Source organism: Tauraco erythrolophus, chromosome 20 (assembly GCF_009769465.1).
Source record: "Tauraco erythrolophus isolate bTauEry1 chromosome 20, bTauEry1.pri, whole genome shotgun sequence".
Taxonomy (NCBI): Eukaryota; Metazoa; Chordata; class Aves; order Musophagiformes; family Musophagidae; genus Tauraco; species Tauraco erythrolophus.
Window position 1 is genome coordinate 2,986,310 of NC_141484.1, and position 61,630 is coordinate 3,047,939.

At 46.2% G+C, this 61,630-nt stretch overlaps 2 protein-coding genes across 4 annotated transcripts; one reads left to right on the top strand and one right to left on the bottom strand.

Annotated features, from left to right (window-relative positions):
* The first annotated feature begins 4,530 nt into the window (after positions 1–4,530).
* Positions 4,531–13,759, top strand: SLC16A6 (solute carrier family 16 member 6). Of its 2 annotated transcripts, XM_086624122.1 has the most exons (6): positions 4,531–4,578; positions 6,611–6,854; positions 7,483–7,626; positions 8,396–8,524; positions 9,727–10,548; positions 11,172–13,759. In XM_086624122.1, the coding sequence occupies exons 2-6, from the start codon at positions 6,620–6,622 to the stop codon at positions 11,411–11,413; spliced, it is 1,572 nt and encodes a 523-aa protein (XP_086480248.1). In that variant the 5' UTR covers positions 4,531–4,578; positions 6,611–6,619; the 3' UTR covers positions 11,414–13,759. The 2 variants fall into 2 exon arrangements, with proteins under 2 accessions (XP_086480248.1, XP_009990338.2); XM_009992036.2 differs by lacking the exon at positions 4,531–4,578 and having other exon boundaries at positions 5,984–6,854.
* An 18,586-nt stretch (positions 13,760–32,345) lies between these two features.
* GNA13 (G protein subunit alpha 13) lies at positions 32,346–60,588 on the bottom strand. 2 transcript variants are annotated; one of them, XM_086623849.1, is made up of 4 exons: positions 60,283–60,588; positions 58,233–58,459; positions 40,584–40,634; positions 32,346–35,902 (listed from the first exon to the last, which is right to left on the bottom strand). In XM_086623849.1, the coding sequence occupies exons 1-4, from the start codon at positions 60,563–60,565 to the stop codon at positions 35,330–35,332; spliced, it is 1,134 nt and encodes a 377-aa protein (XP_086479975.1). In that variant the 5' UTR covers positions 60,566–60,588; the 3' UTR covers positions 32,346–35,329. The 2 variants fall into 2 exon arrangements, with proteins under 2 accessions (XP_086479975.1, XP_086479976.1); XM_086623850.1 differs by lacking the exon at positions 40,584–40,634.
* Positions 60,589–61,630: the final 1,042 nt, after the last annotated feature.

A 61,630-nucleotide genomic window follows, 5' to 3' on the forward strand; every position in this document is an offset into this window, starting at 1 on the left:
CCCTGAGCTGCTTGGCAGAGGTGCCTCTCCGACCCTTTTCATCTCCAGTTCCCGGGTGAGTGGAGGCTGTGCCGGCTCTGCCCCCGCGGCACGCTGCGCACGTCCTCCAGCAGTGCCCGGGTGGTCATGGGCACGAACCTGGGACGAGCCCCGCTCACCGCTGTGCCAGCACCCGTGCTTCAGCACCATCTCTGTTCCCCTAGAGCTTTGCTACAACCAGAGCAATGCAGAGCTGAAGGACCATCTCGTAGGTATTTTTTTTGCAAAAAAAATAAGTGACTCAGAAGAGATTCCTCCAGGCTGACTATGGTGGGAACACGGTTGTTGCGGCACCTCACTTTGTGCCAAGCAGGAAATCCTGCACTGCTGGTAAAAGCCCGATGAGCTACCTGGGCAGAATCACGCCCAGGAACCAAGGCCTCCTGACAACCGGCATTGTCACCGCGCACCTCGCCGTGCGGCACTGGGCTGCGGGTGCTGGCATCACTCGGGCTGGATGCTGTGCACCCGGGCTTCACGGCACGCACCTTGTACCAAGGAAGAATTAAATAAAATATACCAAGGAAGAATTAAATTAAATAAAATGCATTTTTCTAAGCCAGACAAGGCAGTTCACGGAAAGACGAGGGATAAGTCGAAACCAGGTAAACCAGTTTAGGAAAACTCCAAAGCCTCTCCAACCAGCGCTGCTCAGGACACTCTGGGGTTGGCCCCAGGGCAGGGGAGGAAGATGCCTCCTGGGCTCGGGGATGGTGCCGCGGCCGTACCACCACCACCACCAAACGCCACAGCCACCTGCCCAGTGCTGTGAGTATCTGTCATGTATTTATTACACATTAACCAGAAGTTTACAAATCTTGGGGCCAGTACGATCATTTTCACATTTTTCACATTCTTTCACATTTTCACGCCTGCCTGGAGAGCAAAGCAGCAGCTGGAGCCCAGAAAAACCTGCCGCCCTTTGAAGCACGCGCGGCTGTGCCGGCTGTGCTGAGCTGTCCCCCGCCAGCACCCGGGGCTCGCACCCCACCCAGGGCGTCACAGCTTTGATCTCCGGCCCAAACCCGCACCAGCAGCCCTGCTCTGCTGCCAAAAGCCCCGGCAGGCATCCCCAACCCGGCTGAGTGGAGCAGGGAGATAAGGACATAGCAGGGGAAGAGAAATTCAAACCGAAGTGGGCACCTGCTGTTGTCCTAGAACCACCCCGGAAGCTCCCAGCATTGCCCCTCATGCCAGCTGGGGTCAGGGAAACTGAGGCAGACAAGCAGAAGCAATGACTCAAGCTGTGTGCCGACCCCACAGCTGTCAGGTGCCGCAGGATGGGGACATGCCCCCGTGGCCTGGCTCACGGTGCTGACCGTGACCCCACCAGGGGATGCCAGCCGCTGTCTGGAGGGGTTGGACGATGGCACATCCCGGCAGGGATAGCCAGGCCTTCAGGGGAGAGAAAAAAACCCTGTGTTTTGTTTCCAGATTGACTACACACAGATCATAATTTTCATTTGAGGGCAGCAAAGGGCAGCAGGTGCCTTGTGAGGGGTTTATCCGTGGGGCACGAGCTCTGTGCCTGCCCCGTTAGGCCTCCTTGGTCCCGGCATGTTTACCAGCAAAGCCCTGTTCCCGGTACAACTGTCCTGACAATGCTTTGAACAGAGTCAAGACTTTATTCCAGGAATAGTTTATACTAGTTCCTCTAACAGAATAAGCAGCATCGACAAAAACATACTTCTGCAGATTTACTAGGATTTCTGCCAGCTCCTGAGACAGGAGAATGTTTTTCACCCCTCTAACTGCTGGGTCTTTCAGAGAAAACATTACACATGCTGAGCAGGGCTGGGCGAACCCCAGCAGAATAAATGAACTGGAAGTCCCTGACCCATCCGGCGGCAGAGAGCAGGGGCCCGCGCTCCCTTTCTGTTTGCAGCCCGCCCTGTTTTCCAGCTCCCGGCTGATTTATGCCCATCGACGGGCCGCTCGCTCTCCGCCGCTCTGGTTTACAGAGCCCTCAAACACCGGCCACGCACCCGAGCTGGGAGTGGTGCAAAAGTCCCTGGGAAGATGGAGAAGCACGTCCCGGTGCAAGCCGCTGCCAGGCACGGGACGGACCCACAATGGATGTGCCAGGGCAAAGCATCCTGGTGAGACATGGCCAGGCCAGGCTGCAGCAGGGGAAATCCCCCCAAAGTGGGCAAACAACATGGGGGAAAAAGCATTTCACAGCAGAGCTGCAAAGCCCTGGGCCAGAGGGGCTACAGCCACCCATGATCAGCCCCATCCCTCCCCCTCCAGCCCCCATCGCTCCCCAAAGCCTTACTGTACCTGGAAAGCCCAAAGGCAAGGAATGAGAAGGTGAAGCAGAGACAGATGCAAAGTACTGACAAGAAATACCAAGGAGTAAATCACCTTTGTTTTTTCATGCCAAAGATATTTGCATTCTTATTTCTCCCCTGGAGGCACAAACCTCTTTTGTTGTCCCATAACCACTTGCACTGTCGCTGCCAGGAAGAAATATGGCTCGGGGAGGGTGACCCATTCTCAAGGAAAAGCTTGTGTAACTGGGCATCTGGCTCTTTGAGGCCAGACGAGGTGGTCACTCTTGATCCACATCCAGGAAAGGCATAACCCCTCAGAGGAAGGGCTTTCCCGTGGGACGGAGCGATACGGGGCTCCCCAAGGGCACACAGGGTGCAGTCCCTATCGCTCCCCGAGGCCCAGCACCTGGATTTTGGCTTGTTTGCGAAGGGTGAAGCTGCCGAAATCTGCTGGTGAGGACAAGAGTATCGGCGGCTTGGTGAAGGCAGCAGCCATCGGACCAGCACGGCCACGAGAAACCAGCGGCGGCTTTCTCGAAGCTACTGAGTAAAATCAATAGCTAACTGGCCTGATTTGTTAGAATTTTGTGGAATTTTGTCCCTGCTGCCCTTACCTGCACTGGAAGAACACCAAGAGGACGGCGTCCTGCCAAATCAACCCACAGCCCTTGCTGACGGGTGAGGCACTGAAGGGATGTTTTCACCCGCGTAGTTTTTCCAGGGATACGAACCAGAATCGCCAGGTTCCACTTTAACCCAGCAAAAGGCAGCGGGGTCCCAGGCCAGTGCGGGAGCACAGGTCCAGTCGCACACCACTCTGAGCCCTCTGCTATTACCTGTGGGCAAAAGACACTCGCCACGAGCCCCGAGGAATGGTGGGAGGCTCCAAAACCTCCCCAGCAGCATCCGTCTGCACCCAGAGCATCAAGGCCAGCACTGGGATGCAGCAGTAGCAGTGGCCGTGGCACAGTGAGCCGGGGAAATGCAGCACTATCAGTTTTTTCCTCTTCTTAACTGATTTCAGGGAAATGTAGGGGAAACTCTAAAGTGCCCATCGCTTTGGCTCCATTCCTCTTTGCCGGGCATTGCTGGGAAGGACCCATGCCCCGTGCTCTCTGTGTCAGATATCTGACCCCCCAACCCATTCCCTTCCTCCCCCATCCATGTAGGCGGTGAGTCGCTCTCGCCTGATTCCAGTTTGACTCACAAATCGCTACTTTTTAAGTTCCTTACCTAAAGGAGATGTTTTCCCCTAAAAACATAACACGCGCTTCTTGCAACGCTGGAGCATGGAGGGGACGAGCGCACACTGGCGTCCTCCGAAACGGCGTGTGGGGCTCCAGCGTGTGCTCAGCCCCGTCCCAGCTGCTCCTGTCCCGTTCCCAGTGCCCCGCATGGCAAACGGGACAGCGGCTGCCTGCTCCGCAGTGAGCCCGAACTCGGGATGCTCCCGGCACTGCATCCCACTGCTGCGGGGCGAGGAGGGAGGCAGGCAACAGAACCCCGGTTCTAAAGCGTGCGGGGATGTCCTTTGCCCACACCCCAACTTCCACCACCTCATCCCTTTCCCGTAAGGATATCGAGGCCTTTTCTGCCAAGGGCTTCGAAACTTGGGCAACAAACCGGAGCGGGCTCCAAGCCCCCGCCATGGGCGCGGGGGAGGAAGCAACGAGGGGGCCCCAAACGCGCTCCCGGCGCTGCTCCCCCGCCCTTTGCATTTTCCCTCCCGCTGCTCGGCCCCCGCTCCTCCGCCCGGCGACCCCCGGCGAGCGGCGCCCTCCCCGCAGCGCGCCCGCGGCTCCGGCTCGGCCGAACCGGCGGGGACCTGCCGAGCCCGGCGCCGCCCCGGCCCCGGCCGCCCCCCGCGGGGCTGCGGCGCGGCCGAGGGGGGAGAGCCCAGCCCGCTCCGGCAGGTGCCGGCCCGGGGGGGCTGGCAGCGGGGCCGGGGCGAGGAGCGGGGCGGGGGGGGGGCCGCGTTCCCCCGCCGCCAGCACCGCCCCTCCGCCGCACACGCGGTGCCGGCGCCGCCGCTGGGCCGAGCCGGGCCCGGCGCGCACATGGCGCTGCGGAGCCGCCGGCGGAGACCGGCTCCAGCCGGTATATAAGGGCTGGGAGCGAGCGCAGAGCAGCCGCCGCCGCGGGCAGCGGGAGCAGCAGCGGCCGGAGGCCGGCGGGCAGCGGGGCCGCCTCCTCTCGCCGCCGCCGAGGGTCCCCTGCCCCGGCCATGGGCAGCCCCTAACCCCGCCGCAGCACCCAGCGCCGCCCGGTGAGTGGGCTCCCGCCCGGGGACTCCGGGGGAGGGGGAGGCTTTGTTTGGCTTTTTTTGTGTGTGTGTTTTGGTTTTTTTTTTTGTTAGAAATTATTTTTCATTTTTCCTGCTTTTTTGCTTTCCCCCCACCCTCCCTTTTTCCGCATCCCTTTATTTTTAGCTGGCGGCCCCGGCGCCCGCCGAGGAGCCAGTGCGGCGGTGGCGATGCAGAAATCAGGTCTGAAATGTTCGGAAAGTGATGCAGAAAAGGGGGGGGCCATGCCGGGCCCCTCAGCTCTGGCATTTTTTTTTTCCGCATGATAATTTCTTTTAAATTTTAAGTGTACATAATGTACATAATGGTTTTTGGTTTGGTTTGGTTTGGGGGTTTTTTGTTTGTTTGGTTTTTTTCTGTTTTTTGTTTTTGTTTTTTTTTTTTCCACTTCTAAATAGCGTGCTTCCTTCTAATCTCATCTCCCCCATGCCTGTGCAGTGACACAGGAATTCATTGCATACCCCGTACCTCTCTCCGGGGGTATCCAGGCACTTCCCACAAACTTTGAGCAGAGGCTCCGCTCCCGCCTGGGCACACGGCGGGGGTCTTGCCCGCGACCCCCGGCCCGCCGGGCTGCCCCTTGCCCGGCCCGGGCTGCAGCAGAGCCCTGGCACAGGCAGCACCGGAGGGATGCTGGAGCCCACGCTCCATCCCTCGGCAGAAAAGCCCCCAAGGGCGCCGTGCACCAGCCTTGACCCACCGTGCAGCACCGCAGAGGGGGTGCTGAACCCCCCCTGCCCCGCTCAGGGGATCCCTGGGGTGGGCCCCTGCATCCCCCACCCCAGCCAGGCTCCCGTGGGGCCGCGCACGGGTCCCCGGTGGGTGCCGGTGCTACCGGGACCGCGCACGCACTCGCCTGGTCCTCCGTGAGAAGTTCCCCGGCGGGATTGGGAAGCGTTGCCGGAGCCGCTCAGGCTTCCTCCGCCGAGAAAGTCGTGCCGATGATCTGGAGTATAAAATGGAGGAGGGAAATGCCTGGTGGCTGCCGGGGAGGGAACGCGCCGCCCGCAAGAGCCGCAGGTTCACGCCGTGCCCGGGACGGCGCGGCCGGGGGCCGGGGGACCAGCGGCGGCTGCCCGCGGTGCCCTCCCGGGGTGGCCGGTAAGAGCCAGCGCCGGGGCTTCACCCCGGGACTGTGTGTCCGTCTGTCCCCCCCTCCTGCAGGTGTGGCCGGTGCGCGGGGTTAGCGAGGATGAAAACTGTCCCTGCGCATCCACGGCCCCGGGTGACACGGGGCAGGGCTGAGGAGACCCCCCTGCGATTTAGGGGGTGATCACCTCCAGCCCCCTCGGGGCTTCAGCCTGCTCCTAACCCTGGGGTGACAGAGGCCCTGGGGGGCAGCACATGGAGCTGGTGGCCACGGCAGTGTCCCCACATCCATTGCCAGGTTACGGCGTTGTAGGCAGCAGGGGCTTGGCAACCCTGGAGCAGCCATTCTGGGGAACGGGCAACCTCCCAAGGAGTCACCATCACCCCGAGTGCCACCATTGCCACTCAGTGGGTTTCAGACGCCGCAGGACGCGATGGTGGGTTGGATCATTGACCGACCCTACATCAAATGGGTGGTACCAAGGTGTCACCAGGCACCCCAGGCCAGGCAGGAGGGTGCGGTGGGGAGGATGGGTGCTCCTGGGGAGCTCCTGCAGCACCACGAGCCTGCGCTCGGTCCCACAGTGGATTTTTCACAAACTGCAGCCATCCACCCCCACACACCGAAATACAGCTGACAGCTCCTGGGCGCTGGGTTTTGCTGATGGGAACAGCTCGCCCAGGTGGTGAGCAGAGAGTTTCTGGTCCTGGGCTCAAAGAGAACCAGCAGAAACGAGCCCCGTGGGTGACAAAGGCAGAAACTTCAGCCCAACTTCCGCATTTAGTCCCTCGGCAGCACATGGACTGGCTAGCGGTGCCTGAGGGATGTCACAGCTGCCAGGCCGTGCCTCTTTCAGCAAAATTCATCCTAAACTGATGCCCGGCTCTTTCTTCCCTCTCTTGCAGATCAGAAAAATGACTGTCAAAGCTGTAAAAATGCCGTGCACCGCTCCAAATGTTTATACTAAAGTGCCTGATGGAGGATGGGGTTGGACAATTGCTTTTGCTTTCTTCTTTGTGGAAGCTCTAACATATGGCATTATAAAATCGTTTGGCGTCTTCTTTAATGACCTGAGGGAAAGCTTTGACGAAACGAACAGCAGGATATCCTGGATAATATCCATATGTGTGTTTGTACAGGCCTTCACAGGTAAGAGTAACAGGCGTTCAGCGCGAGTGCAAGGGGCAGTCGTACTGCTGACTCAGCATATGAGGACCTGGTACCTGTGACTTTTGTGTCTCTCACGGCTCCATTCTCAGTAACAGCTGTAAAGCCCAGAGGCTTTGCACTCCTGAAATAACAAGGAACGTCTGTCTCAGCCCAGAAGTCCCTCGGAGCCTCATCTCGTGTCCTGCTGTGTGGTACAGGGACGTGGTCCATGCCACAGACCCTGGCCTGGCCGTTTCAGCCCAGCTCTCATCAGCAAGGGCTAAAAACAAGAGTTTTGAAACCTAATTCTGTAGTGAAAAGGGTTAGAAATAACTTGAGCCTCACTGAAAACCACTGGTGTCCGTGGACATTGCTGTAGGTTTGTCCCAGGCTGCCACACACCTGTCTTAGTCTCTTCTGATGATTTTTTAGCACACCTTAAATGCCACGAGGTTTGCAGTGCTCCAAGGATGGCCCAAGGGCAGTGCTGTGCTGTGTGAGGCCAACTGGCAGGGGAGGTGGCATGTCACGGGGACCTGGGCAGGGGTACAAGAAGGAGATAGGGGTAGCTGGCAAAGTTGCTGACTTGGGTGTTGACCATGGCTCTACTTCTCTCTCACCCATCCAGCTCCTCTGTCAACGATCCTCAGCAATCGCTTCGGTCACCACTTAGTGGTGATGGCTGGAGGGGTGCTGATCAGCACTGGCATGGTCATCGCCTCCTTCGCCTGCAGTGTTGTGGACATGTATATCACCATCGGCGTCATCTCAGGTGAGTCGTCCTGTTCCCAGACCTGCCAAATGCTTCGCTTGCTCCTGCGCCTTCCCGCAAGCGTGGCTGTGCCCACGGGGGTTTTACTCCTCGTGACACCAGGACTGCTTGAGAAACGCTGCTGCCCCTTCTGAGCTGACCTCCCGCTCCCAGTAGAGATGATGACCTGGGCTGAAGGCTTGGCTTTCTGCCTGCCTCACCCAGGGACCACCCTGGGACTTGGTCCCGCAGAGCACTGCGCTGGTACTGATCGCTTCGCATGGACTGGGATCGCTGGGGAGATGAAAGCTGCTAATAGAGTCAAATCCTCTGACCTCTCCCTCTATCTCTTTTGTGGGTTTTTTTGGTTTTTTTTTCTGATTCTTTTTCCCTTCTCCAGTCTGGCCTGGGTGTCCTGCTCACATCCTCGGCTGGGAGCTTGCCTTGCTTAGGAGAGCAATTGCTACAGGCTCAAACTCTTTAAGCAGATGAGGTCCTCAAAGTGGCCCTCGCTGGCTGTTTGGGGACAGAAGGCATTATCTAGCAGGTTTGGGAGGTTAGGTCTCTTGTTTTGTTTCTTCTTTCTTTTTTTTTTTTTCTTTTGGCCCCTCCAATTAAAAAAAAAATAACATTCTGGTTTCCCCAATGATTTTCTTCCAGGGTGACTCGCTGAGTTGGCCGAAATGATACTGTAATCTCACCACTGGGAAAGCTGACTTAACGTGTTCTTGCATCGGTGTTTCCCCCTCCCTTACTTGTTGTTATGGCAATTTTTGGCATTTATTCACAGGCCTTGGATACTGCCTCAGTTTCCTCCCGACTGTCACCATTTTATCACAGTATTTTGACAAAAGACGTTCGCTGGTCACAGCAGTGGCATCTACAGGGGAATGTTTTGCTGTTTTCTCCTTTGCACCAGGTACAGTGCCCGAATACTGCGAGTTCGTACGTGCACACCTAAAGCACAGCGCTGCTCTGATCCTTTTCCCAAGCAAACGGGAGCCAAAGGCCATCAATACCAGGCTCACGGACCTTTCCATGAGTTGCTAAAGCCCACAGGTGGTTGTTCACATGCCCGTGGCACTTGTGCCCTGCAAGCAGGGTTACAAGTAATCCTAGAGACTGGTCTAAGGATGCCTGAGCTCTCCCCAGCATCGCCTGCCAGAGCAGGACGTGCCTCACTGATGCGCAGCCCGCTGGGTTCCCTATATAGATCTAGCAGGCTAAAAATAAGACCGAGAAACTTCAGCTATTTAAAACACATGCAGTACACAACTGCTCCTAAAGGTTAATGGGCTTGTGCTTAGCACCGTGCTGAACTGCCCTGGACTTCAGGGGACCTGTCCCCAGGCAGCACATCCCTGTCACTGCCTGTCCTCTGCGGTTCAGGTGATTTTCTGCTGTGCACGTTTGCTTTCAGCTAATACCCATTGCAAAGCTGCTTTGACTGCAAATCATGGAATGGTTTGGGTTGGAAGGGACCTTAAAGATCATCTAATTCCAACCCCCCTGCCATGGGCAGGGACACCTTCCACTAAACCAGGTTGCTCAAAGCCTCATCCAACCTGGCCTTGAACACTTCCAGGGATGGGGCAGACACAACTTCTCTGGGCAACCTGTTCCAGTGCCTCACCATCCTCAGAGGGAAGAATTTCTTCCTTAGATCTAATCTTGTAATTAAGCAGTGACACGCTTTGAGTAGAGCTAAGAGACTTCCTCTAGTAGCTGGTTTCAGGGTGGGGTGAGCTGAAAGAGGAAACTCAAACGTTGAGTTTGCTCTCATTCACTAAAAATAACACCACCTTCGTCCTCGCACATCCCAAACTCACTGGGACCTCAAAAGTGGCTACCTAGAGGATAGCTTCTGTCAGCCAGCTGTTAAATGCAACCTATAACTCTTGCCTGCTGCAGCTGATGGGAGGAAAGTGGGTGCCAGACCCCTGGGTGGCCATGGGCAGGATGGACCAGGAGGGACCCCTGCTCAGCCTCTGCAAGAGCTGAGTGCTTGGGACCCTCCAGGGATGAAGCTTCAGTTACTTCCCTAGCTGTAAATTCAAATAGCTCCTTGGTGTAAATACAGGCTTTTCTAGTTACACTTTCTTCTTCTGTCCTCCTCCTCAGCAATTACTGCTTTGAAGGAGCAGATTGGCTGGAGATACAGCCTCCTTTCTGTCGGGGTGCTACAGCTAAGCGTTGTCATCTGCGGATCACTGTTGCGGCCCATTATCATCAAAGAGCAAGAAGAAGTGAAAGTGCAGCCTCCGGAAGAGATCACGGAGACCAAGTACATGCTTGAAAACGAGCAAACACGCACCTCAATAGAGTCCATAGACTCAGGAGTAGAAATAACTACCTCACCCAGCAATGTGCCTGGAAACACCAAAGCAGAGCCGAAAAGTGAAGAACCAAAGGAACAAGTACAGATACTTAGTGACAATAACAGCACCCCTCCAGAACCAAAAAACAAACTACTGGACTTTTCTGTGATGAGAGACTATAGCTTTATCTGTTATGCACTCTTTGGCCTCTTCGCTACCCTGGGCTTCTTTGCTCCCTCCCTCTACATCATTCCCCTGAGTCTCAGCCTTGGCATCAGCAAAGACCACTCTGCATACATACTGTCTGCCATGGCCATCGCAGAGGTCTTTGGAAGAATTTCAGCTGGCTGGGTTCTCAACAAAGAGCCTATCCGCAAGATCTACATTGAACTCATCTGCGTTGTTCTGCTGTCTGTAGCGTTGTTTGCCTTCCCTTTTGCCTCTGAATTCTGGGGCTTGATGACATGTAGCATATTTTTTGGGTTCATGCTCGGAACGGTAGCAGGCACCCATATTCCCCTCCTGGCAGAAGACGACGTGGTTGGCATTGCAAAGATGTCTTCTGCGGCTGGAGTCTACGTCTTCATTCAAAGCTTTGCTGGGTTGGCCGGACCACCCCTTGCAGGTAACTAAAACTTTCTTCTTTATTTTTTGCGTGTTTGACAGCTGTTGGTGCTGTTCCCTTGTCTAGAAAGCATTCTGGCAGCGCTAATCATAGTACCATCCTAAAAGCCCTGCAAACTAGCATTAGGAGACTTTGGGAGCCAGAAGACTGCTGCAATGCAGCTCTGCAGAGTCCCACGGACGAGGCAGCCTCCACTGAGGAACCTCAGAGGGAAGGAAAATACTGCAGTGCTTCCCTGCTCCTGCTAGAAACCTAAAGCTGGCATCACTTCAGGCTCTAGCGGACGGCAGGAACGAGTCGCTTTCCCTGTGCGTGTGTTTTGCCGCACGCTGCAGAAAGGTGAAGTCTCTGTCACAATAAATAGGTGCCTGATGCACCTAGGGCTGAGCCTCCCTGCAGTGCCCAGAGGCTTCTGACCTGCCTGAAGATGACACCATGTACCCCTGAACACAATGGGTTTACTTTTGTTTTTTTAAGGTAGCATCTGATTTTCATTGAGTATGTTTTCATGGCAAATAAAATGATGCAGTGGTACCCGGAATGAAAACCCTATAGGAGGGATGGATGGGCAAGGGAGAGGGCGAGTGAGTTGTGGCTAACTGCTGCAAATGTGTTCTCCCTAGGTGTCTTAGTGGATACGACACACAACTACAGCTCAGCCTTTTACTCCTGTGCTGCTGGCATGGTCCTGGGTGCCGTGTTTCTGTCCCTGGTGAGACCATGCAAGGCTGGGCTGTGCCGCCGCCAGCAGCAGTGCGTGGAGGAGGGCGCAGTGGTGGTCCTACCGGACTTGCCAGATGACTTTATTGAGATGGATATTACAAAAGCAGAAAACTCGGGAAAAGTCAGTAATGGCACAGCGTAAAAAAACCTGTTCCTTCTCCATCTAACGTACTCGGCGTAAGACTGCGGAAAATGTCGACTCTGCTCCACATTTTAAAACTACATTCTAAAGGGAATGTGAAAATTTTAAATGTGAACAGTTGCTACCAACACCTTTTTTTTTTTTAATTATTAGAAAGAACTTTTTTTTTTAACCAACAATGGAAAGCTCCATAGAAAATACGGATAGCCACATAAGAATAACATCTGTCTAGCATGAAGATGTGACGCACACTGCTGCTTTCCTGATAACAAGCATAGGTAAAGGTTCGACTGATCCCAGAAAAACTGAGAACAGCAACAGCAGAAGCAGCTCAGCCTCTTGACTGTCCTCACCCATCCCGTACCACAAATTCCACGCAGTCAAGAAACCAACGATATGGACTGGAAACGAGCATTTCGTACACCACCAGTAGCCAACTGAATCTTCTTCTGCAAGACTATGGACTCATGTTTTAGATTTGAGGAGGCAGCTAGGCTAGGTAGCTGACTTAATTAGAAGAACATTAGCAATGGTTTAACTTGAATGTCACAAATGCTGGGAAAACAGAGGCTCTGTATGTCCTTATGGCCAGTTATTACTGCACATACTTCATAAGATCATTTTTCTTCTCCTGGTTGGTATCCTTAGAACTGTTTTCTATTGATAGTCAGATTTGATGTATTGTTTCTAATTTAAGTAGTATTTATTAATTTATTCTAAGATTGTTAAAGGAGTTGAGCTTAAATAACTGGAGAGGAAAAATCATCTTTTGCCTAACGGAAAGCTGTCTTTAAATCAATCTCTTCATACCTATCTTGTATTGTTAGCTTGTGAAATTGTTGGGAAACTTACAGCATAGAGTGTAGCTGTTTTTAATAGGTAGGTCTTAGGTAAACCAGTTGTTATTTAAATAAGGAGAAAAAAAAAAAACAAACTACAGATCCAGCATCTCTTTCCATAAGGCCTCAGCAAGTGTCAATGGACCTGGCTCCGCTGCCGTAACCAGCCCACCCCGCAGGGAGGATTTGGCCCAGTATGTCTTAATGTACCCGAAACCTTTGCTTACAGGTGCACCAGGAAACCTTTGCTGCATCGCTGACCGAGTGTGGGAGCCCCCCCATGACCCAGCCCCGCGCAGCCCGGGTCGAGCTGTACCCCCTTCCCCGGCTCGCCTCGCTCCCCAAAGTCAGCAAGAGGCTTTGGGTTTTTTCTCTTTTTCTTTTTTTTTTTTTTTGCTGCTGACTTCAGTGAGAATTGAACGAGCCTGTGCACGTTGAAGGCATGAAGGGAATGATCAAAGGCAACGTACTAGCTGTTCATTTAGTCTTAATGGGAGAGAGTCCTACTCACGGTGACACAAGCTTGCTTATCCCAGCTATATGCATCTTAATGCCTCTAGGCAACTCAGGGGGACAAATAAAACAAGTCTGGTTTGGTTTGGAAAAAAACCCAAACCAACATTTCTGTGTATTTAAGTGGAAGTGGCGTCATGCATTAACTGCTACGCTGACCTGTCTGTGTTTTACCAGCCATAGAAATGTGGGACAATCTGAAAAAAAAAAAAAGAAGAAAAAAAAAAAAGAAAAACCTCTTTGGGAAAGGTGCTTGATTTGTTTTTTCTGTCTTAGATGTCCAAAAAAACAAAACCAAGAAAAACAAACAGGCACTCTTGCAACCAAGTGGCTAGAGCAATTCATCCTCACTGCCCGAGACCTGCGGTCTCGCGTCCTTCCTCTGCCTCAGCACTTTATCACGGCCAGCAGAACCTCGCTGCGTTGCACCCAGGACTGGAAGACCCCTTACAGAGAAACTAGAGTTTTGTGAAACAGTGAGTAAATGAACAAATAACAATGTTGCATTAAGATGTACTTTTTATTTATTGTTAATTTATGATACTTCAAGCATTTTGGTAAATGTTCTGTAGACTCTAATTGTAAGATTATTGAAGTCTTTGTGATACGAGACCTCACTACAGCACTTTGCTATTACAACTCTGCTTGGAAGTGGAATAAGGCCTCCAGGTTTTGCGTGTGTGTGGAAGCTCCCTGTTCTGCAGATTTGCGAGGTTCTACTGTAATTTAATTTTTTTTTTTTTTTTACAACAATTTCCAATACAGATCAAATAATATGTTTGTCACTGACCTCACAGTACGTTTCTGTTCCTGTCTGTGTCGCGGCACGAGCAGGGGAGCGAGTGAGTTTGTGTGTGTGCGGGCGCAGAAGACCCAGAACAGGCTTTAACGCCTTCAAAGCAGGATGTACTGATTTGTTGGTAACATACCTAGTGGACTCTGGAAATACTCTAAAACACTGAGTTTTGCAATAAACTTTTTCTTTTTTTCTTCCTTTTTCATTTTCTTTATTAAAAAAAAAACAAAACAAAACAACCAACAAACCAAACTTTCCTCCGCTCCCTCTTCTCCCTCCCCAGGATGAGGCCAGGTCAGCCGTCACCCCGCGGGGTTCTGGTAGGGTCCAGCCACCGCTTCCTGTCCCTGAAGGGCTCTCAGCAGCGTGATTGTCACGTGTTTACCCTCCAAATTGGGCAATCTGACGCTGTTTTCATGATTAGAAGGAGCCTTTTCTTCTGAGTGGTAACTGAATTGGTGGCACTTAAGAATGTTATCCTCATGCCTTCAAGAAGCAGGCAATCATGTAATTATTTTATAATCTCTGAATTGCAGAATACTTTCTCCGTGCCAGGCCGGGCAGCTCATGTATCAGAAATCAAGCCACTCAATAGCAGGATAGTTCACTAAAGGGCAATTTTCTCTCCCTCAAACCCTATTTCTTTTTACACCAGCTGAGATACGCCCTTCCCTGATTAGCCCCTAACTCCTACCATCACCAAACCCTACGAGGAGTAATGCTGCCATGCTGCTCGATTCCAAATATCGATGAGTGTATTAGATTTGCAACCGAACTATTTGTTGAAGGAATCATCGCACCACTGGTACGTATTAAGTACAATTTGGTTTTTGTTCTGGTTGCAAAAGTCCTAGAACAGAGGTGATCACCCATGCAAGCACAGTAAACAATGCAAATACCAAAGTCCCGGGAAGATAATCTCTCCAAATTTGACTCTGGCTCAATTACAGCAGTGAACAAACATTATCTGCAACAGCTTCCTCAAAAACAACCCACCTCCTAAAAAAAAAAAAAAAGGTGTTACAAAGGCTGTACACCATTCACGTCAGTAAAAGCACATAAAACTAACACTATGGGATGTCTCCCTGCACAGAAACAATTTTGAGTAACTTTTCCCACCTGGTTTAAATTAATTGCCCATGACCTTCTCTGTTATGCTAGTATGAAGGCATTAAGGCCAGAGCAAAACAGGTTAAGAATATGTACTTTTATTCGGTAGCATTGTATATCTACTTTGTGCCAGTAAATAAGAGCATGATACAGGGCAGAGCTCACTTCTGCAAGGCTTGGAATTCCTCTCAAAAGTTGTATAAACTCTTGCAGTCAATGAGGCCAGTGCCAGCCAAAGGTAAATAAAGGAAATTACAGCAAGGTCAGCTTGCAGAAGGACAAAAAGCCCTCAGACTGTAGGTATCTACCCTTTCTGAAGCTGAAAGGAAGCTGTACAGTGGGTTGGTTTGTTGTTTTGGGGTCTTTTTTAAAAAAAAAAAAAAAAAATCAGGACAAAACCATTTTTCCATTTGAAATTAAAAGGAAGGGCAACCTCTTGTTCTTTTTCACTTTAGATAAGCTGACATCAGGTACTTAAAGGGACAAACGAACCTTTAAACATAGCTACACTGGTTTTGGAAAAAAGTAAAGTAGGTGCTTAGAAAACAGCTTGAATGTTTTAATGCTTCCTTTCAGATGTTACTTGTTAGCATCTGAGATCATCATTTTCCAGCTGCCCGTAGTAAACATGACCTGAATTTCCAGAGCGATGCAAAAGCTGAAGGAGCAGCCTTCCTCCCTCCCTCCCTCTTTAAAGCTCATCTCTAAGATGCTTCACAGGTCGAGTTTAGGAGAACATCCCTTTAACTTCTGGCTTGGTTTGAAGGCTGAGCCAGAAAGCACTGCAGCCCAGAGGAGTTATTTTACACTTGGTGTCCACAGGAAGAGCCAGGCCCCCTGCTCCCACCGGGACACGGCACCGGCGGCGCGCAGGAAGGGCTCCCGGGCATCCCAGGGCGCCGTCGGTTGGAGAAGCCGGTTTGCAGCCGCGCCGCGCGCCTTCCTCCCGCCGATCCAGGCGACCTCGGAGGGTCCTGGCAGCAAAAGGCCGAGTTTTCCCCCCTCCCCACTTTCCCTCGCACGGACTTCGCCTTGCGGGGTTTGCACAGCCCCGGCTGCGCCAGCAGAAAGCTCGCTCTTGCAAACTGCAGCGAGTCGCCTAATAAATCAAACGCGATCCCCCACCCTCCTTCCTACTGCAGTTGTCAAGCTCCAGTTACAACAATTTGTGGTAAAATATTACTCACCAGCACTTTGGCCCGCGTGAGCAGCTCTGCCTCTGTAAAGACAGCCCCCTAAATCACTGCTTTGTCACAGAAGCCACAAGCATAACCGAAAGACTTATTACACGCAGACATTATGAGAATAAGGCCGAGGAGACAATAGTTCCCCTCGCTTCCCTTTTGTCAAAGCTTTCATTAACGTTGCAAACGTCTTTTTCTACTTCACCCGCTGCTTGCTGCAGTCAGCCTGGCAGAGGAACGGCCCAAACCAGCCCCAAAGAGCCTGAGCAGCAGCAGGACCGAGGCGGGCGACGGCAAACCGGGGTGCTGAGCATCCCCCCGTGCTCCCGCTTCCGCGATCTGCTCTCCCCAGCGACGCTGGTACCCACCATCCTGCCTCCCCACCCCGCTAGCTCACTTTAATCTCCACCAGTTTGGGCTTGTGCTGTGAGAAGTTATCAAAATTAGGTGGTTTAAGCACTTCAAGTACATCGAGGCTTTTGCGTTGTGCTGCTGATGTGGCTGGTATTTTTATTTTGTTTTTTAAGATGTTGCGGAATGAGACAAAGACCCAAAATCACCAGTGAAGAGCGAAGGCCATTTGTGAGGTTATACCTGGGGTTCGAGGGTGGCAGGAGACAGGCATGGGGGGCACAGGGCAGCCAGCACCAGCATTGCCAGGGGGCTTTCCATTCCCTCTGCTGCCCATGCACAGTAACAGGGGGATGCTCCTGCCTGAGCTGAGCACCCTCCTACCCATCGCCCCGGGACTCCCCTCACAGTGCCCTAACCCCTGGCTCGGCAGCCCGCACACGTGCCCCCCGTGCCACCTTCACACTGCCTGTGATGGTAGGGAAGGTTTCCTACAGGGAGCACAAGCTGCCTGTAGATTAATGACTAAATAAAGCAGTGAAGGATGCACAGATGATCACCTGAAGATACGTGACAAGGTCTGATTCTGACACTGCCACTCGGACAAACCTCCTTTTGAAGCCTTTTCTCTGCTCCCAGGCACAACACTTGAACAAAAGCACCCAAACCCTTCCCCTGGCAGGTCTGCATCCCTGCTTGTCTCTGCCGGTGGTGACCACCCAGCAGCTGCGTATCCCGGCTGGAGCCGGCCCCGGCAGCCGGAGCACAGCGGTGACTTGAGGACACATCGACACGCGTGGCTACTTGTGCTCAAGAGGCAGCATCCGCAGGCAGGAGCTGGCACAGCAGTCACCACACCTTGACATGCTCACGTTGCGTTTCCCTAGAGAACCCGTAGCAGGTGTGAAAGCAGGTTCTGGTTTGCACAGAGAGGAGGGAAGAGCAGGACGCGGTGCCCTCCACATCCTGGCAGCAGAAGGCAGCCTGGCCGTGGGATGGGATGCATCCCTGCGGATGCAGGACAGGGTGTGCCTCTGCTGCTCCTCGGAAAGCAGCTCTGGGGGACAAGGTGGCCTCTGCTGAACATTGCAACGTGCACGCCGGGAAACTTGTAATTGGAAAACACGTGGAACAGCAGCCTGTGCCCTGCTTGGAGCCGAACCCCTAGAAAAACCAGCTCCTTCCCAAACACCGCAGGGCTCCCTTCCTGCTGTGAAATCACTCCCTTCCCCTCCTCCTGCTGCAACCCCAGGCCTCCAGTGTGACTTTGCCCTTACGGTACCAAATAACAGCCACAAACACCCCGTGAGCCTGTATCTTCCCTCCCTCACACACCCCAGCCTGCAGCAAGGACGGGTTATCAGCAGCAGCCAGGCGCAGCCTTGCCCCCACACCCCGCTGCGGGGCACCCCCAGACGCTATCAGGTGCTGCAGGGCTCCCGTGCCACTGGGACGGGCTCCTGCCAACTGGTCCCACCAGAAAGGACGCCAGCCAGTTTGGCACCGCTGGGGAAAGCCAACACAAAGCCAGTCAGAAAAGCCCAAAGCAAAAGCTTGTGCACTCACAGTGCAGAGCCCCGCTCCTCCCCATCCCTGCTCCCATCTCCATCCCTGCCAAGGATGGGGAGTCCAGGCAATGTGGCCATGCCATCTCCCCACAGCAAAGGGCCCCCCGGTGATCTGCCATGGGCGAGAGGGGGCACATCCCACCCCATCTACCACCGGAGAAATCTGCTCCCCGACCTCCAGCAAGCCCTTGCAGCCATCCCCCTGCTGTTCGCAAAACACGGCCCTGTTCTGCTCAAACCTGGGCTGCACGTAGCCCAGCGAGGGGTTCCATTCCCGCCCTCCCACCCTCACAGCTTGAAAACCCCAAACTGCAGCTTCAGCAACACTCCTGTCCGCCCCCCCCCCGGCACAGAAACCCCACCAGCCCAGCACGACCTTCTCTCCTTCAGTAACTCACACAATTCCTCGTGCTCTGCCAGAAGTAAAATACATTAAATACTGTACCTGGAAGGGAATTTGCAGGCATAAAACCAGTTTTTCTGTTTCTTCTCCCTTTTGCTGGCTGTTCTTCTCCCACCCCGCTGGAGAAGAGTCAGAGCCCTTCACAGCTTCTTCCAATATCTCAATCAAGAGCAGGTGGAAACCTGCTCCCCCAACAGCAGTAAGAGCAAATCCTGGTGTAAACCGATCACCCAAATATTTAAATACAAAACCACATCGAAGCTCTAGTTCACAAAACGTTTTCAGTGAGACAGCCCCTCTCCTTTCCAGACCTACAACTGGCATCTTCCCATCTCAAAGATTTTTATTCCATCTCTTTTGCACAGCTTTGAACAAGACAAGAATTTCAACCGCAGTGTTCGTCTTCAAGGACTCGACACCAAGCTTGCAGCCTGACCTACGTGTTGGATTTCTCCTTGGTAAAAAGCACCTTTGGCACAGGAGAGGGGGCCAAACTGGTCAACTAACAGTCTATAAAGTGATAACGAGACATAAACTATATATTTATGTCAAATTCAATTTTAATAAGCAAGGAAACAACAGCAACAAATATCAGAAGGTATAAGCGATTCTATTTCAAAAGAGTAATTTAAAAAATGTATATAGATGTGCTCTGGTGTGGACTTTTAATAGTAGAATAGAATTTAATAAACAGAATTTAATTGCTCACAGTGTGTAAGACCAGGAAGGCAGCACACAAGTAGACTGGTGAAGCAGAGAGCAAAAATTAATCCTGAAAATTGTGCCCAGTGGGAACTCTCCCCCGTCAGCCTCATTTGGGGCCCGGGTATGAGAGAGTCAATTTACCAGCACAGAGGAGGAAGCATCCTACCTGGCTGATGCAAAGGAAAACAGAAGCTTAACCAAATCCTGGTCACAATAATTAAGAATAACATCCTGACACAGGAAATTAAACCTTTTGCACAAAGCGCCAATTAAATCTGTGAACCTGATTAAAAAAAAAAAAAAAAGAGAGAAACAATGTAAATAACCTGGATTAAAGTTTAAGGCACCTTCTCTTGATCGTCGTGCAAGCTCTTAGATGCAACCAGGCTTCTGCTCCTCTCCTTGCAACCCATGCCATGGATGGATCCCGGTACTTGGAGACTCTACACACCCACCTGTGTGTGCAGCTACCCCTTTCACCTGCAAATACCCTTTTATTTACATAGGGACTCTCATTCCTGCATTTTTTTTTTTATTAGAATCTTATAAAACACAAAGAATGAAGCAGCACAAGTTGCCCGCAGCTGCGTGTGACACAGCTCGCCCCAGACCCTATTTAGAAGTGTTCAAGAGCGATGAGGACAAACATTCCTGGATACATGTGGCATCAGCAGGGACCAAATACTGTAGCATCACGTTAGCAACCAGTGTCAGCCAAGAGATGATACAAACATTAGCTTTTCAGTGAAGAATTTTTAGTGTACTGGTAGTTCCTTGTCAGACAGTAAATTTTAAAATAGTCCGTAGTAAATGACAGAAAGTAACCCTTTAAATACATGAGCTTTTCTGGATATACTATGCACTCTGCTTATATGCTTTAGTCCTGCAGCACATCAAGGTGTTTTAATACCCACTTGCACCTCTATTTGAACCCTCCTAGAGGTTTTGCTGGACATATTCGGGTTCCTGCCTCTGTTTCACTATCATCTTCATGCATCCCTCCATAGTAAGGTCTTCAAGATGTAACACATTAAATGAAAATTAAATAAGAAAGTTGAAAGACGTTAATCTTAATGTTGGAAGACTTAAAGCAAAATAATTTTCTCTCTCTCCATGGCATTCTGCTTCTCGTGTTTAAAACCAATATGGTTAATACTGGCTAGAAGGTTTTCAACCCCCAACCCGTGTGAGCAGCACAACCCTCCTGCCTCTTTCCCCAAACACCCTGACTCTTCTGTAACACCTGCTTCTACTTAGCAAAACAAATAAACAGTTACTAACCACTGACATTTCTTTGCATGTCTCAGACCACAGTTTCCTTTGGAAACCCTGAACTTCTGTGCTCCTTCAGTTTTTTACGTCTGTAAGACCATAGAAAGATGAGAAAAACACAAAAACACGCACAGACAGAAGCTACAGTATCTACAGCAACAGCTGAAACACAAACTAACGTAGGGGTTGTGAAACTCATCCTGCGAGGAAGTTAAAAAAATGGGGCTGACTGCTGCACACCGTTGGTGTCGTAACCCAACCTCGAGCGTGAGGTGACGGTTCTCAGGCACAGCTCAGCCGGGTAGGGGCCAGGTACCCGCTCCCAGAGCCCCAGGGCTCTGTCCCAGCACCGCACAGGCACACATCCAGCTGGACACAAGGCTCCCAGGGAGAAGGGTGCCCAGAAACCTGCCCAGCGATGATAACACACTACTCCTGGACACCCTTGTCCTCAGGAGGCCGTGGGAACTGGTGATGATATAGCGCTGAAGATGTGCCACTCACATTGGTGAGCACTGGTTTCTGCAGGGCAGTGGGTAAGTGTACTGGAGAGCAGCTGGCTGGTGGTGCTGGCACATGTGCTGCACGCCCGGGCTCTTCCTGCTCTCCTGTGCCACCAGAACCAGCTCTGCTGGGGTCTGCCCTGCCAGGTGGGGTGGGCAGCAATGCACTGAAGAGGGGTGTGCAGCAGGAGGGCTCTGTGGTGGGTGCCAGCAGCACAGCTGCTCTTCTGCAGAAGGGAAGGAAAGAAAGCTTTGGGGGCCACCTTGCATGACCACCCAGTCTCCATACCTTGTGTCTTTCTGCAGTGTCAGAGCCTACAGCAGCCTGCAGCTTGCACAAACAAAGGGGGCAGAGGTCCAGGGGACATCTGTCTGATCCCTCCAGGTGGCTGGAGCCTGGCATCCATGGGCAGTGACAGAGACAAAATTCCCCCCTGCAGTGCTGCGTTCAGCTCTGGGGTCCCCAACACAAGAAGGACATGGAGCTGCTGGAGCGGGTCTAGAGGAGGCCACGAAGATGATCCGAGGGCTGGAGCACCTCTGCTATGGAGACAGGCTGAGAGAGTTGGGGCTGTTCAGCCTGGAGAAGAGAAGGCTCCGGGGAGACCTTCTAGCACCTTCCAGTGCCTGAAGGGGCTACAGAGAAGCTGGAGAGGGACTTTTTGCAAGGGCACATAGTGACAGGACAAGGGGCAATGGCTTTAAACTGAAAGAGGGGAGATTTTGATGGGATCTAAGGAAGAAATTCTTCCGTCTGAGGGTGGTGAGGCACTGGCACAGGTTGCCCAGAGAAGTTGTGTCTTCCCCATCCCTGGAAGTGTCCAAGGCCAGGACTCTTCTCTCCCTCCGCTGCGTTGCACTGACGGGCTCCGGGCTCTCACCCGGCGGCTCCTGAGAGCAGCAGCTCGGACCACCGGGTGCCGAACGGCCGCCAGCCGGAGCAGCGTGCGGGGGGAAGGTGCCCGCTGCCCCCGCCAGCCCCCGCCACAGCTGCAGGTCCCGCTGCCCCGGGGAGCGGGAGGCTCGGACGGAGGATCCCAAAGCGCTTCCCGGCGGGCGCAGCCGCCCCCCCCCCCCCCCCCGACCCCCCCAGCAGCACCGTCCCGGCTGCGCGGCCCGCCAGCGCCCCCTGCCGCCCCCCCGCGGGGCTGCGCCGGTGCCGCCCCGGGACCGGGTGTCCCGAGGGACGGGGCCCTAATTAATCGGCGCCCTAATTAATGAGGCCCCTTCCGCACACCCCCCGGGGTGATGGTCGGCCGCGACGCTCCCTTCTGGTCACAGCCGCGGGAACGCGGGTGCCATGGGTTTCTGCGAGCCGCCCCCGGGAGATGGCAACTACCTGCGAGAGCCGGGAGCCAGCGCGGGCTACCGGCACGCACGGACCGAGCCACGGGCCGGCAGAGACACGCGAGCCACGGGGAGGGCACAGCTCCCACGGGCAGCCCCGCTGCCAGCATCACCTCCAGCTGCTTAACGCTTTATTTCTCACCCACGTACCCTCCCAGCTGAGCTTCCACGGCCGCCGTGCCACTGTGGAAGAATTTTTAGGCGTGATGTCTTTAGGAGAGTCTAATCCATGACGGCTTTAACGAACACAGACGTTGTTTGGTGTGGGAAGGACCAAGGAGCACAGTTATGTCGAGGAAGGTTCGGACATTCAAGAATCCTGCTGCGACCAGGAGGCTGAACGTGCCATGAGGTCGCTCTGGGTCTGGCTCTCTTCCTCCTGTATCTTTTCACACTCCTTCCTTTCATTTTACAGCAAAATAATATCTTGTACCCAGTCATTCACGTGTAATGATGATTTTCAGTATGTAAAAACAATCCAGTACACTTTTTTTTCCCCCTAAACCAGAAAAGTTCACTTGCAAGCGACAGGGCTGCTGGCATTTGTTAGGAATTCCTCTCCTTCATTTTATCTGCTTGGGAAACAAGGCAAAGGGGTGCCCAAGGAGCGCAGTGAATCAGTACAACCCGTGTCCCTGCCTTTTCCCAACGATCTAGATCTTAACGTGTTGGAAACTCATCAGTCTTCTCCTAAAAATTGCATCAAGCAAACTGCTACGCACTGAGCATCCCTGCTCGCCTTCCACCACACTGCAACAGCAAGTGTGACTTGGCGTTTTTCGTATTATGGAGCTGATTGTTCATGTTTTCAAAGTCATTTTAGTTTTTGACACTTAAAAGTTGTGCTTCTTTTGCCAAAGAGGCTTGTCCAATGATGAAATTCCAAGACTTATCAGCATTATTCTTACAATACTAAACGCATCTCTGGGCTTTTTCCTCTTTAAATATTTCACAAAGTCCCCTGGAAAACAAAACAAAACAAAACAAAACAAAACAAAACAAAAAAAACAAAACAAAACAAAACAAAACAAAACAAAACAAAACAAAACAAAACAAACAACAAAAAGCAAGCCACCAAATAAAATGCTATTTTCAGGAAACAAGCAGCAATATAGAGAAAAGCTGTGAACACACAGGATTGTTTGACACACGTAAATGCACATTACTGAGCTGGGCAGCCTGAGCGTTCAGACACCATCATATCCCAAAGACAGACTTTCAAGACCAAGCTCTATTTGCAGACCTGGGCCTCAGGACAAACCAGGCCCGAAGTGTTTTTTCTGGTTCACAGGTCATTGAAATATTACTTTACAAAAACAGAAAGAAGAGCAAGAAGCTTGGATGCTTGAATCTTTTGCCAACTGCTAGTAGGAAAAATCTTCTTAGCCCTATGGACACTAAATGGGCTCAGCAAAATGCCCAGTAGACCACATCAGGTAAAACCCACCATTAAGAATGCCCAAACAGTACATTTTATCACTATACTCAAAGAAAATTTGTCTTAAACGGGCTTGACAAGAGTTTGATCTTTACTGTTCAAACTAGAACCTAAATTCTATAGAATTATGCTCAACAAAAGGCAAAACCTCCAGCTGACCACTGCATCAACGTGGGGAGTTTATTCCTCAGCCTCAACGGCTGGCAGGGCTCGGACTCCGCAGCTATAACAAGAGTGATTCCTGAAGCAGGAGCCCGTGGCTCTTGGATCATCCTCCTGGCTGCAAGGGAACAACTTATGCGAACAAAAATTACAGGATCCAACAGCTGCAGGAGCTGGGACTGGGGCTGGCGAGGCAGGGAGTGTTCAACCACGCTCACAGCCCTGCTGTGGGACAGGCACGGGGACATGGGAACCATCTTCTGTTGGACATCTCCACCCCGACGAGCGACAAAGAGCCTCAAGTTCCCTCTGTACATCAGTCAAGTCAACCAACTTGCTTCACAGCCCTTCCTCGGAGCTGCAATATTCCCACTTATTTCAGTTTTTAATGAATTTCAAATTTCCATCAATTTCTCAGGAGAAAAATACGTGTACTCGCTGCTTAATGGCACTTACTATATGCCTCCACTATACATGTAACCTTTTGCAATTCCTCATAATTCCAAGAATTTGTTGCACTGATATTTGCCATCTTAACCAATAAATAAAGGAAAACAGAACTACACAGCAGTGGTCCAAAACAGCGTGTAACAGCCATACAAAGCAATAATTACAGTAATGCCAGGTAACTTCTGTTGCCACAGAATAAGGGTTTTGCTTATTACCATCACATCCAAGCAAGGCAATACAGGAGGCTAAAAACCATGTTACCCACAACCCACAGCACTGAAAAAACCATCGGTGTGGGACAAAACCACGACACTGAGCTGCAATTCATCTTTTGGCTCAGAAAGGAGCTCCGCATCCCCAAAAGAGCTGATCAAATACAAGGCAAGTAGGTGCACCAGGACTTGCATGCTGCCTTCATTGCTGATTTGTTTTTTTTCCAGTATGTATTTACAATATGATTGCAATTATTAATTTAAAATGTGTGCATGAGGCAGGGTATTTTTTAATATGGATAATGTAAAAGTTTTAAAAGACATGCATGAAAGCAGGAGTAAGCAAAGGAGACTTTCATGGTCTTTGTAATTAGAGCATCGCCTTTCCTGGAGAAGAATTTGTGTAGAACTTGCAAAAATGGGGGAAAAAAGTGTTGTGAGTGATGAGGAACCGTGACCACACTGTCTTCATGGAGTTGAAACCCTTCAGGGGATTGCCTGCCTCCATGCATGCAACCAGGAGACTTTTTTTTGTATGAAACATTCTAGCAGGAGGTATTCCTGGGCTTACAGGTTTGTACAGGTGTGTCCTCTCTATTCCCCTGCCAGAAGCAGCATTTCCCCAACACACCTAAGAGTTCTTTGGTGTTTTTATAAAACAAGCAAACAAACAAAAGCTCTAATATTTCACACTCGCGTGATGCTTTTTGTGTTCAGAAGCTTTTACAAACATTAGTGAGGTTTGCTGGGAGATAGGATGTTCAGAGAGAAGAAGAGTTTAGCCCTTGGTTCCAGAACACGTATGTTAAAGTTCTATTTTTTCCACCCATAATTTCATTATTCTCTCAAGCACTTCAAAGAGACATAAAGCAGTGAAAAGACAGGGATCCCACGACTCCCAAGGAAGTGTTGCCAGTGTGGTGCCAGGGACTGAATTTCACACCTCTCCCTTAAGGAGATATGATTTCTCCCACAGCCTTGTCCCGAAGCAGGATGTTATCCGTGGGACCTGAAGCCGCTGAGCGAGCACGGCTGCTTTATTTAGTGCTCAGATGTTCCTGGAATCCAGTCCAGTGCTCAGATCACGGTGGTTCTCCCTCCACCTCGCTGCTTCTCCACCATAATTCGGTCTGAAGCAGGCACAGCTCAGATGTTCCCCACACTTTTTGGGGCACGCACATGGCGTAACGCTGGCATCGCACTGCGTGCTCGCTTCAAAATGTTACGGGGCTCAAACAGAATCGTGTGCAGTGAATAATCTTGCCATTTAAGTCAAAGAAACCAACTGTGCATTGCAGATCTGATGTTTCTCCTACTAATGTTTTCAGCTCTGGCCTATTTTCCATAAGCATCCCGTTAGGAGCTCTTCCCAGGCAGTCTGCTCATGTTGGATAAGACATAAAGATGGGGTGACATTTGTGTCTGCCCAAACAAAAATCCTGTCTGACTGGAAGATGGAGTCAAAAAATCAGCCCATGCTAAAGAAATGCGTGATCCAAAGAGCTCCAGTTATGGAAGTGGGAATTTAAATGAGGATTCAGTTATTCTTTTGCTTTTAAGGAACTGAAAACAGGTGGAGTTATTTCCTACACCGTTGCCAAGATCTGGAGCCACTTATTTGCAACGGCTCGTGTCTGTGACAAAACAGAACGTGGAGATGGCACCAGTGAAACCCTGCCACGAAGAGGTACTGGAGGACCCTGCATTGAAAGTGATCCTCGGCAAGAAGATAGACTTGACCTTTCCTCCAAGGATCTCGAGAGTGCTCCACACTAACACGCTCACATTGTGCTGCCTTTCTTTACCAGGGAAATACAGCACAAAGGTGCTGGGCAGAGGTGGTTTCACTTCACTGGAGGCAGCTGAAAGTGCAGAGACCAAGCCTGGGCTGGTCACTGCTGGGGCCTGGCTCGCCCGACCTACCTGGGACATTATTTAAGGCTGAGAATTGCTCTCTGGAGGTGCTTTTTTCTCCCTACTGATTGTAGATGGTTCTTGAAGCTTCTAGCTTTGAGAAAGGTTCCCTAAATGCAGGCAGGGACTTCATCCAAAGGACAGCAGGCTCCCTGCCTGCCCGAGGGGATCGCTGACCTCCACCTCCCAGAGAGCCACAGCAGTAAGCAAAGGTGCCAGACTATGTTTTCCTCCTCTGCTCTCCTGACTTTTGCATAATCACACACATTTGTCTCGCTGCAAGCAAATGAGACGGGGTATGGAGACACGGAGTGGAAAGCCTGGCTCCAGCGAAATGGCTGGCTGTCCTCCAGATGCTTTCATATTCAATCCCTGCTTCTGCAAAAAGGGAAAAACAGAACACTTTACCTTGCTAGCCTCTTAGAGAGAAGCTACTTTTGGCAATTAATTTGCATATCAAACATCTAAATACTCTCCGTGTATCGATCCCACTGGTTCAGGTAATTTGGGTCGCCTTTCTAAAGGAAGAATCTTGCAACAGTGTCAATCAGCGCTTCAGCATGACAAGGAAACGGCCACGGTGACGTGCTGCTGACGTTTGCACATGTAAAAATGTTCCCTTACCCCAGTGGCATCCCCAGATAAAAGACAGCAGAGATGATTGTGCCCTGCTTTACTACAAGTGCGAGGAAAGGCAGTTATTTCACGGCAAACAAGAGAAGGATTTGCTACATGGTGGAAAAAAGTATTTAGTAATAATTCTCCCTGAGTATTGCAGAGGTGAGAGAAGGAACAGCAGAAAGATTTCCTGCTGTGAGCAGAGATGTGATGCCATCGGCAGAGACGCACATCGGGAGCAGAGGAGGAAGGAGAGCTGGTGTGGCTTCGGCTGTGGAGCTAGAAGAGTCATGCCAGGCTGGTGTCCCCTTCCCGGGCAGCAGCCAGGCTTGTGGAGCACAGCAGATGATACGAGAAATTCTGAGGTCAGTTTGGTTGTGGTTTTATCAAGGGCATCACAGATCTACAGCGAGCAGGGCGCACAGCGAGCCTTGAACACACGTGCCCCGCAGCAGATCCGACGCCGGGCGCGTTGCTGGGCACGGGCTGCATCACATCCCCTTTTCTCCTGAAGTTTTGTAAGTGGGGATGCGAAAGGGGGGGAAGGAGAGTCTGCCTGGGCCTTCTGCATGAATAAAAGAGGAAGTTTTTCCCCTTAATTCTAGACAATTTTTAGCAAATGCCAGACATGATGTAAGAAGGCTGTTGCTGCTGAAGGCTTGCTCAACTTGCTCCCCTGCAAATCCTAATGTTACTAACTCTTTGAAAAATGCTGGTTTCACTGAAGCTTTTTTGTTTGCTTCCTTTTTCTTCAGGGAAAATGGAGGCTACAGCAAGAAATGATCATCAATTCACAGCTGCTCCCACCACCAAGACATCAGATTGATACAAGAGAATGCAGCTCATACAGAAGTAGTGCATAACATTATGCCTAGATAATCACAAAAAGATCTGTCTCCTTTACCAATACTGCATTTTCTTCCTATAGAAGCTGCAAATAAAGACCAACTCCCAGGCACAGACTGTGGGTACGCAGAGCACTGAGTTGAACCTCACGTCAGAGCTGGTGATCACACCTACTAATTGTGGAAGCACTTACTGCCGTAACAGCCTGATGTGGTGAGTTGCTGGAGAGAAATTATTCACGGTTGGTGCCACCCCACAAACATCGTTTGCGTGGTATACAGTCAACATGGAAACAGTCATTCAAGTCTCTCCATCAGCACAGGCGGCCATCTGGGGGAGTGTTAACATTAAAATACATGCTTTTTTTTTCTCTCCCACTACTGCTTCCCCTTTGAATCTGACAAAGGGGTGCTTTCTTCTACATAGGAGAAGTTGACTGTCTTCCAGGCTGCAGGCAACACAAGAGAGAACACAAGACAGAGCCTGCAACGTGGCTAAAAGCCATCCAAGGTTTGGCCTGGTGCTGGACGGAGAGAGAAATGGAAATCAGGCAGAGATTTTGGCTCTAACCATTGCTGCCTGTCAACGGGAAGAAGCCTGGGAAGGGAGTCAGCATCTTCTACACAGACACGATCCACTATATTGAATATGGAGAGTGGGGAAAACTCACTTTGCTGGATGCACCGAGCCTTGTGCTTCCTCCTCCTCTCCAAGTCCTAAATTAATAAAAACCAGTCTGCACTGATCAGCATCATCTTACTAGGTCACCACGTTTCAAGCCATCCAGGCAGAGAAATGAGATTTATTCGCTTACTGCACCTGCTGACAAACATGTCCCTGCCTTATTTCTCCAGCGCCTTGCAGCCCCCATTGCCCGAGGAACAGTGAACACACAACCTGCTGCTTACAGCCGGCGGCTGGGAGGCTGTAGGCTTTAAATATTAACCTTCAAAGGAAGTCACAAGCGCTGAAGTGGATCTCTGCTCACAGCAGCCTCCCCCAGATCCAGGTTTGTCACATCCAATGCTCAACAATTAGTCAAACTCTGGGCTTCCTCCGCGGAGCGAAGCAGAGGCAGCAGCTTGCTGCACGCTTGGGCGGGACGGCGTCTCCCGTCGCAGGGCACAGCTCATTTCTGCTGGATGTTTTGATTCCTTATCTTCAAGTCATCTGCAGCTTGTTTACTGAACTTGGGCGTAAGGACCGACTCTGCCACGTGCGTTTCGCCAGCCAGAGCAGGGCTCGCGCTCTGATCCTGCAGGAGCTTCTCTTAAGAGCAATAGTGAGCAAGAATCCCAGAGTCTACAAAGCTGCTGACAGTGGAAGTTACACTCCAGTGGGAACAAATGCGTGTCTTCAAAATGAGGGGCAAGACAAGGGAAGAAAGTAGAGAAAATAAATCCAATATTATTAGTTAGGCACAACCAAAACACTATTGCAGAACCTGTGGGACTCAGTCTATCTGGGCCCTCCTCGTTATTTTAACCCAGTAATTTGCATTTCACACAGGGAAAACGTTTCAGCTTGTGTGGAAAACACAGCCAAGCAGTGCGTTAGGCAGGCTGGCCAGAAGTAACTCGATGCTATTACCTTTTTTTTTTTTTGGTTGTTTTAGAGGAAAAAAACAAAACGGCAGAGTCTGCAGCAGCGCAGACTCTTGTCCTGTTGCGAGCTGTGCTCCCCGAAGGGCCCTGCTCACCCCACTCCTCCAGCACTCTGCAGAACTTAACAGTCAGGGCAGCTCCCAGCAGGAACGGGGCTCCTGAGGGCACCTCCGACCGGCTCCCACCGCCGGCGGGGCAGCCAGGGAAGCTCTTTCGGCAGAGCTCCACTCCACTTTCCCCTGTCAGTTATTGTGCAATCACCGAGTTACTTTAACAGGAAGGAAGAGGCTCAAACACCCGACCTACGCTCGGCAGTACATGCAACGAGGCGTTTTAACAATCTAGAGCTTTGTGAAAGTGAAGAAACTTCCACTCACTCACATAAATCCTGTAAGACGCTCCTTGCCTGCCGCTCCTTCGCTGTCCCCACCGCCGGCAGCCCCCGGGCGCATCGGGGGGGATGAGGTTATCCGAGTTACTGCTGAACCACCAACCTACTTAAAACGAGAGCTTTGGTCAACAGGAGCTTCACTAGGATTGAATTGAATTACTTGTAACGTTCAGCTTAAGAAAAATCAAACCAAACACAAGTTCTAGATGTCGTTAGTTTTACTCCTCATGTGGCTGACTGCACCTCAGAAAGCAAGGTACAAGGGGAAAAAAAAGCTTTCAAAAAAACCCTAGAGAGACTGGTTTTCCAAGTCAGAGCAACATCACAAATGGCGTTTGTTCGACATAACTGTTCCAGGGCGAAAAAGTGGTTGCGATTCCTTAGAAACAACCGCCCCAGAACAGGCAAGACCCAGAATCAAAACTTAACTGGGTTCAGTTTCAGGTCACCTGACAGGTTTTTAATGCCCAATTTCAGTGAGCAGAGGTGGCTCCTTCCCCGGAGAACTCTGCTCTCCCCGGTGCTGAGGCTGGGGGAAAACGTGCAGGTTCCTATTAATCCACAGCAACATTCACATACACTGGGAATTTTTACAGTTTGTGTATTCTGATTATCAAGACGAACACTAATGCTGTGCCCTAACTCCAGAAACAAGCATGACTTGGTCTGAGTGTTTTCAGAGACTTAGTGCCCGCAGCATGCCAGCCAAGTCTGAGCGCTGTTGTGGAAAATGAAGCATCTCAGGCCGATAAAAACTGACAAGGAGAAATCAAAGCCTTGCTGCAAAACGTTGCTCCATAGTGCAGCTGGTTGCAAAACAGCCAGTGATCCACTTCTTGGGGAGGCAGAGGCTGGCTTCTTCAGAAAACAGCTTAAAAAAAAAAATCTCACTCCGCAATCCTGAGATACATAATTTACACAGAGGTCTGCCACTTACGCCAGAACATATGCGAGTGTCATCAATATTTTAAATATTTGAGTACCAAACTGGTTGTCAAATGCAAGTCAGCAATTTCCTTTGCCTCTCTACTGGGGAGAAAGCAGTGAGGCTGAACAAGAACCTGGATGAGCCCTTTTAGCAAACGAACTTGCTTCAGACCAGAGGCTAACTCTACTACATATTTCATTTGAAACACAAGATGTGGCAGGAGCAAAACAGCTGGCCAGCCAACAAGAGCGGCCAGTTGGTTGCCTCCACATGTTATTAATTTGAAAAAATAACTTCATAATACCAACATGAGGCTGTATATGTTTATTCATCGTCAGTAATTTTTGTACAGAAGGCAAATATTAATAGCTGAAAGGCAACACTTTTGGAGAGTATGTACAGAGCAATGTACAAGCGAGTGTAAGAGGTTTTAAACTATTAATCAATTTAACCGTTTTATAAAAAGGAAGTGATGCTTTTTCGTCTAAGACTTCCCTTAGAAATAATTTATTGCCAATCTTAAACTAAAGCAAGGAGGAAAAAAAAATTTACAATAAAAAGTAGTCCCTGGAAAGCTTATAAAAAGTTAAACATATAAAATTGTAAGCCACAAACATTTATACAAAGCTAATACAAATCTTGGTTTTGTTAAAGATCTATGAGGTTGTTACAAAATATATTTTTACACAAAGGCTTCACGTAAGGTAAGCTCTCACTGCTACTGAAAGCGCAGGAAAGCGGTTTTAAATAGTCTGCAATTCAACTTATTTTCAAGTACAATGCAAAGAAATTGCAAAATGGCACTGTATTGCAATGCTGTGTAATTAAAAAAAAAACCTATGTTAATGGTACCATCAAACAGCCAAGACCTGTAAAGTTAACTTGTGAACAGTTCAGTATGGCATGAAACTTCTGATCATTTTGAAACAGGAAATGTTATTGTTGGAAAATGAACCTTCTGCAACCGTCCTTAAAGAAACAACCAGAGGAACCTTCCGATGGCAATGGACATGTTCAACATGCAGTTCTCAGTCTTTAAGCAGTGAGTTGCTCCCAAACACGACGAGCAGATGCAGTTTGACCACGCTATCTGGGACTGATCATAAATACTACCACTAGCCAAGTGTCATGAAGCTTGGAACACCCACCTGATTTGAGCAATTTGCTAGAATAATTCTGATGGGCAAAATTTAAAGCTACTTACTAGACAAATGAGTCTGATATACAGCCTTTGAGATCAACGAACCCACCTGACTTTTTTTTTTTTTAAGAGCAGATACTCTAGAAGAAAGTTTAAGTTTTACACAAACTGATGGCTTACGTTCCCATGTACAATATATATAAAAAAAAAACAAAAGTAAAATTTTTAAAGCCCTGATGAACAGCCGCAGTTTTCAGGTATCAATCAACTCAGTTTAACACACTGCAGCAGGGAACAGTCACTAAAACACCAATTTCACCTTCCAGTACAGGAAGGCTGTACGAGACAGTGGTATATCTCCATACGGTCAGTGATCTTTTTAACAGAGCTCACTTGACCAAAGAGAACTAAGAAAGTTTTGGGAAACCTGATTTTCTACCAGCTTTCCCACCTTCACTAGAAATACATCCTGACCTTGTATCACGGACTGGTTTACACGAACGAGCTTCACTCTTTCTCGCCAACTGTGACTCATTTGTTTGCTTCAGGATAAAAATCAGTCTGTTCAAAACATCAATCCTTCAGCTCCTGTACCAAAATCACATCTTGCTATAAAGAAATAATATTTAGAAACAAATCTACATAGAAATACAACGGTACATGCTGTGCTCCTTTTCAGGTAGCTAACGAAGAGTCAATTTGAAGATGGGAAAGCCCAACATTGATTCGGTTTGTTTAGCCAGTTAACATAGGAACCATGTAAACAGTCACATCAAGGTTAGTTGCCTCACCCCCTCTAAAGAAGTGGGAGTGGGAAACACGAGTGATTTGACTCAGTCATTTCACTAAAATAATTAATTTCTGCCTGAGATTCATATAGTGCTTACCTACCAGGACCTACTTTGTCAGAAGTGACCCAACCTGACAGGGTCCACCTTGCCATCCTACAGGCCCTGGTGTTCACAGGGAAAGTGATCTGAAAGGATTAAAACCAGGGTTTTTTTGTGTTGGTTCAGGGGAGAAGCCTGCTGAATATTTTTCCCGCTTTAGCTAACGTCAGAAGTGCCCAGCACCTTGGTGATACTGACTCTGTCCCTGGACTAACATCAGTTTTGAGGATCTTTAGTAAATTAACAGGTCCCTTGACAAAAAATTCATCAACATTTTACATAAACAAATTTTAGATAAATTCCTAGTCATCTTTGTATCATCCACTATCCAGTCTTTAGTCTTTTCTGCAATCATCTAATCTGACATCCTGCAAAACACATACTACAGACCTTCTCCAGATGAATTGTTTTAATCAGAGGAGAGATAAGTCTCTTTTCCAAAAAGAAACTTGTTCAGACAATCGTCAGCAATGGAAAAAGCCAAACCTACTACTCCTCTTGTTGGTTACTCCCATACAGGACATGGATCTGTTCAGTTTCTGCTTTCCAACAGTGGACTTTCAGGCTACTGACAGAGGTTTGTTGTCTGCTCGTGTAGCATTTATAGCTCAACCAAATCAACTTGTCATCCTTATCCAAAGAGGGAAATGGAGAACTTCTGGACTCTCGTTACAGGCATCTTGTCCAATCCTTTAAATAGCCTCACTAGCCTTTTTTAAGGTCTCTAGCTCATCACTCCTCTTGAACTGCTCACATATGACCTGAAGACATCAAACCAGAAGTGATCACATCCATGTCCAGTAAGGAGGCAAAATCTACATTAAATATCCCCATCTAAAGATCATATTATTCCTCCTGACACCAGTGCTGCACTCAGGCTTTCTGTTTATGTTTAGATTATGCACCGTGACTTCTCCCAAGCTCTTTTCCGAATTCCTTCCTCCTGAAATAGTGCCTTACTGCAGAAATTGCAGACTAATCTATGACTACTCATTGGATGATATAAAAAAATAGAGGTCTTTCAAAGCACCTAGCTAAATAAAAAATACACTATTCCCCTTCTACTGACAGGAGAACGAGGTACAGAGATGTTAATACAGCTTACAATCACAGTAAGTAAAGGCTAAGTTCAGAAGACAGGCAGCTTTCCTATATTCTAGCCAAGACACTGCTCCAAGCAGTGAGAACATTATTTCACACCGCTTGCCACGTGTGCGGTATGTTAATAAAAATTCATTTAAGAAAGTATTGGCCAGTATCATGATCCACAGGAATTGGCCGGTTCCACGGGGCAAAGTGGCAAACTGAACTGGCTACGCGATGCTACAGTCTGGGGGAAACTTGGTAACAGCACTACTTGTTAAAGCACAACCTCACAAGCTTACTCTCACTTTGTAGTATGCTGTGTGGTGTACGAGGATTTCTGGGCAAGAAGTATTTCTTCTTATTTTTTTTTAATCACATGGCAATGGTAACAACCCCCCTTTAAAAAAAAATTTAAAAAATGAAACTGCAATGGAACTTTTGGTAAAATATTCTTAGTCACAAGCAGCACTCTGGAGCATGCTGTGCAACACTTTTGGCTCAAGTACACTTAGGATTGCTAGACCCAATTGGAAAGTCTCAGAAAGAACCTCATCAGCTGAAGCACGTTCTGCTGTGACATGCTCTTTTTTCGGAAGAAAACATTCGTCTTCATGGAGTCAGCTACACAAGGCCTCTGCTGGGAACACATACACTCACATAAGGCCACTGAAAATACCGTCGGAGGACAGAACACAAGGAGGCACTTAGGTTTGCAAGTACTTCTATCCATCACCAAATGCTTACTGATTAAGATGAGGCACACGGTAAGAAGTCATGAAGAAAGTAAAAAATTAACCAGTGCTATATTAAAGCGCTTCAAGAACAGGTAAGGTACCTACATGTAACATCTGGTTAGTGAAGATCAGAAATACAAGTTTAGCTTGCTCCCCCTTCCCACATCAGAATTTCAAGAGGACCGTTCCATAGTGCTCTGTGCTTTGCCATGGCTCTAAGACGTACGTACGATGCGACAGAGTGAAACCGTGTACTGTGCCACTCACTAATTCCTCGTCACTAGACTTCTGCCTGCACCAGTACTTCCTGCCAGTCATGTCTGAAGTTCCCAATCCAACTATTTTTTCAGTATCTCCTAGTCACACCCCATGCAAAGATTTATACTTAATCAGGAAGTATGTTACACCCAGGAATTCTAGCTTCGAATAGATGATTCCAGCAAGAGATTCATGGGATTTCTAACCAACAATAGACCTGAGAAATCGTTAAGTCAGCTATGGTATCACAGTCTTCATTATGAAGTTAGACGTGAAAAATTTCTCCCCTCCTTAAATTACTGCCGCAGTCTAACAATTGCAACAATTTCACTGAAGTTTGGGCTTGGAATTCTGAAGGTGGAATGAATTTTCTAGGATAATACACACGTTTTAAAAAGGTCAAATTTATCACTTTACAGGTAACTTAGACATAGGTCTGCTATAGAATTACCACTTGAGTCAACTTGAAGCTACATTGGAAGAGATAAGCCTGAATTTCTGCAGAAATTGGCAATAATGTGTTCAGCAGCAGCTTTTAGCCACGTATCAAGAAGTCTGACAGGATCTGGATTTCTCTACTCCTGCTGTAAACTTCTAGTTTAAAAAAAAAACAACACACAAAAGTTACTAAAATAAAAATGTCTTTTTGCACATCACTGTAACATAAGCTGCTTGAGGTTGTCGTGAAGGATGGTATCCTTGACATCACGGAAAACTAGCCGGATGTTTTCTGTGTTAATAGCAGTGGTGAAGTGGTGGTAGAGGGGCTTCTGCTGCTGGTCCCGGCGTTTAGTACGAAAACAATCCACCAGGAATTTCTGGACATCTGTTAAGCAGTGGGGATCCCCTTCAAACTCTGGAAAATAGTCTTTGATGCTCACTTTTTGTACTTTTTCCTCAAGCAAGTCCGTCTTATTTAAGAAGAGAATGATTGAGACGTTGCTGAAAACCCGGTTATTGACTATTGTTTCAAAAATGTTCAGGGATTCCGTAAGGCGATTCGTTTGCCGATCCTCCATAAGCACTTGGTCAAATTCACTCGAGGAAACAAGGAAGAGAATCGATGTGACGCTGTCGAAGCATTCAAACCAACGTTTCCGTTCTGACCTTTGGCCACCTACATCAACCATTTTGAAAGGAACATTTTTGATTTCAAAGTCGTACTCGTGAATCCCTTTTGTGGGTCTTCGTGCCAGCAGTATATCTTGCTGTGAGGGAAGATAATCCTAAAAAAAGATAAAGGAGAGTTTGTCGATTAGGATATAAGCCACAGGCATGGTGATCACAGCTGACTTGCAATTGAGAGAAAAGTTTGCAGAGGAACAGCATGAGGTTTGGAATAAACATACACATATAAGTAGATTTATATGCTAAAACTGAAGCATTTTGGAAAGATCTAGAGTCCAAAGCAGGAAACACACCCAACAGTGGATCAAAACAAGTACCCCAGAGAACTGAAGCTTTCGCTTTGCCACATGATAAGGATCCATGAACAACCTGAAAGGTCTACCATCAGTTCCTCATGCCTGTTTCCCTCATTCTGGATTACTTTATGCTTCATTCACCCTCTTCCCACACAGCTGAGAAACGTGCTGGATGCCAACACTTGCCATGCAGCAGATGGGGTCTAAAACAGGTTTCTCAAACCAGTAACCATGGTAGTATCCCATTCTAACTCCAGGCATTCAGCTCCTCCCGTGTCCTCGTGCATACTGCACGACTGCTTCTAGAGAAAAGAGCTGCTCCACTAAGTAATTTTTAAGGCAATCAATTATGTCTGAAAAGCAAAACCTAAGAAACTCAGTGTTTGTGCCACAGATCTTTTGCATCCAGCTGTATTGGTCCAAAAAGTCACTTCTATTAGCTGTGTGCCACACCTGCAGGCTCACACAGCCTGATTTTGTCCAAAACATGGTATGTAAATAGTAAAACAGGAGAAGAAACAGGCAGCTGAGGACAGCAGCCTCTTCCCAGCTGTACAGCCTAGGAGGGCATGTGAGACAGCTGTACCCTGAAGTTCTCCAGTCTGCCTTTTCCCCCAGAATTAAACAGAATAAGTGTTTTTTACTATTTTTTTGATTGTCACATGAACCATCATCATCAATAGATGCAGATGCTAACAGGAAGAGGAATTCTTACTAGTCAGCTTTCAACAGCATGAAATTCAAGACTCATATTGGCAATTTCTTCATTCTTAGAATTATACTTTTACATATGGCCCACATCTTCCTGCTATTTAAGAGTGCATCTGTAACAGACAGCTGGCTGACATTGAAATTTAAAGCTTTGTTGTTCACTTGTTACGGAAAGTCCTCCTTGCATTTTTCCAGCATTTCCCACAACTTCAGAGTGAGTGATTTAGTTTCAGAGTTGGAATTTTAGCCTCCTCTCAGCAAATGATCTATGATCTTCCTTTGACAGTGCCAGTTATAAAGATGTGCAAAAGCATGGTCCAGAAGATCTAATTCTAAGTAAGCTGGGGCAGGGGGAACAAACACAACTACACGGCTATTTAAATACTGGTACTCCAAGTTTAAGGCAGTCGGGCAAGCTTGATCCACAGCCTTTAAGAAAGCAGTTTTAAAAACCATGACATGAGCATAATGATCCAAGCACTCCAGCATCACTTTGCTTTATTATGTAAACGCAAAAGTGAAACCAGAGAGATTGTTTTCTTCCAACGCCAGGGATTCTTTATTCAGGCTGCCCTTGACTGGGACGTTGATTTTTATCATGGCACGAATTACAAAGCAGCTCTCTGAAGCACAGGCTCCCTATCCGGCACTTTTTGCTGTAGTACTACTACACATCCAAAACCTGCCCCACCTAAATCTGCAGGAGAGTTGAAGTAGTGTCATGTTCCCTCCAAACTGAGCAACAGACATGTGCTTCCACCCCATCTGACTAAAAGAAGCAACTTCCAAGGGTAATAAGACTTTTCTCTTTATTTGTTTAATTTATCTTGGGTCTTTTCTATCAAAAATTGTTAGAGAGGGAGAATAATCAGAGGAATAGAGCAATGACTGCATCAAATGTCATTACTCAAAATCCCTTCATGTGTACCTAAAGCTGACTGTTAACATTTAGGAAAAAAAAAAAGTCACAGGTTCAACATTTATTCCATCTTTCAAACAGGAATCTTTTGTTATTCAGGAATTTAGTCTCAAGTTCTCAGTACAAAACTAGAAAGTCTTCGGAAAGTTCAGGAGTGACTGAAATTCTTAAAAGTAAATAAATAAATAAAATCAATTAATATAACAGGCAAAGTTATATTAATTTAATAATAAATTAATAAATATAATAAATTAATATATACTGTCAATATTGAAACAAGAGCACAAAGCAAACTCTTCTGGGAGTTGGCCTGTACTGTTTATTCAGTAAAGCTTTCAAGAAACAAGGAGCTTATCCCTAGAATTCCTGACAAATTCCCTCTTGAGTATTATTACCCATTTAAAATTCCTTCAACGCTTGCAACCACAACAAAATCCTTTCGAGTGCTTCCAAGTGCTACATGCACAGAGACTACCATGTCTTATATCAGATAACAATACACTCTGAGGCAATGGTCCACAACTGGATGCACTGGGAGTCCAGCGCTTGGCATACAGCCATCACCTGGCTACAGGAAACAACAGTGACTCCTAAGAAATCTCCCGGTATTTTAGTTATCTTGTTGAAGAACGACTGTTTTCTCTCTCAAGCACAGATCCTTGGGATACTAGCAGCGTGCCACTGTAGCAACTCTGAACTAGTCTCTTTCTCACTGTTGATCCCATTCTCCGAATCTGAAGCCTGCAGCTTTAGGTGAACGTTTTCCGGAGATGGCACTGAGTGTTATTTTCAAAGTCCTTTCCGCGCTTCACCATCGCCCATCAGTACTTTTCCTGCAAGCATCCCCAAGCACACTCTCCTTTTCTATGATTCACTCAGTCTTCCATGCTGACTGTTTTTTTTTCCACTTTTTTTTTTTTTGGGGGGTGGGGGGAGTGAGGTGGGAGGGTGGCGGTGTGGGTAAGGTTTGTTGGTTTTTTGCTTTATTTTCTGTGCAGCTCTATTTGCCTGCAAGCACAGCTCTTCCCAAGGATACACACTGGTACTGACTCAGAACATGTGCTTTCTTCCTGAACTGTCTCCTTCATCAAATTCATTAGTAGTCTGTTTTCTTCTAAAGGACTTATTTTGGTTATCAGGTAGCTCATTTGGCTAGCACATCACTGTTTGCCTAGTTAAAATTAGAATTTAGGCGTAAGATCCAATCACACCATGGACAGCAATACCTGTCTCTGAGATATTTTGAATACACAGTCTGCACTAGCAGTAGAAATAAACAGTTGCAAGGAATCCAGCCAATCCCACGTGTATATGCCAGCCAGCTACTCTTACTTTGCTGATCTGATTAAATCTGTGCATTAAGTTCTTTTCTCTACGTGCTGTTATCAGTTCCTTTTTGGCAAGAGGCACATGAAGCACAGGTCTACCTGTTCATAAGCAATTCAGTTGCAGGCCAGCCCAGTTGTACCAAATAACAGATAAGAAGAGCAAAATGCTTACATTAGTACAGTTTGAGGAAACAATCATTAGACAAATTTTGCATATACATACAAATAAACCAGAAGAACCTACCAAATCTTTCACTCAGTAACAAAACTTAGCTAGCACTTTTTCCACAAAGATTGAACGTTTTCCATGACAGTAGATCTTGAAGAGTCCCTCTCTATCTCAGTACCACTTGGTTTAACTCTAAATTGGAAAAACTGCAATTCAGAGCTCAGCATTCCCACAGCAACATCAGACCTACAATATATGCGTGTGTCTAAAAAGATAAAAATAGTGACTTCAAGTTGCACACTTGAATCAAAGCATGGACTGAGTTTCTAATAAAGAACTTTGAAAAGAAGATGCAAAGATTTTTAACCAAGTGTGTGCAAATGTGTGTGGAAAAAAAAAGACAACCTTCAAAACTCAAGTGGCATTGGATTCAAAGACCACGAGAAATCCACCTTTAGCAGAAAGTTCACTGAAGCGAGCGCAGTTCTCCTATTGCCTTATAACTCAAGATCAAATTAAAATTCAGAGAGTGAGTGCTGGAGTTCCCAAGCAGATATCTGAGAAGTGTACGCATTCTGCAAGGCCATCATCAGTGCTCTAGTTAGAAAAATGACAGTTCAAAGCAGAAAAATAGTCTGGTTTAAAATTAAATTTTTATCTCTTAGAGAAAAATAAAAATGAAATTAAGCATGATGTAACAGGATTCAATTGAAGTGGTTTGGATTTCCTCATCGTTAGCCATCAGCTGGAAGTTACTATGGAGAAACTGCTTCCCCATGGAGTTCTAGCATCCCGTTTTAAAGGCAGTTTTTCCACATCCATTTCTGCAATACGTGACTAATGAGTATCAGCACACAACTTCATCATTCAAGCAGTAGCCAACATTTCTATCAAAAAGTATTCTACAGAAGTTTCAGCTTTCTCCCCCAGAGAAAACAGATTTTATTCTGTACCAAGTTTATTTATTTTAAAGCAGATACTACAGAAAGGTACCACTGACCTGTGCACTAATCTAATTTGGTGTTCCTAACTGGATATATAAAACCAAAAGCAGTCATTTTTGGATATCAATTAGTGCTCAAGTGCTACTTTAACAGCCTTCCGACTGGACAAGCATTATAACTTGTTTTTGATCAATTTCTATGGAAGTTTTTTTCCAGAAAGTCTCTTGGCCTTTGCCTTGCTCTATGTTTCTGACGTGTTAGTGACAAACTGCTGAGATAATGGGGCAGTCAAAGTTAACTACAGATAAAGTTATTTGAGTAGACACTAATTGCATTTCATCTGCTTAAAACTCAGAGATCACAAACACTACTTAAAACTCAAGACAAAAAATAAAAAAAAAAATCAACTTACTTGTTCTCCAAGTTTATCCAAGTTGTCCAAGAAATACTTTACAGATTCCCCCTAAAAAAAAAAGGCAAAGTTATTTAAAAAGTGGCATACTTGATCCCAATAGTTTACATTCTGAAGTCCATTAATTTACCAAAATCTAGATTTAAGTGTTGTAAGCTTTAATCACTATCATTTTTTTAAGCAGCTATCCTAAGAACACAACTGACATTTTATTTTTAGGCCAGTTAATATTTAATCTTAAAAGCATACGTAGGCACATTTATAATAGTTAAATTCCTTCCAAGATCAGAATTGCTAAATAAATCCTACAGCATTATCCACCGGGTGTATCAATGAAGCAACCACACCTTCATTATGAAAAGATACATTCAATTCTTCTAACCCTTTGAAGAGTCTCCACATACAGGCACCCAGGTACAGAGATTAATCACTGCAGATAAGTTAATTTATAACTGTACTGCCATATGATCCCATTCATATAGGTACTTCCCTTGAGCACAGCAAACAATTAGCAGAATAGAGGATGAGAAACCACAACAGATGAAGCATTTTACTAAAGTTTCCCATCACAGACCAAGCTGGACAAGAACTCCCTACTCTGGGAGTAACGAACAGAGCTCTGCACTGCCATACTGCATGATACCACATCTACTAGACAGGTTATCTTCTGGATTCAAGCCATCACCGTCCCCGCAAATAGTAACTGCAGCTTTTAATCCCTCCAGAAACATGGAACAAAAGATTTTTTATTTTAAGTCTGAACTACAGTCAACTCTCCAGAACTCCGTTAGGGTGCTGTGATTAAGGAAGAACTCTTACAAGGATGGTGCTGAACCCGAGTTCACTTGCAATAGGTAATGTACTAATGGAATTTATTGTAAAGGAAAGTAGTACCTTCTTAGGATTCTCAGCATCATGACAGAAGCAGAAACATGCCTCCTTTTGAAAGCTCTTGATTATCAAGCTGTAACTTATTTACTTTATAGTAAATACAGAAAAGAAACCATCTGTGCTTTCACTGCGGATGGAAGAGTAAGAATTCTGACTGAATTTTCTTGATGAGAAAATCATGAAACATCTGAGGCTGGAGTGACTGTATCTAAGCCAGACGAATGAGGACAGCAGTTCCACCCTGATACTGACTTCCTCTCACATGAATTTGAAGTCTGCAAACTTACCTAGTAAGAACATCAAACTTCACTACTAAACTGTGTGCCCTAAGCAGCAGTAAAGGAGAGTAGGGTAACAGTCCAAAAGGGGTTCTGGCAGACACATAAGCCAGGTACCTTTGCAAGTTGTCCTGGTACTAAAAAAAGTTACATAAAGTCAATACCGCAGCTCTAAGTGTGCAATTTGAACATCAACTTCCAATTAGGCAAGGCTGGGACACTGGTTGAAACATGCCTTGTGCTTGACACACCTGCAGAGAAAGAGTCCAACTCAGCTCTACTACCTCATTTTACCTTCTGTTTGGCCTAACACCACCCATGTTCTCCAGGGTGACCAACCGCAGCAGTGACTCTAACCATCTGGAAGTGACAGCAGACAGCCAGCAACCACTTCCAACAGCGGCCGTGAAGTATTCCATACCTACATCTTTCTCAGCAGTTCAGAAATCCATTCCAGCCTCAATCCTGTAAGGAAAGTGTAGGTAGAAGAGTGTTCCTATTTCACAGGAAATAAAAATACACGACCTTGATGCACAAATCCATCAAGCTTCCCAACCAGGAGTAACAGGATCTGAACTCAGGCCTTCCTAGTACTAAGACCACTGTCTGTAGCTGAATGTTAAGACAAAATAAAGTTTAAGGCCAGACAATTTTTTTTCTAGGTCCCAGTTGGAGCTGGCAACCCTCCCACCCTCATGGGACTACGTACAAATCAGCCAGATTTCAGACTCATTAAGTGGAGGTATTTATTCTAGAATACCTGGGCCTCAGAGGCTGTAAATATGCATATATGTGAGTGCATGCATACGTATATTTTCCTCTTAGACAGCTCTTTTTTTATACTATTTACTGCAATGCCTACTCCCTAAAGAAGCATTAACTCCACAGTACTGGAATGCACGAGTTACCATCTCTCCTTTGAGTCCCAGGGCTTACTGCTACTGCAATGGATTGAGCAGTCAGAGCAGACACGTGAGCCACAGCCTGTAAAGGTCACAAAACACCCCCAGAAGCAGCTTCCCAAACGAGGGGATTTCCTGAAAACACAAATGCAAAATACTTTGGCCTGCAGCAACAGCAAGGCTCCAGAGCCACGCATCCAACAGGAAAGTAAATGCCAGAAACACACGGAGGAGGCTGCTCAGCTTCCTGGGCTGTTGTGTACCTCATCAACGGCAGACAAACACCAAGGTGGCCATTCTGAAACTCAAAAGATTTAAACTATAAAAGCAATTGGTTACAAGAATAACACAGTTAATAAACCAGTGACTTATCAGCTTCCCTCCTCCACATCTTTGCCTCAGCCACTGGGTTCTTCCCTTATGAAAATCTATTCAGACAACGAGTATGACACACCAACCTAGTGCCGTCAACATGACTCAACTCTGTATTTAAGGATACAAGTTGTTCAGTCACTGGCTTTTCTCAATTTGCATGGCATCAAGAACTTGAAACAGCTTCAAATTCGTCATCTCCTCTTCATCACACTCCAGACACCCTTCCATACCACACGGCTACAAGCCAGTGCCTCGACTAGTGGTAATTTTCTATCTGACCAGGACATCTTCACATTAGCAGGCTAAGCTCTGCAAACTACAGATGCTCCTGAACAGCAAGCGACCACGACTAACAGATTGTTATCAAAATGCACTACTGTAGAACTGAAGAGTTTTGACCCATTTTAAACAAGCTTCAAAAAGGCGGCACTACAAAGAAACCAAGCGAGACTTCCGCATCCTTTTCTAAAGCAGGGAACCCACGTATTTTCTGCAATAATGAAGAGAAACTCACTGAAAAACCCACCACACAACAACCAGGAAAGCCTTCAAGCCACCAACTGTTAAAACTGCGTAAGAAAATGATCTATGCACAACCCTGCACGCCAACAACTCCAGAGATAGCTTCTGTGTTAGGCTACTTTTTCTTGGCGTTAAGATACAGAACCAGATCTCACTCTCTAAATCAATGGCAGCGGCTATATTTGAACGGCTGTGTTCAACAGACAGTTGTCACATTCTAAAATTTCCCTTTAGACAAACTGTAAACTCTCTGCATTACCCGAGATGACTAGAAAAAAGAAACTGGGTTTCCCCACTCTGCCCCACTAACTCCAGTGTGGCTCACCACGTCCAGCTGCTGCCACGTGCATTTCTCATTTGCAAGTTAACACACTGCAATAAAGCAAACTTCTTGAACACACAACAATACAACACAAGATCTTCCAGTGCCAGGTGACTGCACTTTTGCTGCTTTAATACAGGATTAAAATAAATCATATCAGAACCTTGGATTTTAAGCAATCGTTTTGATTGCTTGTAGAAGATGCCCTTTTTTGTTCAGATGGAGGACACACATCTCAGCTGCAGCCCTTCAGCCTCCTCCTGATTCAGAAATGCATGCAAACCACAGGAAGTTGACTGTTAAATAACTTTATTCATAACTGTCAAGTATTCCATTTTCAGAAAGGTTTGATTCAAAACAGCTTGTGTGCCTCCTGCAGTCTTGTGATCCTTCGTGAAGGAAGTCAAGCCGAGTCGTTTCATCGTGAGCATACAAGTGATTTACAAGGAAACAACTAAATCATATTCTTATCAAGGTACTTGATATTGCAACAACAGCTTCCCTTAGTTAAAATAAATGAAGTGTTGTAGTCTTGCTCATGCCTGGACAATGAAATACCTCCTGATTTCATATAATGCACTCTTTCTACAAAGACAGGATTACAGCACATATATTGGTCATTTACCTACACGACAATAATGTATTGTTGCTGCTCAGGTGGTCTTCTGAAGTATACGAGATTAGTTATCTTTTATAAACAAAACATGGCACAGAGAAAGATAACTGTCTAAAATGTAGCTAGTTAGTGCCTAAAGCAAATTAACCACAAAAATATTTTGGGGGAGGATAAAAAAAAAAAGGTCTACATGAAATACACAACAGATGAACACATCTTTTAAACCCAGGAAGTGGCACCAATTTATTTGGTTTCCATGAAAACAATGTCAGCAATCTAAATATGAGTTGTTGAAACCTTAATAGCTTCTTAGCTGTTCTAGGGAAACACAGACATTACATTTTTTCCAAAAGCAATCACTTTTTTTTTTTAAAGAAGACAGAAAAAGCATCAAATAAAGATTTAGCCATCACAAGGTTTAAAGAAAGAAACATACAGTTTATCAAATTATCTACGTTTGGCTACAAGTTCAGTGGAACATACTGAACTGACAAGACTTATTAAGTACCTGAAAGAATAAATCAGATATTTAAAGAAAACAGGAGATATAACTTTGTAACTCTAGATTAGAATTATAGGGAACCACCGAACGTTTTCTCTTCCTGACCTTACTTTAATTTCTCGGAAAAGAAAAACAAAGATTTCCTATTTTATTTAATAAAAACCCACAAAAACACAAACAAAAACAACAGCCAAACCTGATTTTTTTTTAAAGCCTTAGTTTAGAATAAGAACAGGTAACTACCATTTTTTTAGGCTGGCATGTACAATGTCTGCATTGACATGCAAACAAAACCATCCATAGCATAGGAAAAAGCAGCTTGAAGGAAGAAAGATGATGGAGGAATAACCAGAGCCTTAAAATTCTGCATCATACAACACCCTAGTGATCCTTATAGCACACAGTTCATGACGTACAGCTTTTCTCTATATAGACGCTCAATCCAGATAAATCCATATCTGAGGATTTTGGCAAAGAATCCAGAGAAAAAAACTTCGAACCTTGATTTCCTTGACACCCTGCCCCAAGCTGACCCAAAAGCAGAGTGACTGCAAATCAATCCTGCTGCTACTGAAGTTTCACCAGATGTCTTCTGACATTTCAGTAATGAGCACAGACATAACTAAGGGAGAAATGTTTTAGTCAAATCAATGCCGGTTTCCTAGTGGGAGAGGTATTATAGAGCACTACAACCTCCTCCCCCTCCAAAACAAGGGATGTCCATAACATTCCACAAAAGAGGCAGATGATCCAGAGGATACATTGTGCCATGAATGCCCCTAGCCCTAATTACATTGAGTTCAAATCCGTAACCGTCGTGATCGTTAGACCAGCAGAAGTTGAACCAAGTCTTACGCCAGACATGGAATTGGTTTGGTTCCTTTTATCGGCCTCAGACTTGGAGGTAAATAAAACAATCTTGGTTCCTTCACAGCTTTCAGGTTTCTACAAATCCTTTCTAATCAGGATTCCTCTTTCAAACATGCCCAGTCAACAGAACAGGCTAAACCTTCTACACATTCATACCTATATACATACCTTGCTTATTCAAGGAACTCAATTTAAAAACCAGGTACTTTCTCTATTTCACAGCAGCAATTCAGCAACTTGCTTGGTATCTCCTAAGGCGAGAGGAAACAATTTGTTTCCCAGTTGCCACTCCTTTGCCCTAATGCTTGGTGTAGTGCGCTCTGTTTAAGCAGCAATTTTATTAGCAGTGTTTCGGGAGCTTACAAAAAGCGTATGCAATAACTGATGGTTAATAAGGCTACTAAAGGTTATTTAGGGAAAAGTGTGAGGTAAGCAACAGTGTATTTACATACCAAACTGCAAGTCTGGGTCAAAATATTTGAGAGCTTGCTAACACAAAACACATTTCCTAGAGAGAAGTATGTTTCCTTTCTGTAAGTGTTAATTATGGCCAAAGTTATGTTAAAACCAGCATAAACTGGCACTCCCACCAAAACAAAGCAGTCCCCATTCATGCCCACAGGAGCATCACTGCAGCCATGTGCAGAGCAGCCAACTGTCCAACTAACCCCTCTGTCCCCAGGAGGGGAGGGCAAACTGCTTTTGAATGGCACTGCTGCTGCTGGAAGCACTGATGGAGCTAAAGCACAGGTAACTTACGTCAAATGTCTAAAGCACAGATACTGTCTGTCACCACCAGATATTTCAGCATCTTCTGGCTTCTTTCTCTCCAGCTCAACCCTTTGAATAGCCATTTTAAATCTGATCTGCCCATTTTCCAAGATAAAATTCAAGCACATTGGGATTAACTGCTGCTTCTTTGTAAGGCTGGAGAGTTTCGAACACCGGCCAGATTTGCTTATACAGGAGTACAAAATAATCCTGTTCTCTACCAACACACATCACAAGTGCGTCACAGCTCATCCCACCTCTCCTGACAGCACTATCTTATTTCCTCTTTTCAGCACTTCCTGCGTGCAGCTCAAGTTGTGTTTGACTTTTTTCAAAGCAATCAGAACTGCATCACGCGGTGTAGAAGTGAAACCTGTCTTGTGTTCGGTCACACAAACTGAGTATCTGTCCTAAAAAAAAAAAAGGAAAGGTTGAAGTCCTGACTCATAGAAGTAATCTTATGTAAAATCTTTTGGTAGCAGACACAATTTGTATTCAGAAAAGCTGGATCACATTGGGTGGAGGGAGCTCAATATCATGAAGCTACAAAAGCATCAACAAGGGAAGGAGTCACACGAAGTTTATTTCATGACTGACATTTTTATCTTGCATAATGGTGTTAAAGAGAGGTGAAGGGGTTTAAGAAGGGTTTTAACCCAATAATATCCCTTTAATCTATTATCCCCTATTTATCGTGTAATCCAATTAATCCATCATTCTCAAAATGTGGCTAACAAACAGAGGAGGACAGAGCACGCCAACCTGAGCTCCTGCACTACGACTGCCCAGCGACACCTTCAAGCCGCTGGGTACCCGGGGGCATCTGCCATGCTGCCACCCCCAGTCACAAGTGAGAAGGGGGAGGTAAGACAAGCCACGTGCATGTCAGTCTAGAACTAAATACTCCAAAGAAGGCTCCAGTATCAGCCGTTTCTCCTTCTTGCACTCAATTCAGTTTTGCACTACCCTTCAAAGTGCCTCATTCACTGACCCAAATCAGACTCGGATCTTCTCTGATCAGCAGAGCATTTCCACCGTTTCAGATGTAACATGCCATCCCAATTAACCAAATGAAGACATTATCAAGCACTACGAAGAACTTATCTGCATACTAGTATACCACAGAGCAAACTGTTCCAGTTTTGAATTTTTTGCCTAAAAGGCAAGAAATCCAATGTAGTTTTTCTTAGCTAGGTATCCTTCCCGTCTCCTGAAGGGATGTAATTGTCAGATTCTTAACAAAACTTGCTTAAAAATATGAAAATTCACGACAGCTTTTAGGCATGAAACAGCACTCCACTAAAGCCTACAGAACTACAATTTCTTCCCTGCAAGGCAACCTGTTGTTGTATTTCCAAGGAATTCTGAAAGACTACTTGGAAACCAGGATGTGCCATATTCTATAAACAGCTGAGAATTTTAAGAAACCGCATAGCTTTCAGTCATATGAAGTGATATTCCGTTCGCACAACTCAACGGCAAAACCCAAGAATTTGCTGAGACTCTTTCCCACAATTAAAAACCCAGGAATACACAGCATTTATCCTGGCGTGCCATTTTCCTTAGGATCACCAATGCTTCCAAATACGAAGTAAACTCACATATACTGCAGCACCTTCTAGAGATCAGAGCCAGGTTAGGAAATGCAATACATGGTATTTGGGACACAACACATGCAGATCAGAGCAACAAAGATGCTTCTGTTTGCCAGAACCTGAACAGAAATTAATCCATGAAAGCTGTCCACGAGATCAGATGCACTTTCCTTCTGCAAAGATCTCTTTAATCTCTCCCTCAGTACGTATTTACAATCCAAACTCCTCTTCCAGAAAGTTTACTTTAGGAAAGACACCAATACTTTGTAAAATATTTTTGAATTTCATTGATGAAACAAGTCTTCCAAGTCATGGCACACACGCAGACCTAGAAATCATATGAAAACACGCACTGACCAAGATGAAACAGCCACCGCCCAACTACACTTTGGGAAGCATCTATATAAACTTGAGATGTTTTGCACACAAAACAGTCTGAAACCAGACTATAAACATTTGCTCTTCTTTCAGTGCACTGACCCACTGGCTCCATGACTTCATATGTTTGCAACTCAAACTGCATTTAATTTAACACTGAAGCTGTAGTGAGTCTGCAAATCTGCCATCCATCATTTAGAGCTTTTCTTGCTTCCAAGTTGTACAAGACTGGCAAAGGCTCCCAAAAAAACGACAAATATTTGGCATGTGAAAACATATCAACACTAAAACTGGCCATATTGAACTTTAAGATGCTTGAAAAGTCCATTATTGCATACCCTGTAAACTAAATCACTACATTTCCAAAGCAGAACCCTAAACTAGAAAACGATGCATGCACTTAAGTATTCCTAGGATTCAGTTTTAAAGCACATTTGATTCCTGTTTCAGGCTCATGAGAAATCCAGATGACCAAACGCTTTTTAGTTCCTTCCTCTGCCTCAATTAGCAGAATCCATTTCAATTAAGTTCTGGTATTTCTGTTTGCAAATAGTGTCATACTAACATATCAGCTCTTGTAACAAGAGCATCTGACAAGATTCAGTAATAATCTACCATTTCTTGTGAAAGATGTACATGTATCACTATATGAACATCAGTATTTTTAAAAATTAGTAAAAGCTGTGTCTAAAGCACTCAAAGACCAGTAAAGTACACAAGACTCTCTAAACAGCAGCAACAACCAAGAGGCTGCAAACATTTCACATCACTTGTAGAATTTCATACTAGAAATTAACTAAAAATAGAAAAACTAGAAATTAATTACTAGAGCAACTATGCAACTGTTTTTTAGTGAAAACGGTCAAAGGTCCCAGTAAAATCCACATCTAAAATTTTTGTAGATCATGCTGCACTGAGGTTTGTGGGTTTTTTTGTTTGTTTGGGTTTTTTGTTGTTGTTTGTTGCATTTCATTTGTGTTTTTTTTTTTTTTTTTAACACACTATTTTGTGTAGGTATTTTGAATTACAGATGATGTCAGAGCACTGAGTTTCCTCACCTGGAAATTCTGCATCCTCTTTATTTGGTCACCATCATGTGCCCAGTGAGAAGTGCTTCCAGGCAGCCTGCCAAGACTCTTGTCGGTTTGTTTAAAATTATTTCTCCAGCATCATTAAACAACAGGAAAAAGATACCGAAACGTGTGATTACCCATTCCTGTATCTCTCATCCATAAAAAGAATTTAGGGTCTTCTCAGTTCCTTGGTGAAGTCCCTGAAGAGTACGATAGTCCAGTTATTTTAACTGAGAGGACTATGAAGTACTGGGAAAACATTTAAGGCACGAAGGACCATGACAGAGAAGTATACAGCATGGTACAGTGAATTAAGGGCTGCAGAAGCCAGCTCACTGCCTATAATAGCTCAAAAATTTTCTTCTCTGAAATAGCTGAAGTTGTCATTTATGGCAGTGATAAAGAATTCAGAGTGGTTTCTATATTTAAAATTCCTCAACTTTTCCAGCTGTATTACCTGATGTTTATCATTAATGCAGACATGCAAGTAGAGAAGTATTGGAAATAATTTAGGACCTTCTTTAGCTGCTGACATAGTCTTAAACATTTTCTTTATTTACCATTTAAATTTAACTCATGAAACTACTTTGGTTGTAGAATAGAAGGGCCAACTGTTAGTCTCTAGGATTATTTAGATACTTTTATTTGGATTAAATACATGTATTGTTGGAGGCTGCCAAGTTCACCACTATCATGTTCTATTAACCTATTTATCCATCCTTAAGATATCATAAAAAAAGGCTTCATATTCCAGAGCCACACGAAATACCACTTGGTATCAGGTGGACTCCATCAGCACCGTCAGTGATACGGCTTGCTGTTCTGTAGAAAAGCAGGCTCTGCACCTTCTGAACTTCCTACCTGATGCGTAGTAAATTTAGATACTTAGAAAAAAAAAGCCAGTAGACACAATGCTGGTGTGGCTATTACCTCGGTTTTTACATGAAACACTAGTACAGTTATTCTTTTGGTTTTCTGACATCGTAAGGTCAGCTGCACTTACATTTTCTCACATTTTCTTAAGCAACTTCCTCAGCTGCCACAAGCTAAAGTTTCCTACCACTTTGCTGGTTCTGCCGAAGGGGTACAGCATAAACACAGAGCATTTAAACGGCACTCATCACGAACTGAAGTTTAGGTCAATAAAGACAGCCAAAACAGTCACCCAAATACAACCTGCGCATACTACCTGCTCAGTGAGGGCAGACTTAACCAGCCTCTAAGGCTGAAGTCTTGTTACAGTAAACTCAAATTAGGGAATGGCAGCACAAGTCAACACTGCCCGTGGCATCGCACCTTAATCCCAAAGGATCTCGTATTTGCATATGAAAAAGATCACTCCATATTCTTTGCCTCAGGTGCAAAATTAATTTCATCTATATAGATGGAAGATCATAGCTGCATTCATACCACATGTTTTGCCAGCATGGAGATTTGCTGACAGCTATGAATACTGGGACTTTGTAGTGTAGATTGGCCTTATATTTAGTCAGTTATTTCTAAACAGAGAACCGTGTAGTCATTGCTACATTTAAATTATGTGAAGCAACGCAGAGAGACAGTTCTACAGGTACCGACACGCAGTTATCTTGCAGGTTAGGAGCAAGGAAACAGGCTCTGAATGAATGTTTGTACCGAGGTCTCATGTTACACTAAGCCAGAAGCAGCAGCAGCTCATCTAACACATTTGCTCCAATTTAAAAGAATTTGCTGAGAACAGGTTCACACATTCGAGATGTGTGAAAGGCTGAGAACGTCTCTTTAGAGGTTGTTGGCGTGCACAGCACATTCAGAAGGGCTCTTACGTTTTACCTTTATTTAATCAAGGCTTAGTTATAGAAATCCAAATTTTTGCAAAAAGTAGGTCACCTTATAGTCTTCTGCAACAAAACGTTTAGGAAACTAAGGCACACAATTATCAACACGACACAGCTTGTTCAAGACAGCATATGTAAGAACACATCCATCTGCTCCCACATTGTATTGTGAAAGTCTGCATTTTAAAAGCAGTGGTTCCCCATAAACAGACATCTGGATTGAGTCCGAATTAAGAACTCCATCCTCAGAGGTTGTACCAAAACCACACGGAAAAGATATGCTTGTACAAGCTACATGTAGCACACAAGGCTCCCAAAAGTTGCCAGCATTCTTGGCTGGAAGACAACTCATCATGCTTCTTGTCTGGCACGTGTGTGCTGCAACAGCACGTTCACATCAAGGCAGCTTCCTTTGAAAGGCCTGTCAATCCAGAGCCACATCTATGCTAAAAAATAATATTAATGGAAAAGAAAAATACAAAAAAGGAAACTGGTAACATTTAGAAAAAAATAATAGCAAAAACGTTCTTCGGTAAAACCAGACCAGCTTGCACTACAACATCGACTGGCAACCCAAGCCCAGTCCTCTCCAAACACTTCAACATTTCACCACTAACAAAAGAAGTCAGCAGGCAAGAAAAGAAGAATGGTGGAAAAGGAAGAAGGCAGTCCCAGAAACAGCCCTTCAAGGCACAGTAACTCACAGGCTGAAAGAGAAATCCTAATCCCAATTCGGAAAACAATAAAAAATGGCACTTGGTGTTAAAATTAGTATAAAAATTCACCTGAAGATCATTCAGCCCAATTAAAATAACATAGTCAATCCCCATTACCAAAGCACTGGTATATACATTGAAGGGTTTCTGGCCACAAACCGAGCATTAGGAAACTCAAGCCTCTCTACTGTTTGACTCCAGTGTTAATCCCTACACGAAGCCTTATTAATACAAACTCAAAGCCGGCATTATCTTGCCATTGGGGCAAGAGAAACAGCAAATCCTCAACAACTCCAAGTCTTTTCTGAGGATCTGAATGACTCATTTTTAAGTATAAATTTGTAATGCACTTTTCTTTCCATAGTTACAGCAACAATCTTTGGTAAATCCTTTTCACATAAAGACTGAAAGATGGCAAGTAGCTCTAACCTTTCCAAGGGCTTTAAGGATTCATGCTCCCTGTACACATGCCATGCTGTGATTTGACGTTTGGCAGACCTATCGACCGAGGAAAGAGGAGAAAACAGTTCATGTTTCAATACATACGAAGCAACAGCTTTTTGGGTTTACCCACAAAAATTTAAGCGATATTCGGTGTAAATACAACATTATATTTAAATAAAGCGACTGAATTATATGGTTAAGTGCTCAAATAGTCAATGTACGCGTTTACAGAAATGCTGGGTGACTGGATCTCATATCCATAATGAAGAAGATTCTTCTATCAGTCTGAGAAACTTTCTACTGACAGTTGATGCACTCAAGCATGTCCTAATAGAAGCACCACCTACACACTTCAAGCAGAAATAGAGTGGGATAACTGAATACCCAGTCTCAGAACCAGTAAGAGATCTGGGAAAGGGAGAGGGGGAAAAAGATATCTCTACCCCACAACTCAGGGGTGCAGGGAGGCTGCAGAGGATGAATACTGAGAGGAATATCAACACATCACAGAGAGCACAAGCCACCAAAAGGCTTCTAAAATTCGTGTCACAAATATGGCATAGGTGCTTTTAATGAATGACAGGTGAGATACTCTGTCTTCTTCTCAGTTCTACACCTGCAACTTCAGAGAGGCACTGAAGTACTGGCCTCACAGGTGCTTTGTAAGATGGGCATCCACACTTGACAAAGAAGACAACCTCAACATCTGGGAGCCTAGCCTGACTTCAAACACAACTGACCTGGGATCACTACTCCACAATCAAGCACATTTCAAGGACGTGTTGCCTATGCACCTGAAAGAATGGCAAATTTTGTTAATACTTTGCAGCGGCTACTTGAGGACTCATTCTTTCCAGTAGAGCTAATTTAATGTTCTTGTGTGTATAAGAGCCCCAGCAATATTCAAAGACAGAACCCAGAAAAGTACAACCAGAATAAAATAAAATACTATCTTCCAGTAAACTGAACAACACTCCAATGATACTACTCTGCATCAGAAAAATGCTCTAGAGAAGCTGCAGCAAAACTAGCAGTAGAACTTGAAGCTGAACACGCCTTTTCCTGTCTTCTATAATCTGATCTAGCACTTGCAGACATGTCACAGAAGTAAACAGGATCCAGAGGTAAATGCATAAATCGTTCTTACTGCACCATCTATGCCTGCAGTTCTACGCAAATGCGGACAGAATAAAGAGTCATCACTGCCCCTGCACATTGCAGGTTCGTGGCATAAAAAAAACAACCAACATTCAATGTAATTTGCAAGTAGGGCAAAAAGTATCTATCCAAAGATCAACGATTCCTGGTAGCAAACATTCAAATGCACCCAAAAGTTATCTTGCTAAAGAACAAACCTTTAACACATTCAAAGCTTATCGTGCATCTGAGCAACTCAAGCCCTCATCCCACTTTTCCATTCTTGGAGAATCAGAAGACTCCTGGAGACTACTTCAAAACACGTCTCTTAACAACTCCAGCAGCAAATCCAAGAAACATCAAGTCCACAGCAAAGGCACTGACGTGAGAGCCAGGTACAACGGTACTCTAGCTCAGAAGTGCTTTCCTTGGTGTTACTAGATGCACAGCACCAGCTCCAGACACTCCTCAGCTGCCAGCACCTCAAAGCAAATCCCAGTGAAAACAGCAAACCTTTACAACCACGAGTATAAATATACAGGCTAGGAAATGTCTAGTTAAATCGGTTTGCATGCTGTAGAATTAAGATAATATGTTTATTCAAGTCATTTCAGGAGATTTTTACTGGAAATCAACTTGTAATGAGAAATCTGAAATGTTAATTAGATGTCAGGAAGCGTTAGGCTGATTGAGACTAACTCCATAACTAATCCATGTTAGCCATCTGACTAGAGCCCGTAGGAGAAACAAGCTCAGCAGATGAAGGAGAGAAAGCTTGAGGATGGCCAGAATCTTCAGCGTAAGTTACAGGAACTGACTAAGCTACGGAGCAAAATACTCTTTAGTTAACCGTGTGAGTGGAACTATCACAGAGTGGTTTGGGTTGGAAGGGACCTCAAAGATCATCTAGTTCCAACACCCCTGCAGAAAAACCCTCTACTACACCAGGTTGCTCAGTGCCTCATTCAACCTGGCCTTGAACACTTCCTGGGATGGGGCATCTACAATTTCTCTGAGCAACCTGTTCCAGTGCCTCGCCACCCTCATTGTAAAAAATTTCTTCCTTATATCCAATCTAGACCTGCCCTCTTTCAGTTTAAAGCCATTGCCCCATGTCCTATCACAACACGCCCTTGTAAAAAGTCCCTCTCCAGCTTTCCTGCAGGCCCCCTTTAGGTACTGGAAAGCTGCTATAAGATCACCCCGGAGCCTTCTCTTCTCCAGGCTGAACAGCCCCAACTCTCTCAGCCTGTCTCCATAGCAGACGTGCTCCAGCCCTTGGATCATCTTTGTGGCCTCCTCTAGACCTGCTCCAGCAGCTCCATGTCCTTCTTGTGTTGAGGACTCCAGAGCTGAATGCAATATTCCAGGTGTTTGTGATAAAATTTGAGGGATTATAACATTACCACCTGAGAAGTATCAAAGTGGCACATACTGTACTAAGCTGTAATTAGCTCTTTCCAGTTTTAAAGCACTCCACAAGTGGGAACTAATGAATTTTCATAAATACCGTTTAGAGGCCAGAAGGCCCCTATTTTTATACCAAGGGAAATATATCATACTGGCTATCCCCATGACCACTTCAGTTAACAAAATGAGGAAGGACACTCTAGTGAACCAGTCATGGAAACGCTGATTTCTAATTCTATTAAAATACAACCAAGTTCTGTTTTTTGCCCTCTCGCACCGCTATAAAAAGACCACATTGTTTCTTTAGGGTCCTAACATCATCTCTGCCATTGTAAGTGAAAGATGAGCAAGAAAAACAAAAAAAGGAAGAACAGCTCAATGGTCTCTTACAAAATGTACATATAGCTTTGAGTTTTAACTATATACTTGCAAAAACTTTAATCTTAAACCCTGTTTCTCTGTACTTACTGTCCAAGCTACAAATGGCTTCTAGAACTACACACTCCAGCTTTCTTTCCTCCAGAATTTCTAAGTAAATTTTGACATTTTCACTCATTATCCATCACTGTTCTGTTCTTCATTCGCTCACTTCTACCTTTGCCCCAAAGTGTCCTATTCCCATGTTAAGGAATACCCCCAGCATTCCTGCCCGTACTCTCTTAATATGAACCATGTTTTCCAGTGCAGTGTCAAGCTCGGTCCAGTGAAGTTAAACCCACTCCACACTCTGAAAAGAAGTCAGTGTATGCAGTCAAATAATACTCATCTACCATGCTCAGTCCCAGCACTTTACACATTTTTTAATACTACTTTTTCCTTTCTCCTGCTCATCTAATGATTATGATAGTTCTCTCTTTGTTACATTTTTTGCCATAAGCAGTTGAACTGGAAGCAGAGCAATATCCTTCTCTGATTCCTCATTCTACAATGCAACAATTTTCAGTCTTGAATCCTTAATTCAAGAGTCAGCACGCGACACAACTGAACTGTCTGTGTCTCTGCCAACTTCCCCCTGCTCTACCTCCTGACTTGGGTACGCCTGTCACTGCCCTCTTAACCATTTGTGTCTGCTTTCCATATCATGGCACATACCTAAACTCTCTAAACACTTTTCCACAAAGCCTGTTAGCAGGTAAGGCAAAAATACACACTGCTTTCCGGAGCCTTCTGCCATTCTGCTGCCCACAGGGAGCTCTGTCATAACTTAAGCTGGGAGCTCACTCGCGTAAAACGGAGACTTCATGCTTAGCCAGCGCTGATCACACTGCTTGCACTCAATACAATGACATCATTCAGCTGCTTTTTTCTTTTTCATGTTTACAACTTGGCATAAATATCTTGGGCTGAGATCTTGAAAGGATTTAGGAAGTAAAGTAAGTATAAATAAAGCAGTTACCTTTCTTTCAGAAATTAGTGTTAGGATAGTACTCAACTATTAAGAGCACTTAAAAAAATAATAATTGAGTTCTGTCTAAAACACAACGTGATCCATATATATTTTTGCAGAGAGCACTATACAGATTTTGGGATTTCCAAAAGAAAGCAATAGCTTTTTTCTGTTGAATTCAGAAGAAGACATTCTTCAAATCCTACTCAAAGTGAAACTCTGCACATGCTTCAGTTACGGAAAGAACCTACTTCTCAGACTCAAGACGACAGAATAGTAATAGCTCCCTTTTCCTTTGCTACTTAGCCTGAAGTCACTAAACATGCCTGATTAAAAAAGAAAATAATTTTATTTAACAGATTTTAAAACAGATCACCCCAGCACAGCAATTACATCACTAGAAGTCACATCTGTATCAGAAGAGGATCTTGACAACAGCAGAGCAATTATTCTTTTATGATCACTCTAAAGGCAAAATGCAAGGAGCAACAGGTCTCATTAGAAACTTATTTATACAGCTCAGAACTGGGCTGGGCAGGTGATAGGCTACTCGAGCACCTGCCCATTCTGCAATCTCTAGAAGACATTCCGTGATCAGGGTAATACATATTTATAGAGTATTTACACAACCTATTTAAGTCAGAGTATGATTACACAAGCATTCATAACAGCTCAACAGGAGACATCATCAGCTATTGTTCAGATTCACACTAACACAAAGGTTATTTTTAAGACATAAAAACACAAAGCCACTTAGGTTTAAGAGACCTACAACAGATTTAATCTATTTTAAGGTTCTCAGCCCCCACCCCCACAAAAACCTATGCTACTGGCATTTACTACACAAGTCTATGAGCCAACAAAAAACAAACTTAACTTAAATTCTTCATTTCCTTTTGCAGTGTTTGCATGGAAATGGAGCAAAGGGACTTCAGCTATCACGAACCGTTAAAGCTCCAGCTCGAGAATCAAGATATGTTTCTTTTTCCTTTCCAATCCCACTATTGAACTGTATACTCCATCTCAACCCCACTACTAAATTGTATACTCCATCTCCATCTGAGAACTTCAATGTAACAAAAATCTCATTACATGAGTATTAACACAGACATTCAAAATTAAACAGGAAGTATACAGAGGGAATGTTTGCTAGATTGCTCAAATTGGAATAGAGAAGGGAGTGGTTTTTAAATTCTTCTCATTAACCCATGCATATCTTTTCTTAAAAATCACGTTACTATTAAGTTCTCCTTTACTGCAAAACATTTTTTTGTTTTGTTTTGTTTTAATTTGACGTACTAGTTAACAAAGGGTGGAAATAATCATACTGTAAAAACACTACTCAGGTATTAGCTTTGTTACAAAACATAAAAGTCCTCTGTATCTCAGCTTTCTCACATATGAAATGAGGACAATTATGTCAGAAGCTCTTTATTATTCTTGTGTTTAAAAAAAGGGGGGGGGAGGGAAGGGGGGAAAGGAGCTAAATGCATCTGTTTGCAATACCACAGTACAACAGTCCACCATTCCAAAACGTTTAAGATCCATAAGGAGGCTGCTTGATTGGTGTTTTATGGAAAAGCAACACACAGGAATGAGAATCACACGCGCTCAATGAAAAACCACCGGAACTCAAATCTTACCAGCTGGAATTCTCTGCGCCTGTCGTACGCGTGCTGGATCCCGCTGTCCGCCCAGAGAGCTCTTATGGCCGGAAGGTACTGCAAGAAAACCGCCGTCTCCACCATGCCCTGCACCACCGTGACGGACCGAGTATCGAACGCCATCATCGTGTCGCCGTTACTCTGGTTAGCAGGATCTCCCCAAGGGATATGAAGTTTCTCTCTGGCGTCTACGAGGACTCTCACACCTTTAACAACATGAAAGAGCACTGCAGTTAGAGTTTCTCCGTATCTTCTGTTTCACTAGCCTGCAAAGATTCAAACAGTGCACTTACTCTGAAAAGTCAAAGCTCAACAGGACTATCCACCCAGTAGGAAATGAGAAATTTTTTGAAAAATTGACTCAAAGCACTACATTTTCAGCTAATGTCATAACTCAGATATTTGCTATCTGAAAAACACCTCCATGATCAACAGCATAATATCCACAGCACAAGTTTAACCCTTGAAAAAGTGCTATTTTTAATTACTAAATCCCCAACGTGTGCTACCAAGCAAACTCTTTTACAGATATTCATACCTCCCTCTGATCTCCAGAGCCATTCCATTAAATTTACCTGGCACAAATACAAGACAAATGAACTATGTTTAAAATCTTATTTCAGAATACATTAAACCATCTGACAGCTTATTTTAAGGTTCCCTAGTCTTCATATTCTTATGAACTTGGTATCTAGTTATATCTAACTGCAGAGAGTTACCATTGCCTTTAATGCTTTCAGAGATATGAAGACTAAAATCACAGTACTTTCTAAAAAGTATGTTTTTACTGCTGAAGTGCAGAAGGAGTTGTATCACCTAGACTTCCATGCGTTTTTTGTTGTTGTTTTGTTAAACAGAGTGTTTTAAACCTCTCTTACACAGAAGTGAAAAAAAACCCCAACATTATGCTTGTACTGATAAGGGAAATGCAGGGAAATTAATTCCAGTACTAAATTTACTGGTGAAAAAATAAAAAAAGAAAATTCCAGAAAGAATATGCAACTGTAAAGGCACGGAGAGAGGTATAAGGAATTAAGATGTAGTAACAAATGTCTATATAACATACTTGTTCAATGCCAAAGTATTTTGAAGCTTCATTCTCTCTCCATTATTTTTCTACGTCAAAAGCAATGACTGCAGGAAAGCAGTCTCCAAAAAAGATCTGCAGTTCCTATGTGTACGCTTTCACAGAGTAGGAAGTATCTTATTTTATTAATAAACTATAAACTGGTCATCATCCGTGCTCGTCCTTTCTATTGCCTTGCTATTTCTAGTTTTCCAGGCTTGATTCGTAAAGAGCTTTGTAAAACAATTTGCTTTAAAAACCAGTGGACCTTCAAGAGCGGGGCTGAGGTCTGGTGCTTTCACTGTTTTGAGAAACTTAGTTAAGACTTGGTCCAAACCAAAAATCTGGCGAGTGACTTAGATGAGAGAAAACGAGGATGCCCAATGAAGTAAGGATGACAGCAGTGAAATCCAGAGCCCGCTCCTAAAGCGTGCGTGGAGGTTTTGGCAACGCATCTATGAAGAGCGGCTGTGTGCGCGGGTTTCTGTTAACTGATGTGTCAGTCTGGTTTCCAGCACGATGGCAGCGTTCCTTCCACGGAAACCAAACGCGGAGCACAGGGCGCCTCTCGCCCTCTCAGGTGCATCCTCCCCCCGTCCGTGACGGCTCGTTACTGCGATCGCCCTACCGGGAAATGGCCCAGCTCACGGACCCAAACCGCTGCTCCCTCGGCACGACCCGAAGCCGCCCTCCGCAGCACGGCGGGCCGCACCCGGGCCAGCGCCCGCCGCCCCGTCACGGCAGCGGTGACACCCCGCGGGCCGGGAGCGGGGCTGCTCCCCGGCAGCGCGGGGCCGCCCGTCCCCGGCGGGAGGAAGGGTGAGGCGCCCGGAACGAAAGCGCCGCGAAGGAGGAGGAGGAGGCGGCGGCAGCGACCCGGCGGCTCCCACCGGCCCAAGGGACCCTCCCCAACCCCACCCCACCCCCGGCCGGGCCGGGCCGGCCCCGCCGCCGCTCCCTCACCCTTGATCACGTTGCTGTAGATGGTGGCGCGGAACTCCTCGCGGGCCGCTCGGTCCCAGTCCTGCCCGTGGATGATCCGCATCTGCTTGAGGAAGGTGGACTTGCCGCTCTCGCCCGCGCCCAGCAGCAGGATCTTGACGAGGCGCTTCACGTACGTCTTCTCGCGGTTGAGGCACTTGTCGATCTCCTTGGACTTGCGCTGCTGCTCGGCCTCGCCGCTGGTGAGCAGGCAGCCGGGGAAGCAGCCCGACAGCACGGAGCGCGACGGCAGGAAGTCCGCCATCTTAGCGAGCACTGCCAGCGAGGGGAGCGGCCGCCCGGCCCGGCCCGCACCAGCCCGCTCTCTGCCCGCGCATGCGCCCCGCGCGCCCCGCCCCGCCCTGCCATGTGACGCCGTCCCTCCCGGCTCACACGCCCCGCTCACGTGACCACGGGGCGCCTCTGCCCGCCGGCAGCCGGGGCCCGCGTCACGTGACGTACCCAGCTCCCCCCCCCCCCGCCGCCGCCGCCGCAGCCCGCCTGCGAGGGCGTCACGTGACAGCGGAGCGCTACCGCCCTCCCGGGAGCCCCGCCCACGAGCGGCTCCTCACAGGAAATGGCGGGAGGGGCGGCTGTGGTGGCTGTCTTCGTTACCGGCGAGGCCGCGCTCATAGCTGTAACCGAAGCGAAGGGTGCGCTGCCGTGAGGGAGAGCGAAGTTTAGGCTCAGCCGGTCCCGGCGGCGGCAGCTCTGCCGCGGCGCTGCAGCCGCTGCAGGGATGCTGACGGGCGAGCGGAGGGGGAGGTCAGCCCTCGGTCAGGGGGGCAGGATGGAGTTTGCCAGCTAAGCGGTTTTTGTTCTTGGTACAAAAATAAAATAGTTTCGTTAAAGCGCTTTGAACAGTTTGGCACGTACTTCCTCTTTGCTCCTCTGAGAAGAGCTTTTTCAGCACTACAGGGATAATGGCACCAGTTCGGTTCTGGGGCTCACAGGGGGGCTGTGGGTGGGCCAAATGATAAAAAGCGATGGAACTTTTTATCCGTTATTAAGTTAAAAGTAACACAGACGGTATTTTCAAGTGCTTAGTAAAATTTTCCTGAAAGTTGGCAACCCTTCATGTGACAGGTAGAAAAAATAATCAGCTGAGGGACATGCAGGGTTTAAAATCCCACTCTTTGTGTGATCCATCCCTGAGCACAATTGTTCTGTTTGCCATTTGTATAAAAAATTAACTTATCATCAATTACACTAGCACAGTGCGAGGTGGTAGAACTGCTGCCTACCCAGAACTGCACCGACTGAAGATGCAGTCCGTAAAACGAAAGGCAAAAAAGATTCAGTAAGATTTTGTATTACCTTGCTTATTGAT

Coding starts and splice junctions, on each gene's coding strand:
- GNA13 (XM_086623849.1), bottom strand. CDS start 60,565: ATGGCGGACTTCCTGCCGTCGCGCTCCGTGCTGTCGGGCTGCTTCCCC. Junction 58,460..60,282: donor CTACAGCAACGTGATCAAGG/GTGAGGGAGCGG, acceptor ATGTTGTTAAAG/GTGTGAGAGTCCTCGTAGAC. Junction 35,903..40,583: donor TGGATAAACTTGGAGAACAA/GTAAGTTGATTT, acceptor ATCTTTTTTTAG/GATTATCTTCCCTCACAGCA.
- SLC16A6 (XM_009992036.2), top strand. CDS start 6,530: ATGTCACAGCTGCCAGGCCGTGCCTCTTTCAGCAAAATTCATCCTAAA. Junction 6,855..7,482: donor GTTTGTACAGGCCTTCACAG/GTAAGAGTAACA, acceptor TCACCCATCCAG/CTCCTCTGTCAACGATCCTC. Junction 10,549..11,171: donor GGCCGGACCACCCCTTGCAG/GTAACTAAAACT, acceptor TGTTCTCCCTAG/GTGTCTTAGTGGATACGACA.